The sequence below is a fragment of the Patella vulgata genome, chromosome 1 (assembly GCF_932274485.2).
Source record: "Patella vulgata chromosome 1, xgPatVulg1.2, whole genome shotgun sequence".
Taxonomy (NCBI): domain Eukaryota; kingdom Metazoa; phylum Mollusca; class Gastropoda; family Patellidae; genus Patella; species Patella vulgata.
The window spans coordinates 12,336,857-12,408,945 of record NC_065879.2 but is presented as its reverse complement, the minus strand read 5'-3'; the positions used below and the strand labels follow the sequence as shown (position 1 = coordinate 12,408,945).

General features: G+C 37.8%; 1 long non-coding RNA gene across 1 annotated transcript; it reads left to right on the top strand.

Moving 5' to 3' along the window:
• The first annotated feature begins 17,789 nt into the window (after positions 1-17,789).
• LOC130012997 (uncharacterized) lies at positions 17,790-46,857 on the top strand. Its single transcript, XR_008788272.1, has 2 exons — positions 17,790-18,016; positions 45,990-46,857. It is a non-coding gene; the product is annotated as an uncharacterized LOC130012997 (long non-coding RNA).
• The last annotated feature ends 25,232 nt before the right edge of the window (positions 46,858-72,089 follow it).

The window sequence follows — 72,089 nt, the reverse complement described above, 5'->3', positions numbered from 1 at the left end:
TTGAACCTCCTCCAAATGGCAACAATTCTTAAGAAGCCGATGTTTGAATTTCGATTTTATTTACTTCCGGTTTCACTTTGAATTTTGTTCTACTTTTCACCTTCTAGATAGTGACCTAACCTTTCCATGACTCTTGACCTTTGTATGTATGATGACCCTGGTGTCTACTAACAATTAATATAAAAAACGTTCAGTCATGAAGTATAACGTCCGGTTTTACATAGAGTTTAGAATGGCAGGTTTTCCACTTTATTAGGTATTGGATATTACTATACTCAATAATTTATGGTGTAACTTGAATGTTCATGTGACAAGGCGTGACGTGACATACCGAAACACGTCAGAACTCCTTAGGAGTTCTAGTTTAACTTGAATCTGAATGGGCTGGTATCCATGTAATTCTAGGGTTCTCCCCTTTTGTACTGAACTATATAGTAAATCTAGCAATTGCTGCTCTGAAATTAATTATATTATTATTAGGAGATTATTAGAATGTGTCTCGTGTTTTTATGATTCAAGCAAGGTTAAAAGGACAATATATACTTTTCCGCTTTCGAAACAGAACGTGTTAATCTTCTAATCAGTGTACACGATAAGGTATTTATTCAAAAGGTAATCTTTAAATTTATACACTCTTTTAGAAAATCCGCTAATTAATCTCTATTTTAAGAAAATTTGAATCATCTTCAATGGAATGTATTAATTATAAAAATATTGGGACTTCAATAGTTTACTGAATTTAGTAAAGCTTAATTTAAGACATTTATTTTTCCTTGTATAGTCTTACATATTTTAGGGGGTTGGATGCCGAATGGTTAGCACGTGTGTGCTGTATCATAAGGTCAGTCATTGAGTCAACTGGCGTGGTTTAGTTTCCCCGGTTGTACATTCGAAATAAAAGTAGGCCATAGCGTCGCTGTCCGGGCAAAATTCCCCTCATAGCACACCTATTCTTCGTCGAATTCCGACTACGATGGTTTTTGTTACGTGTACGTCAACGTGTACTCGGAACCTTGTTTCTTCGTCCCATCTAGTCCTCCGTCCTGCACCACTGACAAGTGGAGATAAAGCTAATCCAGGCCATCCCCGGACATTATATAGGGGCATTATGTAAGATTTAGATAAAGAGCTGGCCGTTCTCGCTAAAATTGTCAAAAATAGATAATGTAAATGAATGTATTGAAAATTTCATTCAAATTACTTTTTTTTGAGCGAAGTTATCAATGGTTGTAGTTTTGACAAGTTGTGCGCATTGATCGTAAAAAACGTACTGGTCATTCGAGTCTTAACCTCGCTTTACCATTTTAAATTAAATCATTAAATGGCCGAACCATTTCTAATCTAGTTAAAGTCGGAGCCACCCGATGGCTTCGAGGGTTGATTATGGTCTTATCATGTTAATAAATGGCTATTTAATAATTCATATATGAAATGAAATGAAATGAAATGGGGTTTAACGTCCTACTGTTCTGCTCCGAACTGGGCTAATGAAGACAGGCATACGCCATACAGTTTGCTATTAGGGAAATTTTGCCCGGACAGCGGCACTACGGCCTACTCTTATATTGAATTCCAACTGTCAAGGGATCTTTTACGTGCACGCCAATGTGTACACGGGACCTCGGTTTTTCGTCCCATCCGAACGACTTGACAACTGACCTTGTCAGGCCCTCCGTCCTGCATCACTGACAAGGGGGAACCACGCCGGAAAATCTGGATGAACTTTTTCGGCCAATGCAGGGATCGAACACCCGACCTCCTGGCTAGCGAGCCAGCGTCTTACCCACTTAGCCACGTGATCCCCCAATAATTTATATAAGATTTAAGGCACAAAGAAAGACCCGCAATACCAGGAAGAGCACATAAAGTAAACATATTATCTAAATCCATTCACAATAAAAAACTTTGATTAATCAAACAAGGGCCTATTTTAAGGCTTTATTCACGAAGCACGGTTTTCGGAGGTTTTTTGATGGGTATTTCTCTTTGGATTCCGACAAATTTCCAAAACGTGACTCACGATTCCCCACACAGAACTTGATAGGCTCAATTTAGCTTCTTCCATCAGCTTTATCAGCTCTATGTCAGAATAACTGGTCTTCTGAAATCGTGACCAATTAGTCGTCACCAAAACAAAGGCTCGCCAGAAGTGGAATAAAAACTTCCTGAATTATCACCAGGCTTACACAAGCGGTTGCCATACACCATACGCCGAGATTTTATAAGAGATGGACAAGGAACTGAGAAAATGGATAAGGCTCACACTCTCGTGATTATCCCAATGTCTCACACAGAATATAAACCTGTAGCCTATATCGCGTTCACAAGGTGTTTGGAAAAGTTTGGTCGCGAACGCTGAATATCGTCTCATGACCCCAATGCGTCACACCAAACAACAAAAAAACACGGTTAACACGGTAGCCTCTATTGCTTCCACAAAGTATTCGAGGGGTGGGCGGGCTTAACTCCGGAACTGAAGGTCACGGAATGCTGATTATCGATAGGATTCGTGCTCCCATGTTCCCAATTCATCACAATAGAAAGCTCATAAACTTTCTTACGCTTTGTGTATGTAAAGCCATAATCCAGGCAGTTGCACCAAAATCGAATTCAACCAAAAGCTTTTGATCCTCAACATCTAAAACAGGCAAAACTTTAGGCACACATTTATGTGAAACTGTGACCGTATAAAGATTTACATATTTTACTGATTTGTATTTATAGCTGCGTATCAGTGTCATTGGCAGTCCAAAGAATCGTCCAAAAGCAGACGAACCGTTACTGTAACCTGCAGCTGACTACTGGCGTTACCAACGGCTTTAGTTTTAGACTTTTCCATACCAAAACACGACATTTAAACGCAATCAAACGCAGTGACTGATGATCACAATGATTGCTAATGGCAAACTTGCTAAATTTCCTCATGCAATCTTTTCAGATTCCCAAGGATACATTCCATATTTTCAAAGCTCGGATTTATGATTCTCGAAGCACGGACTTTTCATTTCGAGGTTCGTCCGTGCCTCTGTTGGCACGTTAAAATAGGTCCGGGTTGTTTTAATTTCTTGCAAACTGTAAAATGGTGAAATGTATTTTCTAACGGGAACATCAGTCCAGGACCGTAACTAGCTCAGAGCAACGAGGGGGCCGGGAAGTGTTCTCAGGGGTGCTGTACAATTGACGGACAATGTATATCTATTGTGTTTATGGTCGACGGGCCTATGGGCCTTCTTCAGTCCAAAACTGACTGGTTCAATTGTGTTCAATATCTACAAAGATGTGACGAATTGAAAATTTGTCGACATGCGTCATCCACCATATACACATGTTCCTGAAACAACGACCGTGAGTTTTACAACGTCTAGCCGTTGCTAGATTATTAAGAAATTCCCAAACTTGAAGGTAAGTTATTTTCCTTTACCACAGGCACCTGAACAATATCATTGTCCCAATCTGATTAAAACACAGATACTATTTCGTTTCGTTTTTATTGTTCAAAATTTCGTTTTATTTGTCTTTACTACACTAGGATCTGGAAGAGTTGTTATCATTGACGTGTTCTGAATGGTGTTAGAGCTTTAGGCGTGTTTTGCACGGAATTGTGGGTAATCCACTAATAACATCAATGTTGATTGGTTAATCAAATGTCTGACGTCATAGGGTCAAACGCTGCTCATATGACTTCTGACGCGACCTATCGCTACAAACGGTCAGATCTTCATGTAGTGTATGCTATCGAAAGTATAAAAAAATGAAACAAAATATAGATGTGTATTTTAATCAGATTGTCATTGTCCAATCAGAGGTCGTGAAACAAACACACTTAAATTAAACATGGCGAACTCCAAGGAAACCTTGACATTGAACGGACCTTGAACTTTGCATCTCAATTATCACAGGAAGAGATTTTAGCTGGAGAGAGCGAGGTCTGGTATTCGCGACGATATTTTCTATCGACGAATCTGAAAGGTCTCCAGCTGGGTCAGCAGCCAATCGAAATTAGTAATGAAATATGCAAGGTATTACATATGCAAGACTTGATAAGATGTACGGAGTTAAAGCGATAATTTCATATTTTCTAAGAAAGTCAAAACATTTCTATGTGTTTTGCTCAATAGGTTGTCAACTCACTATTATACGATCATAGGTATTATTCTCCCACTTAAAAATCCTTTGAGCCCGGAAATAATAACACAATTACCTCCCTTGTTTTTCTAAACCCCCCCCCCCCCCCCCATGGAATAGCTATCTTCAAACGTTTGAATTTGAAGTTGAAAATGATATTTTTGCCAATTTCTCAACTGGCAATAGTGAATTATAGGATTAATAGGATTATTCTATTATTCAAGGTAGGACTGTTTATAGATACCATCTATTTTAAGGTTTTAAAAATATAACTTAAAAATATGAAATTGCAACTTTAAAGCGAGATCAAGCCTTCTATTGACGATGCTATATACAGGGTCTAAATCATATTTATTCCAAACTGTGATATTATGTCTACCATTGATATAATAATAAGACATAACACAATTATATGGAATTCAGGTTACTTGACAGAATATTTTACTTATAGAATTTATAATCGAATTCACATACGCTCGTATACAGGTTATTTTTTGTCCTTCCAGCCGTTGCATGTTTGGCCATATTTGTCGGGTTTGTGTAGACTGGCATTTGGGAAAAGGGAAATAACGCACCTGAGCTAAAATTGTCTTGAATTTTTCAAGAATATCCAGACACTTTCTTATGACTGATAATTTTTGGCTCTATTACTAATTCAGCGGATACTTTATGTTTTCGAACTATATCCCATAAATGGAATACTGCCATATAAGTTACTTAAATGTTGAGTAATCAATCTTCTTTATTTCTTAAGCCTTGAAAGCTTTTTTTATAGTGTCTGAAAAATTAAGTATAGTGTCTGAAAAATTAATTACATGTATTAAAGACCAGCAACTTTAAATAATTAATGTGATCATATGTATAGCGCTACCCCACACTGACTGTGTGCTCATAGCGCATGCAAAGTTTTCTACAATTCGGGCAACATTCACAACACAATACTAAACATAGCGTCAGGGCAGATAAGTCTTCAGTGATGATTTGAAAGTTGTTCGGGTTGGGCACTGTTTCGAATGAAATAAAATGAAATGGGGTTTAACGACCAACTGTTCTGCTCTTATACTGGGCTAATAAAGACGGGCATACGCCATACAGTGTGCTATGAGGGAAATTTTGGCCTACTCTTATATCGAATTTCAACTGCAAAGGGATCTTTTACGTGCACGCCAATATAATTCGTGTTTTTAATTTCGAAGACTTTGGATGATATTGAGTTAGAGACTTAGCTACTTTAAATAACATCAAATTAACATTAACCCATATTTGATTGAGACAGGTTAAATAAATATCAATATATAATATTAACAATTATATAAATACCATATTTAATCACAATAACATCTTTGACACGAAAATACGAATTATTTGTCAATTTAAATCAACACTGACGCTGTGATCTTACAGGGAAAAGATGGGCTTCTGAAATCCAATATCTAAGACAAAATATACATTTTACCATTGCTACACGAATCGTGTACCATAATGCGTTTCAGCGCCATTTGTAACAAGGGACTCGAACAATGAGGCTAGACATATTCCACAAGTCATCTCAAGCGATAACGCCATATTCTTATCTCAGGGGCTTGCGCAATAAATACTATCGGTGTAGACTGGAATAAACAGACACTAGAGATTGCCATTCGATTGTGACTTCTGACGTATTTCGCCAAACATAACTGATTTAAAATTAGACTAAAAACGGAAACGATTGAATGTAAATCAGTTTATATACATTCATATTACATTATTATATGCGTTGCGACCCATTTGTTTCTTTTTTTAGGTACCAAATATTAGCGATTTAGCTTCTTTAAATAGTGTTCATTAAGATTGACTACAAATTGCTTGTCCGTTAGTTCTATCTTCTTGGGTTCATATTTTAATCCGATATTCATTTTGTAAGCCAGGTATATAAGTCTCATTTTAATTCAGTCGTGTGGTGAAGATTACAGAACAAATTTACAGCTGTGCCGGCTCTCTGGTTATCTACAAACTAAAATCGATTACCTACAAACGATTTAATCCCTTCAACAGTTCTCTAATTCAGTATTAATTTTTGAAGTTGTCAGGACAGAGCTCATTCTCATGAACTGGGGTAGAAAAGCGTATGGACAAGGTGTACGTAAAGATGTAAATAGAAATATAATATGGATTATCAATAAACCATTGCGCCTTTCCGATTCAGCTGTAGGTTAGGCATGGAGGGCGCGTGAGGGGGGGGGGGTAGCTGGGACACATGTCCAGGGGCCCGGAGTCTAGAGGGGGCCCGGGGGTATGCCGCGTAGTGATCTCCCAGCCTCCCTCACCGAGTTGCTTGTCCCGGGGCCGGGATATCCCTGTCGAGGGCCTCATGGCATGCTGAAGCCGATATGACCTCACAATATTGGGGTGAATTCTCCTGTGAGATCGACCCCTTTCACAATATACGCTAAGCACACTCGGCAAACCTCGGCAGATTCCGTTACTCTACATTTAGCCTCGGCTGTATGATGGTAAGTGATATGTACCTACGCCTATACAATTGCGATGCGGCACCGGTTTACTTATTAGGAAAACTTGTCGCTTTCCAAACGAAGTTACCGAAATTGCGTCGTTCGAAGCGTATTTAGAATTTTCAGTGCAAAGTTGTCCTTGTTTGAAGAAATTGGGATAAACTTGAACGAAAAACAGCTTCAGACTTTGAAATATTTGTATGATAAAACATTCTTGAAAGGCGTCGTCATGGGCAACGCCGTTGGTAACTTGAAAGTAGTTCCAATGGCGTACTTCGTCATACAGCCGAGGCTAGATGTAGGGTACTGGAATTTGCTGAGGTTTGCCGAGTGACGCTAAGCAATGTGAAAGTCAAGACATAAAGAGCGAGATGATTATCTACTACCGCTTTGGTGTAGCAGACGACAGGAACGAGAACGAGGCCAGAAATACGAACGAGGCTCTCGTGCCCTAATTCGTAAAACTATGGAAGTCCTAAGTGGTAACTCTACTAGCCTCAGACATCATGAAGAGTGACTGGCTCCTTAATTTGGTTATTTAAAATATAGTTAATAATAACTCAAACAAAAAAACAAACGTGTGTGCTTCATTGCAACGGATATCCAATTAATAATAACTCAAACTTCAAAAAATAAAAAAAAAGTGTGCGCGTCATTGCAGCGGATATCCAATTATTTGGAATTCGACTAATAGTAGGGCAGACAAGCGGGGCATTAAGCCCCCCATTTGATTTCATAAATAATTTGAAGGACACTTCCCCTTTAAGGTTTTATCTGACATTTGGCCTGGGTTTAATTCTGATTCTGATTAATTTTAATAAATGAAATTGCTTGAAAATAACAGTATTATTAAAATCTAATTCTATAAGACTGTAAAAGTCATCACACCCATAAGCCTTTTATAACGGATTCGTTTATATTTGCTTAATTTATCCTGTCAATAATAAACGTCTTGGTGGTTTGTTTTCCCTGATGTGGCTATGTTGTATTACCTTTAATTGATATAGAATATGCTGGATTGTCAGTCTGGAGTGTCCCGAATTGACAAGAGTTACAACCGAGTGTTGCGGAAATTAGTCCTGTCATAGTTGTCAGTTAACAAGGGTGGTGGTGTGGGTAGAATCATGACGTAATTCAACAAGACATGATGAATGAAAATTTGTGAACATTTGGCATTATCTGCAGACGTTTTAAAGCGAGTCAGCATCACCCACAGTCTCTGGTGGGTATCCAATTTGTCCGACAGAATCTAGACCGAGGGATCATCTGCCGTTGATATTGTGATTTTGTTCTCTTTAAGGAATGATAAATAATAAATTTGATTATATTTTAGAGTGGATTATGTCTTACAAATTAGATATTTTCTATGGATGCATATGACGCACAGTAGGAAACTGATCGGCCGTAAATGTTTGCTCGACCGATAAAACCATTACCTCTGCGGAACAGGTTGGCACAGAGGCTTTTAAAGTCCGGTTAAATTTAAGGTCAGCGAGAGGAATTACGTCTTGAAAGAAATTAAATGAAATGGAGTTTAACGTCCTACTGTTCTGCTCCGAACTAGGCTAATGAAGACGGGCATACGCCATACAATGTTCTATGAGGGACATTTTGCCCGGACAGCGGCACTACGGCCTACTCTTATATCGAATTCCAACTGTCAAGGGATCTTTTACGTACACGCCAATGTACACGGGACTTCGGCTTTTTGTCCCATTAGAACGACTAGACAGCTGTCCTTGTCAGACCCTCTGTCCTGCATCACTGACAAGGGGGAATCACGCCGGAAAATCTGGATGAACTTTCTCGGCCAATTCAGGGCTCGAACACCCAACCTCCATTCTAGCGAGCCGGCGTCTTACCCACTTAGCCACCGTGACCCGCTTCTTGAAAGACGTTATGAAAGTTTATGGGGACCATATCCTGACATAACCCTGTTAACTAAGATGTATTAATGTTTTAATGCCCAATAACAAACTCTGTTACATTAGTCGCACTAGATAAATATCGAATACTACTAAAGTCTCCAAGTTTCTCACATGCAACTTGAAGATCTTTAGACATTTTTACAACCGTAAATATTTGATTACCATCAGTGCTCGCCTGAAGCACTATTCACAATCGCATATCTTATAATCTCAATGACTTAATCATTGAATTGATGCTTTACACGGATTTGTCTGGCTGAATTCTTGATGAGGATAAGCACCTTTATACTAAACCAGGCACCTTTACTCTGGAACGAAAGAGGTACTTTTGCTGAAAATTCCATTATAATCCCTAATGTGTTTATTTCAAAGTAGCAAGGTTTTTCTTTAATGGACAGCTCTGTATATAGCATATCTGAATGCAAGTCGAGTGTAGTCAGCGGAGACACGGCGTTTCAGTTAGTAAGGCGCTGTATATGCCAGACAGTCCAGCCAAAATTTCCCACATAGCGCACTAGCATGGCGTATACACGTCTTCGCCAGTCCGGTTGGTGCAGAAAAGGCGGACATTAAACTCCATGCCATCGCAAGTAGTCACAAACAACAATAGTTCACATGTGAATGCAAGTCGAGTGTAGTCAGCGGAAACACGGCGCTTCAATTAGTGGGGCGCTGGCTCACCACCCAGTGGGACCCTGGCTTGTTCAAAGTAGTTTCTCCTTGTCAGCGTCTAGTCATTCGGGTGACACGACGACTGATGTCTCATGTACACGTAAAAGATTCCTTGGCAGTCCAGGCAATATTTCCCACATAGCACACTGCATGCCATTAACCTCCATGCCTTTGCAAGTAGTCACATACAACAATAGTTCAGCTCTGGAATGTAAATTCTTGTGACACTCGCCCTGCAGTAGTTCGAGAACCAGCCTATATACTCCTTGTCGAAAAGTTTACAGCCCCTAGTAAATTATACTGCTAAACGGCCGCGTGTCAGTTCCTCTGAACGACTGTACAATGTAAGGGGACATTTTAGTGAGGTGAGCAAGGTCTTATTTTCCCACTAAAATGTTCCTTTACATTATATTTAATGATTTGGGTAAAAAGACAGATTTAGTTCAAGCTAAAAGTCCTGTTTTAGTGGTGGGGTGGGGGTGGTGGTAAGATAATTGGGAATCTTATCTGCACTTCCAGATCACTCGACCTTTTTCTTAAAGATTCTGCTATGTGTGACCTGAAATATTCTACCAAACGTTTCCTTACAAAAGAAATTTGGCCAGTTATGGAAAATATTTCCCTTTTTAAAGATGCATTATGTAGGAGATAAATCTGCCTATTGCAGGTCTTTCTTTAGATCTTAAATGTTATATGAATTAATATTTTTAATTAGACATTTATTAACTTGCCAATACCATAATCAACTCGCGATGTCTTCGGATGCTCGAGATTTCAACGGATTTATACACAATTATCGGTTAATGATTTAATTAAAAACTGGTCAGTTAAGACTTTGTTTACTATCGTAACAACGGTAGCAATGACAACCGAGACTCCAAAAAGCCCTAACGTCGCTCAGAATTAAGTAATTTGACTAAACTTTTCAAGATATACCTTTTTCGTTATTTAGTTATTGACTATTATAGCGAGAACTGTCAGCTCTTTATCTTAATCTTACATAATGCATCTGTAAATAGATATGATATTTTTTAAAATGTGAAGATTTATAACGCATAGCAACCTCTTATAATTTTTTTTTTTTTTAAATTCTTATACTTGTGCAGTTTTTGTCAGTGCCATCTAAAAACATATCCCTACAAGAAAAATCTTTCGTAATCAGTTTTGAATTTGTTTTTGATAATTTTAAACTCGTGATAAAAATTCAAATTTTCATATAAAATGGTGACTTTTGAAGATTTGAAAATAGCTTTAATAATCAATGTTCTGTTTTATTCTTTCGTGTTGTTATTCATTGTTGGGATTATCTTCTATTCCACTGTTGCATAATATTTTGACAAACTTAAGAATAAATCATTTATTACACAATTTTAAAGGCTCAGGCATTGGACCATTCAAGGGACAAATTAAAATAGTTCGTGAGGGCCAATTCTTTTTAGAAACAGGGCATTGGATCCATAACGAGGCCTGTGATTGCAGTGATTTTCAGAACGTATTTCTTTTTTTTTAAAAAAAAAATACTTATGACCGCCATTTTGACTAGTCACAGAATCAGCGGCAGTACACATGATTTAGGAATGACCATTGGTCGTCTGATAAATGCTTTATATGCGAACACATGTCGTAATTTTGACAGTATAACTCGTTGTCTATTTCACCCCACTGCTAAAGATCCTTACTCGCAAGCGAATTAATGAAATAAAATTGAACGATAATTGGTCCCGAAACAGCGTAGTTTGTGTCAAGTGAATATTATACCCATACCTTTTCTCGACTCTTTGATGAAATTGGGAGGGTATACACCGATACACGGCCACTTTTCACAGCCACTTTTGAAAAGTGGCCGTGTATCAGTGTATCAGTTGAAAAATGGCCGTGTATCAGTTGAAAAGGGACAAAAATAACAAAATCATGATTTACATATTTATTTGAACATCTACAACTTGAACATGTTATTGTAAAAGAGTCATCATTTTCAACTGTCTCAACACTTTTCGAATGTGAGTCACTCTCAGTCAGATTCTTACATTTTGTCTCACATTTCTTTACATTTTGATATCTAGTCGCACTTTCACATTTTGTCGCGGCTTATGCTCATCCGCAGCACATAATCCAAATATTTTACTATTATAAATTAATCTCTTGGCATTTTCAACACTAAAAACTTTCACATTTTGTCGCGGTTTATGCTCATCCGCAGCACGTATTCCAAATATATTACTAGTATGAATTAATCCATTGGCATTTTCTACACTACAAACTTGAGAACTCTACAATTCCAACTCGTCTTCATTTAATGGCTGTTCTTGTTTTTGTCTCAGTGGATGTCAATACCCCGCGAAGTTAATGAATTGATCTGTGCGGAAATTAGCAAATGTACCTTTGTTTTTGTCTGTCAGTGGATGTCAATACCTCGCGAAGTTAATGAATTGATTTGTGCGGAAATTAGCAAATGTACTTTGCTTATCAAAAAAGTTAAAATCCAATCTTTTGTACTGATCTCGAAGTGTCACCATATTCCTATGCAATTGGTATTTTTCCTCGTGTTTGGCAGAATTCGACTCATCTGCATGGCTTTAATTTCTTGTTCTGTGAAGGATCGGTCTTCTAAATCTTCGCGATCATTGAAATCTCTTGAAGAACTGATATTCTCGGTCTTAGAAATATATATCTGTGACATTATAAAGTAGGATTCTTCGACGAATTCCCGCATTCATTTCTGCCAGGATGTTGGCAAAACAACAAGAAATGTACAAAATGATTGGATGACGTTTGCCTTTCTCAACCAATCAATATCCCTGTTATGAACATTTTCCCTGACCTGATTTAAACCGTGAAATGCACGTGTGGTGTTGTTACATAATCAGATTATCTGATGTTAAAGACGCTTCCTGCCAACTTGACACCTGTTCGTTATCGACATGTCTGAAGTTCTTGGTCTATGTGATTATGTAATGATTATGTAAACGTTAACTTGCTGGCATGTTTTATTTAAACTTTCTTTGTCTGATTAGCATGTATCGAATGTTAAACTTGATATGATACATTAGCCAGATGCCTAATAAGATCCTTTGTTTGAAAGGGTTTATAAACCCAGATTAAGAAACAAATAGACAGAGAGGTCCGGCCAGGACAGGCCACGCAGGTTTGGAGTTAAGGCCATGTAATGTAAGAGTTGGGAGTTGGCACACTCGTGCCTAGCCGAGCTAGGACATGACTCTCTCAACACAAGCTAGTTATGGAGTCTTTAAGTTTTGTATATAATATGTTAGAAGAAGCAGAGAATAAAAGTATTTAAAGATGTTAAACTAGTCTTGTCATCCGAACCTGATTAAAGAACAAATACTGTCACAGTGTACTGACATCATTTACCTGAGTAGAAATAAGCGTTTGCGATGAGATAATTGGGGGGCTCTAAGGGGGAAACTTTGATAAATTTGTGTAATGAAAAATGCTTTTGAAATTGGGAAAAATAGAAAAAATCTCTATTTCTCGAAAAAGTATTTAGTATAAGTCAGTTATATACCTTGATTTCTCGGTGTATGGGTTAATACGCCTCGGAGCCCCACTCAAAAAAGAGACGGTGTATCAACCCATACACCTTGAAAACAAGGTATATAACTATTACTTAAACACCACTCTCTGGATGATTCTGCCAGGACAATTTGGGAGCCGAGCTTTTTCTTAAAGATCCATTATGTAAGATGTAAATAAAGAGTGTTCGTTCTTACTATAATTATAGTTCACAACTAGATAATGAAAAATGAATATACTGAAAATTTCATTCAAATTACTTTATTCTGAGCCAAAGTATGGCTGTTTGAAGATATAGCGTAGATTGTAGATTAGAGTAGATTGTAGATTATCGTAGCAACGGTACCTGACAATCGGGGCTAATTATCGCTTTTCCATTTTATCGTTAAATTTTTAAATCCGCTGGTGTTTTAATCCATCTGAATGTCAGCTACCCGATGATCTAGCGAGTTGATTATAGGCTTGTCTAACTAATAATTTATTTAACATTTGAAACCAAAAGAAAGACCTACAATAGGCCGATTAGCTCTTACATAATGCTTTTTTTTTTAACAAATCCTGAATACACAGGAATTGCACAATAAGCATTCAACGACTCCGCAATAAAAGATATTTTATGGTTCTTTTGGCGTTATTTAATCAGTTATACTAAAGCTTAGACTTGAGAACAAATGAAATGAAATGAAATGAAATGGGGTTTAACGTCCTACTGTTCTGCTCCTATACTGGGCTAATGAAGACGGGCATACGCCATACAGTGTGCTATGAGGGAAATTTTGCCCGGGCAGCGGCACTATCGCCTACTCTTATATCGAATTCCAACTGCCAGGGGATCTTTTACGTGCATTCCAATATATACACGGGACCTCGGTTTTTCGTCTCATCCGAAGGACTAGACAGCTATCCTTGTCAGGCCCTCCGTTCACCACCACTGACAAGGGGAAACCACGTCGGAAAATCTGGATGAACTATCTCGGCCAATTCAGGGATCGAACACCCGACCTCCAGGCTAGCGAGCCAGCGTCTTAACCACCTAGCCACCGTGGCTCCAGGCTTGAGAACAGACACTAAGCTAGTTGACCGATTTTAGTCGGAAACACTAAGTATACTTCCAGAATTTTAGTAAGTATTTAATTCTGCTTCCATTTAATAAAATTGAAAAAGTTTATTTAGTCTTTGTGTGTATGCCAGATGTAAAACGAAGTACAACCCCATTACAAAACAGTATACTAATTTTTGGATATGGCGACCATTTAAGTCAGAGATCTCGAAGTATGATGTGGGTGGATCTCTGTATGTAGAATGTTAATGAGTATGGAATCGGAAAGGGCATTCGACAGTAAAATACTAACTGTGAATCTCTGTCACCATATTCTCTGAAAGCAATAATAATAGTATCCATTCATTAGATCGGAGGAGTGAGCGCCATTCTCCCTCAAGCTACGGACATTTCTGTTAAAAATCAAATGGCATGAACGAATTAAATTTATTTAGAGTGAAATAAAAATAAATCCTCCCACAAGTTTGAACAAATGGAAATATCTACCATTATAGATAATATTATGAAGTCAAATTATGGCCTTTTGACGGGTATACTAAATCGTCCGTCGTGTTTCACTTTCTCGGCCATGACAATGGGATGAAACCAGGTCCACCTAGTTAGCGTCCGGCGTGGTTCTCCCTTGTCAGTGATGCAGCACGGAGGGCCTGACAAGGACAGCTGTCTAGTCGTTCGGGTGGGACGAAATACCGAGGTCCCGTGTACACATTGGCGTGCACGTAAAAGATCCCTTGACAGTTGGAATTCGATATAAGAGTAGGCCGTAGTGCCGCTGTCCGAGCAAAATTTCCCTCATAGCACACTGTATGGCGTATGCCGTCTTCATTAACCCTGTTTGGACCAGAACAGTAGGACGTTAAACCCCATTTCATTTCATTTACCTAGTTAGCGAGCCAGTGTTTCCCGCGAGTTTTTAATTAATTATTCACCATTCAAAGATGTATCTCCGACCTTTGTACGAAAAGTATCCCAGAAGCTGTGTCGATAACAATATGACTTTCGGATATCACATGCGAGCGAAATAAATGATAAACATCAGTACGCGATTAGTCTATCGTTTTCAATACACCCTTGGATAGTTACATCGTTGGGAACTATGAAGGACTCCGCTTTCAAACAGAGTATAATTGGAGGTAATTCAACACTGTCAAAATACAAATCTTATCTTTCTAATACTCTCATGGCGTTCAATCATCCTAATTACCCTAATTGCTATGACAAGAATCAGATATTTCGGATAAGATAAGAATTTTCATTTTATTTCAGAGAGATAGAGTTTAATGTCCACTCAACATTAACCAGGTCTTTAGCAGTGGAAGAAACCCCTTCTTGTCACGTTCAAGCTGAGAATTGAAACCAGGCCGCTTGACTCAGTAACAGTCTTGATGATCGAAAGCGAAGAAATGGCGTTTAACGTCCTGCTGTTCTGCTCCGACTGAATGGGGGCATTCGGCCACCCATATAGGAAATAATTCGTATTGGCATGTTGAATACCTAGTCGTTTTATGGCATGGAATGGGGTTTAACGTCCTACTTTTAAGGACGGATCAGGATAATGAACACGGGCATACAGTGTACTATGAGGGAAATTTTGACCAGGCAGTGGCTCTACAGCTCACTCTTATTTCGAAACTGCGAAAGGTTCTTTCGGTTTTCCGTCCATGCGAACGACTGGACGATGTCCCTTGCCAAACCCCCCGCCCTACACCACTGGCAAGGAGGGACCACGACGGTAAATCTCAACGAACTTTCTCGTGGATCTGACCACACGTAGGGATGTTTATTTCAAGAACAGTCTTAATACATTCTTGAACCCTTTTTGAGCATTTTCTTAGTTCCGAAGCGCTTCACCAGGGGCGGATCGAGGACTTTTTGCAGGAGGGGGTTTGCCAGGTTCTTGAGACAATGTATCCCCCCCCCCCCCCAATGGTATCTTTCGTCATTTTGGCGTATATACATACACATTGAGCTTTTTAAACAGAGAAATTCAACACCTCGTTTGACGTCAATTTTTATTATGAATTAATACAATGACATTGTGATTCAATTTCATGGTTGCAAAGCATTAATTGTGATATCACATAATGTCTATATCATTATCTCGTGCTTTGAGTTCCCATCCTGTCCCACATTTGACGATAAAGGATAAAGCACACCGCCGAGAAACTTTTCTAATAAAAAGTGTTGATTTACAAAAAAAATTATGTAGCTGAGCAGGGGGGGGGGGGGGGCGACCCCCTACCCCCCCCCCCTGGATCCGCCCCTGTTCACATCTTGTTATTTGGTGCTTGGCGGCTTCGCTGTTCGGAAAACTTAAGGCTCCGCAAATCCATGTACGATCGACATGTAACAAGGATGCGTGTTTCTTGGACAATTATGCATCGATTTATATGACGTCAAAACGCCAAGATGGCTGGGATGCCATCATGTCCAGTTCCTTGACCATAGAACGATCGTACTAGTTTTTTTTGTTTTTTTTACATTATTCGATTTTGCCGAATTTGTCACTCGTCTGTGTCTTGACTACTCGTGCGGATCAACTGTACCGGATTTTTGGACCAGGGGGGACCATGATCTGGTCGCTAACCGCTATTCATCTTGTCCGTCTTCTTTGGGCGACGCTCTTCAAAAAATCCTAAGGCCCCGTCAATTCAAGTCCGATCGACATGAAAATCGGCGTGCTTTTCCTTTGAACAATTCTGCATCGATTTGGTGAATTAGATTTTTGAATTTCATCCAACAACATGGTCAGTTTCTGTTCCATAGTACGACCGTTCTAGACCAGTTCTAGAATACTAGGGTTTATTTTTTTGGTTTTTTTGGTTTTTTTAAAAGAAAACCCAGCTAATTACGTTATTTTTAATCCGATGCTTATAAATGGAATAAACTATCAAAACGCTTATAATGTCAAGAACTGTCTTCAAGCGTTTTAAAACGTCCTTGATTTTACGTCAGATGTTCATTTTAGTTCGAGACTTCATAATATGGAACAAATAATCGACACCATACGTCTTTATACTTTAAACGGAAGGGGATCACGTGGCTAAGTGGGTGAGACGCTAGCCTGGAGGTCGGGTGTTCGATCCCTGCATTGGCCGAGAAAGTTCATCCAGATTTTCCGGCGTGGTTATCCCTTGTCAGTGATGCAGGACGGAGGGGCTGACAAGGAAAGCTATCTAGTCGTTCGGATGGGACGAAAAACCGAGGTCCCGTGTACACATTAGCATGCACGTAAAAGATCCCTTGGCAGTTGGATTTCGATATAAGAGTAGGCCATAGTGCCGCTGTCCAGGCAAAATTTCCCTCATAGCACACTGTATGGCGTATGCCCGTCTTCATTAGCCCAGTATAGGAGCAGAACAGTAGGACGTTAAACCCTATTTCATTTCTTTAAACGGAATAAAACATGAACCCTGAACACGATTCTTTTTTTAAAAATTTCTATATCCTATGGGCGAAATTAATTTTCTAAATTGCTTTAAGCTTTATCCGTAAGCAATCTGTTGCCTTTATTTATCTTTTCTATCTAAGGTATGCGTTGTCGGCCTTGTCTGGAAAAAGTTGATAACAGTTTGTTTAAAAACATGTTCTTTAAATAACCAGAACAATTGTTAGAATTCTGTATAGTGCTTCGAGATTATTCAGACGAGATTAACCGCTATAAGAAACCATTATTAAACTCTTAAAAATTATTTCTATGATGTAAATTGACGAGAGATTAATCCATTCAATTAAGGGCTGTTAAAGAACACGATAAAAGCCGTTCCCCTACATTAATATCGGTAATACCATATATTGTGCTATGTTTGTCTAAACCATTCCATCCGCCAACAACGTTGACCAACTAACCAATCAATGATGAGTTAATCATTTTTATTACCAGTAAACAACCAATGAAACGCCTAGAAATCAATAATTCCGTCCCCCACGCCTTCTGGTGCTGGTTATTAGTAGAGCTTTGCAGCTCCAATCATTCGGGAAATATCAATCTTGATAACGAGGCTTGTATGCTATATTACTGGGTCTGAGAGAGAAAGAGAGAGCAAGAGATAGCTGTAACAGATTTTCACAGACAAGTTTTGGACTCGATAGAAATTCCTGGGTTTGGCTACCAAGTTTGAATAGTTTGGAATTTAGGCGCCAAAAAAGTAACACTCGACAGACACAAATACAATTTTTTCAACAAACATTAACAACAAATCCAGGTAAGATGTTTGTTTATTTTAAAGTTTTGAAAGTTTTTGGGTTGTTTTCTAGTGGAATAAAACAAACTCTTTTCATCATACTCCTCGCAGTGTTTCGTTTCATTATACCTAATCCCACTAAACACTTCTTTAACGAAGTCAAATTTCTGTTCCAAATTATGAATATGAAATGAAATGAAATGAAATGGGGTTTAACGTCCTACTGTTCTGCTCGGAACTGGGCTAATGAAGACGAGTTTCCAAATTATGACTGGTCAATGGTCCGATTAACAACCAATAGCTAACTGCGCTACAAAAGCATTACGCTAATAAAACAGAGCTCCAAATTGGACCAAATATGTTTACGATTTTATTATACCCAATTAACTAGTGCATAGCAGAATATTGCAGAAAAACTAATTGCGTGGCAAACGGGTCTATCAAATCGAAAACAGTGTAAACAATACTGTTTGGAGACGAACATACTTTCACCGTTTTTAATACCTTAAACCACTGTCCAAAGTTTTAGAGAAGACCCAGATTAAACGACGGGCTGTCATATTGCTGTACTTGGGATAGTTTTGAGTGAATAGACAAACTCCCTCTAAAGCTCAAGTATCAGAAGCAATTTTGGCCGGACAGCGGTGCTACGACCTACTCTTATATCTAATTCCAACAGACAAGTGATCTTTTACGTGCACGCCAATGTGAACACGGAACGTCGTTTTTTGTCCTACCCGAATGACAAGACAGCTGTCCTTGTCAGGCCCTCCGTCCCGCCCTATTAGTAGGACGTCAATCCTAATTTCAATTCATGTATTCAATTTATATCATGTGAAGAGGATGCCGAACGGAGTTGAACCATTTTGTTGAACCATTTTAAGACTTATAGCCTTTTAGAGATTCAACTTTGACAGTATTGCACCGATAGTCCCTTTAGAAATTCAACTTTAACAATACTGTAGTTTAATGGGTATTAATCCGGACAGCTGTCTAGTCGTTCGGATGGGACGGAAACCGAGGTCCCGTGTATACATTGGAATGCACGTAAAAGATCCCTTGGCAGTTGGAATTCGATATAAGAGTAGGCGATAGTGCCGCTGCCCGGGCAAAATTTCCCTCATAGCACACTCATTAGCCCCAGTATAGGAGCAAAATAGTAGGACGTTAAACCCCATTTCATTTCATTTCCGACTTCATTAACCCAGTCGGTGGTGCAGAAACGCGGGATGTTAAACAACATTTCATTTCATTTCACTCCTAATGCTAAATTTTATCCTCCGCTTCCATTATATAGGATGAATCAGCTTGCATGTCAGCCACCGCGTACACAGTTGCGTGCACGTTAAAGAACTCTTGGCTATTGGAATTCGAAATAGAGTAGGCTATAGCGCCGCTGTCCGGGCAAAATTTTCCTCGTAGCACACTGCATGGCGTATGCCCGTTTTCATTATGGGAGTCAATTATGGATGAGACGAAATACCGTGGTCCCGTGTTTATGTTGGCGTGCAACAAATTAAAACGTTAAACGTCATTTAATTTCATTTCACTATTACTGCTACTACTGACGAGTTTTCGTCCGCTTCTATTAAAGGGTGAATATGCTTTTATGATAGTCAGTTATCCCCGAGTCAAATCCAATCAAGCCCAGAGTGACCCTTTCCATTAGTTCATTATTCATAGTGTATTTAAGGTCGTATATAAAATGATTTACTTTATAAATTTGTGGTTAAGTAAGAGCGTAACCTTTGTACAAGCTGTTGGTGAATCTGTAGGCCATGTCTGTGAAATTATACCTTATATAAATACCAGGATGCCATCCATTATCTACATTGAATTAACTTTATAAACGACTAGGATGAACAAATTCTTTCGGGAATCACAGCTTTAATGTTTAAAGATAGAATTCCGCTCTTTAGAAATGGCGTAAAATTCCACTCGTGTACTATTTTTTACCAAAGAGTTGTTATTAGGCAAACCAGGGTCGGTCGCCTAGAATCGCTGCCATTGACGCCACCGACAGCAATTGTCGGGTCGCTATCGGGCGATAGTCGGTTGCGGAGTTGGGTTGGTTGGCCGCACAGATTCACTGTTTGGCGACCGATAGTAGATACTCTGATAGTCTGTCGGAGTGCACTGGCTAACGGTACTGGGGTCTTCAAAATTGGCTAATTGTGTATACTCGCTAGACAATTTCTTGGTAGAAAAGAAATGAAATGGGTTTTTGTCCGAACAGCGACGTTTCTGCCCAGTCTTCATCTAATTCCAGCTGTTCTTTTCGTGCACGTAAACGTGTATAGCGAGCCTCAGTTTCTCCTCCAATACGAAGGACTAGCCTATTTCTTGCCAGCCCTTGGATGGAATGTGTCCGTCTTTGTTAGCCCGGTTGGTGTGGAAACGCCAGACGTCAAACCCCGCTACTATATTTTTTAATATTCTTAGATTCTGATTTTCGAATCCAATATTACATGGCTTTATTCCTTTATATTGGAATGTCCTTTTAGAGTCGACGGTACTATGATTTATTTCTATAATGCTGGGACGTGGGTGGCATTCTAGGCAAAGTTGGAAAATAATTTTGGTAATAAATACTAAATACTCATGGCGGTGTCCGAGTAACCAATTATTTGCCGCAAGCACTGTCTGACTGGCCCTGGCAACAGACGAGAAATTCCACATGGACAGTGAGTGCCTCCAGTTAGAAAGACGCAAATATATATATAACCGTTTATCGACAACAGAAACCCTGGCAGTAACGAAACTTACTAAATCTTTCTAGAACACCTGATACCATTTCTCAATGGATGTGTTCACATAGCTTACAAAAGAGAGAGAGAGAGAGAGAGAGAGGGGGGGGGATATTCGGTGTTGAATAAACTAATGGTAATTCATCTGGGGTTTTTTCTCTCCTATATTTGATTTATTATTTCTACGATATTCAAAAATTAAAAGTTGAGAGAGAGAGAGAGAGAGAGAGAGAGTGAGTGAGAGAGGGATGGGTTTAACGTCCACTCGACACAAACTAGGTCATTTCGGGACGAACACATGATTCAATTTTATTTCAATAATTCGCTTGCGCGTAGGGGTCTTTAGCAGTGGGAGGAAACCGGAGGACCCGGGGAAAACCCACGAGGTTGGACAGGCGACCCTACTCCTTGTCACGTACAACCGGTGAATCGAAACCACGCCAGTTGACTCAACGACAGACCTTATGATACAACAACGCGCTAACCATTCGCCCCCCCCCCCCAGCTTACAAAATATACTGTAAAGATGTTCCGATGGTGAATGCCTGGATGTCGTTGACGTTACCGTTGTTGTAACCGTGTCTGTCATAATTATCTTGTCTATTAACTTTTATCTTTTCTTTTAACTGCCGAGCAACGGCGATTCATTCTGGTGTCCCACGAAAGGAAGGGCGTCTAGCGATTCGGGTGGGGATTACGTCACGACGTTAAATCCCAGTCATTATATCTTTAATCTGGAAATATGGCCAGTCACCAAAGAAACGCCGCTGTCCGGGCAAAATGTCGCATGACGGTCATCATTAGCACGGTTGTTGCTAAACTGGGAATATGGCCAGTTACCAAAGAAACGCCACGGCCCATGGCCGTCATCATTAGCACGGTTGTTGCCGAAAGGCACGACGTTTCATCTTTAATCTGGGAATATGACAAGTCAGCAAATTGTTTTAAAAACAAACTATGGTATTATTATATTTATTGGTTTATTTCTGTATACAGCTGGCGGTATAACAAAAAAACACATACAAAACAAAAAAAACACCAAAAAACAACTCACAATCATTGATTTCACTTCATTATTAGCAAGTGGTTAATAATTTCCGTTGGTTATAAACATCACACAGTTTTTCTTGACCTGTATTATATCACCCTTAAAGGAGCTAAATCGCTAATATTTGGGATCTAGAAATTGACACAAATGGGTCGCAACGCATATAATAATGTAATATGAATGTATATAAACTGATTTACATTCAATCGTTTCTGTTTTTACTCTAATTTCTAATCAGTTATGTTCGGCGAAATACGCCAGAAGTCTCAATCGAATTGAAATCTCTAGTGTCTAGTTATTCCAGTCTACCCCGATAGTATTTATTGCGCATGCTCTCCAGATAAGAATATGATGTCACCGTTTGACATGACTTGTTGAATATGCTTAGCCTGGTTTTCCGAGTCCCTTGTTACAAATGGCGCTGAAACGCATTATGGTACACGACACGATTCGTGTACCAATGGTAAAATGTTTATTTTGTCTTAAATATTAGATATCAGAAGCCCATCTTTTAACAAATAATTCGCGTTTTGAATGACAAAAAGGCAGCATTCTGCCCGAAGCAGTAACGTCTTATGTAAACTGAATTATGGGAGATAGTTTTGTATCATTCAATCCAATTAAGGAGTACAGCCAGTAACAACAAAAAAACTCACTAAATTTACATCTGGAGGGATAAAATTGAACGATGTGTAATTTGTATTAAATTTGACAGCGTTTAATTGAACGTAGAGAAGAGGGCGCTACATTAGCTGCCCTTGTTTCAACAATCCCCTTGACAGTACATCTGATAGGGCTATTTGATCTGAATTAGAATCCTACAGAATCACTCAATCGGACTAATTATAAAAAGTTACTGAAAGAGCCCGTAGGGATGAATTCTGTCATAACATAAGTAGCGAGAGTCGTGACAAAAAGCTTGATCAAGTGTTAAATATATTTAGTATCGTACCCCGGGCTTGGTAAGTTCTGATTTTACCATTGTATTATTACAATATTTACACGTAATTTAATTAATATAGTGAATTAATTAAAAATACGTGGGTGAATTTCAAGTATATTGCTGATATAATAGCCAAAATCACATCTTCATCCTCCAATAAATAGTCGGTTTTATGTTAAATTAGGTTACAGTGTAATAGTTCAAAAATGGATAATGAAAAATGAATATATTGAAAATTGTATATATATGGATGGAGGCAGGGCATCCACCTACAGTGTGCTACGAGAGAAATTTTGCCCGGTCGATATGGAAAATTCATAGTTGAGATATTGATGTTATTGAATGATCTGTTACTCGAATTAAAACAACAAACTGTGACATTAAGCTCATCGGATCTGACCATCCTATACGACTGGTATTGTTACATTTATAATTGGAATTACGATGTTATTGAACGATATGCTACTCGAATTAAAAACAACAATTTATCATATTAAACAATTAACACATTACAACTATAACAAAACTATTATATTTATCCTCTAGACCACTAAAACAAAATATCATATTTTTATTGAAAACTATGGCAACATTAAATCAGTTTTATAGTTATGTGTACAGCTCTAATACTAGCACGTAAATCGATCCGAATTCTATTATCAAACCGTCAATCCGCACGTGCCTTTAATCAAAGACAAAAGAACGAGTTAACTGAATTTCCTGTTTATTTGTCATATCAAATTTTACAGTATCAAGGAACTTGTTCATTAGTTCATTGTCAGAAGATATTAAGTTGCCTTGGGGGCAGCGGAGGAATGTTTGCACAACCCACATATATATATAGCTCTATTGTCATATTAAAGTAATACGAACGGACTTTTACGATATTCGGTGTCAAATAAACCAATTGTAATTCATCTAGGTTTAACCCGACAATTTATTTAAATCGACCGTGTATTGTCATTAACTTTCTAAACCTGATTGATCGTGTATTATCAGTTGACATGGGCTCTTTAAAGTCTCTGATAAATGGCATTTGAGGCTTGGGTAATCCCTTGCAGTTGCAATATTGTGAAAGTGGAACCCGTTAAACGGAATATCAGTCCCCTTCCAGGCCACCCTTCCTTCACCACTGACAAAAACCGGAGAAATTTTCTTGGCTTACACCGGGATCGAACCCGGGACCTCCTGGTTAGTGAACAAGCTTCATATTCAGTGAATCACTGGGTTCACATTTGTATGAGTGGATGAAGTCGTGGAAAATTTGATATTTTCCCGTAAAATGCCGCACACAGACTTTAAGTTGTATGTATACTGGTTCGTAGCAGAACGGCAGGACGTTAAACCTCATTTCATTTCATTTCGTGTGTATACTGACCACAATGGCGGTGGTATTATCAGTGAGTACTATTTAATGATAAAAATGGTATTTGTGTTGTCAGTTAGTACGTGATTAAAGTATAATATATGGACCATTAGATGTATTTCCGTTTAGTATCAGTATTAGTTCTAGTGTAATGTTTCTTTTAAACAGTGACTATTGATTTATATTTTTATTATCTGGTATTTCAAGAACGATCGACTTGTGTTTCTCCCAGATTAAAAGGGAGAGAGAGAGAGAGGGGGGGGGGGGGTAACGTCCACTCGCCACGACTAGGTCATTTCGGGACTAACATATGGTTTATTTTATTTAAATAATTCGCTTGCGCGTAGGGGTCTTTAGCAGTGGGAGGAAATCGGGGATTCGAAACCACGCCAGCTGACTCAATGACAGACCTCAATGACAACAAGATTTTTGTATACTTCTGTGGAGCTTGTACTTTACTATCTTATCGGTTTATGACGTCATTAATGCGGTGATTTCAGAAGTAATTTTTAATATTTGATAACGGTAAAAAAAATCCGGAAAAGAACTCTTCTCCGCGGCATTTCACGTGTCTCCGCGGCATTTAACGTGTCTTGTATTGACAAATGTATTGTATTCACGAGACTCCAATCTTTAGCTGTCTAAAATCACAAAGAACCTTGACCGCCATCCCAATCATAAAACTGCTCGTACATTATTTATTAGGTTAGATAAAACAAAAAGGGAATTTCCCTCCCTTTGAGAGGATATAATTTACAAATGTTTATTAGATTGTGTTAGATAGATAAAAGCTTCGAATTACTTTACCCTCTCCAATATAACCTAATATCGACGGACTTAATATGATTATCAGAGGCCAACAAGACTGGTGCGTAACATTTACAATAATCTACAATTCTACCAATACCATAGTCGTTGGCATACTTTTTTTATGATTCGTTTTTTATGTTTCCTGGTGCCGCAGCGGCTCAGTTAGTGTGGTGCTGGCTCAATGACCCTCAGGTCTCCGGTTCAATCTCATTCTCATATTCTCTGTGTGGTCATATTACATACTAAACTTAGGCTGTCTGTTTACAGTTAGCTCCGCTTGAGAACAGGCACTAAGCTAGTTCACCGACATTTTGAGACCTTGAGAAGTATTAATTCCGCTTCTTTTTAATAAATTTGAAAAAGTTTATTTAATCGCCGTATGTAGGACAGATGTGAAACGGAATATAAACACATTACAAAATAGTATATCATTTTTTAGATTTGGTGGCCATTCAGGGCAGAGATCGATTCTCGAAGTAGATAGTTCATTGTGTGCAATCTAGTTAGTGTGGCGCTGTCCCACTATTCAGCATAGCCAGGGAGAGAGAGAGAGAGAGAAATGGGGTTTAACGTCTACTCGACACAAACTAGGTCATTTCGGGACTAACACATGGTTCAATTTTATTTCAATAATTCGCTTGCGCGTAGGGGTCTTTAGCAGTGGGAGGAAACCGGAGGACTCGGAGAAAACCCACGAGGTTGGACAGGCGACCCTATTCCTTGTCACGTACAACATGGGGTTTCGAAACCACGCCAGTTGACTCAATGACAGACCGCACAGCACGCACGTGCTAACCATTCGGCCATCCAACCCCCGAGCATGGCCAAGGTTCGATCTCTTGTAGACGATCTCCACCCACCCCATAAAAGTATAATACATTTGGTGTACAACGAAGTTAACGGTGATTTCAAATTAAAAAAAAAAATAACTTCGCTTTAATGTCACTCCTAGATTGGATTCCACCTTAGAATTGATGCTCGGGGACCATCGCCTACTCTCTGCCCCCATCTTTGCACGTCACTAAACAAAACGACAATCTACGTCTTGATTAAGCTAAAAAAAAAAAAATATTGTACAAAATATATTACTTGGATTTTTTTTGGGATTTTTTATTTTTTTTTTTTTTATTTTTTTGGTATCATTATTCTAATTTAACTTATAGCTTTTATTTTCCCTTTCAAATGTCATCTATTATACCTCTATAAATCATAAATAGAAATGGAAAATCCATGTGCAAATATTTCGTAAATTAGTCCGACTAAATCAAAGGAACTAAAAACCTCTATAATTGTTTGGGTTTTTTTTATTTTATTTATTTTTTTTATTAACAAAGAATAATTATACAAATTTATTTAGTGCAGTAAACAGATAAATCTGGTCGTAGTATTATTATGAATATTTAGTAATAATCCAATCCGAGCTATAAATAAAACATTGTTTGTTCTATTTGTTCCCTTTGATATCTTGTGGGTGGTGGCGTCATTATAAGCAATCATCATCGCTAGTCAGGAAAACTGGAATATATCAAAGGAAGGGACATCCAAATATTGTGGATGATGTGTAATTATGACAAACGATGGTGACTAGATTATGAAAATGTTTAATCTTTATTGTTTTATTAATAGATAATAAAATCTTCTTGTCTGTTTGTACCAAGATGGCGCGTGGGATCAAACACGTGTATTTCGAAATATGATCTTTGTGTCTAAATTAGAACCTCGATGGTGCCGCTAAAAATACGAATAGGACACCTGAATAAATATAAATATTTTGAATAACCTCACATTATTCACCTTTGATCAAAGGGCTATACTAGTTTGTTTATAGCCAATTTCGTAGAAAAGCGAAAATAAAAATGAATACCAATTTTAGATAGCCCTTAAAGGGGTTCTTTTCATTTTCAAATTTTATTGCCATCGAAAGCATAAAAAACGAACTAAATTTAGATCTGAAATTTATTCAAATTGCAGTCACCATGGTTGGAGTGGGGTGTTCCGAAAATTCAGAACAGAACAATTGTAAATGTATTCAATGTTTTGATACGAGTTTTATATTTAATGGCCCGTAGCAAGAACAAAACCAACGTAAATGTAAATAAGATAATTGTTTGATTTTTAGTAATTTTCATTTACTTTTAGCATGTTTCTTATACATGTAATCACGCCATTTTATTTAATGATCCATAGCGACGGTGGCTCCGTGAGTTCAATCTCCCAAGCAGAGTTGTCTTTCCTTGCAGTTCACACGAACGGATTGATGTAAAGGTTCACCAACCAGGAGGCTTCGTGTTCAATCCTGACTACTGAACGTTTTTCCATAACCCTATTCCTTGTCACGTACTAGCGGGGAATCGAAACCACTCCACTTGACTCAACGACAGACCTTATGATATACAAAGCGCACGCGTCAAACCACTAGACCCCCCCCCCCCATACACACACACACAGTGACAAGGGGGAAACAAGACTGGAAAATATTACAAGTTTAATATTTAATGATCCGTAGAACAAGGCCTGTCCAACCTCGTGGGTTTTCTCCGGGTCCTCCGGTTTCCCCCCACAACTAAAGACCCCTATGCGCAAGCGAATTATGGAGATAAATTTGAACCATATGTTAGTCCCGAAAGGACCTAGTTTGTGTCGAGTGGACGTTAAACCCCATTTTTCTCTCTCTCTCTCTCTCTCTCTCTCTCCGTAGAACAAGAACGAAGCCATTGTAAATGTACTTAATGCTTTAGTACAAGTTTTGTGTATTAATAAGGTCGAAATAAAGATCGATATGACAGATTGTACGGCTACCAAATCAATCACAGACACCTCTTGAACGTCCCCACAAAACACAGGCAATTAGCACTCAACGAGGAGACACAATCTGGACCACGAGAATTTCTAACAACAGATTTGTTACTTGTTTTGGAGTTCTATTATTCCCTAACCCTTTTATTACATCGAGACATTTGGCACCTGGGCAATGAGAAATAATTATAGAACAGTCCCAACAGAAGAAGAAATACAATAAATTAAATAGAACTGGACAAAAATTGGACAAATTGGGAATATTCCTTTGGATAAAGTATCGAATTTGTCGCAAAGGGCAAAAGTGGTGACATTTTGTTATGTTAAATCTTAAATATATTGTTTTCCATGTCAGAAATGAAATAAAATAGGATAATGAAGACCGACATACGCTATGCAGTGTACTCTTTTTCCTCCTAAAATTCGCCGAGTTCCAACTGCCGAGTGTTCTGTTACGTGCATGCCAACGTGTATACATGGGTCCTTGGATTTCCGCCCCATGTGTGGAGACCAGGGCCCTTATTCACGAAAACTTAAACTAAGATACAATCGAAATTTTAAGAAATACTGCAATTCGATTGGCTGACCAGTAAAATCAATTTGCATATATCCAATGAAGTTAAAGTATTTCTTAAAATTTCGGTTGTAACTTAGTTTAAGTTTTCGTGAATAAGGGCCCCGGTTTTTATTGTAATTACGATGTGATTCAAGATCTGTATGAGACAACAATAGGATAATTAAGAGTCTTTGTGTCCGAAATTGGTTTGCCCTACTTGTACTTAGCGATGAAGCAATATTGCAAAGACCATTCAGTGTCTGGGAAAAATTCGTCTTTTTGTCAGGGAAGAGTAATTTTTTTGTGTATTGTTATACATTCTCATGATTGTAAAGAAAAACATAAAGCTGATGAAAACAAATTAAATGGTTTATGAAACCGAAACCCTGAAACTGGTCTAGTAAGTGTATGTGGGTTTTGGTTCAATAGGTCATTTTATAATCATTGTACATCCTTATTACCAGTCTTAACAGTGAAAGCCCGCTAGTATGACCAGCTTGGGAACTGATGAAAAGTGGCGTGGTTTCCATTCCCCGCTTGTACGTGACAAGGAGTAGGATCGCCTGTCAAACCTCGTGGGTTTTCTCAAGGTTCCTCGGTTTCATCCACTGTTAAATACACCTTCGCTCAAGCGAATTATTGAAATGAAATTAAACTATATATATATGTTGTGTCGAGTGGACGTTACCCCCCTCCCCCTCCCCCCCCCCTCTCTCTCTCTCTCTCTCTCTCTCTCTCTCGGTAATACTGAGATGGTCGTTGAGTGGAATTTCAGTGTACAACAAGAAAACATAACGCGCATATATCGCTAAACCCCTCACAGGCAAGTGTGTGAATCTACATAACCACTCCAAGTTTCAAACTAGTAATTATCTCCCGCTATTTTGGATGGCCTATCATAGTTCTATTGTATTATTAATACTATATTTCTTACCAGGCATAACCAATAGATATTCACCGTTGAATGCCATCCTACTTCCAACAATCCGACGATCTTAAAAAAAACCTTTTTATATAAATAAGTAGAATACTTGTTAGTAAGATACAAGGCATGATTAATAGATATTCCCCTATGTTTGCGGTATCACCTCGGTGGAAGCGAACGTAAAATACAACTAACTCACACACGTATCCCATCCTAGTTCCAACAATCCGATGATCTTAAAAATATATTTTATGGAAATACGTAGAATGGTGATTAAAGATACATTATGGGAGATAAGATAAAGAGATGGTAGTTCTCGCTATAATAGTTAAAAACTAGATAGTGTAGGCCTAAAGGTAATTTGCTGAAAATTTCAGTCAAATTGATCCACTATGAGCCGAGAAAGAAGCCGGTGAAATTTTTGCATAGTCTCGGTTATCATTACTAAAATCATTAATATAAACAGCTTAGTCTCGATTATCCACTTTTATTGATTTAATTATCAACGGCCGTTAGCGGCATATAGGAATCTAATCCAGCCTACATCGAAGGCTAGCCTTGACATCGAGAGTTTATTATGGTCTGGATAAGTTAATTAATGTCTAATTGATAATTTAGATAACATTTCAGGCATAAAGAAAGACTTGTAATAAGCAGATTTTGCTCTTGCATAATGTATGTTTAATAGATAGCATATCAATGTTCCAACAATCCTATGATCTCTAGAGAATTATTTTATAGAAATAAGTATCAAGACAGTATTTTTATATATTCCAAAGCATGAATAATATATATATTTCCCGTTGTATCTTTGTTCCAACATTCTAATGAACTTAAAACTATATGTTTTTACGAACCACCGTCGTCCTTTAACGTCATTATCAGTCATTCATTTTTACTTGGGGTTATGGTGGCTAAGTGGGTAAGACGCTCACTGTTTGGCGTATGCCCATCTTCATTAGCCCAGTTCGGAGCAGAACAGTAGGACGTTAAACTACATTCCATTTCATTTTATTTTTTCATCACCAAAGGGGTGATATTTACCGTTGTATTGAATCCGAGTGTTTTAAAAAAAATTACATTTTATAGAAATAATTAGAATCGTGTTTTATAAGATACCTGGCCTTTCGACATTATTATCAGTCCTGTTTTTCACATATTCCAAGATTCCAAGGCATGATTAATAGATATTTACCATTGTATCTCAGCCTTGTATTAAAGGGGGCAAGTCTCTAACTCATTATCATCCATAGTCTTCGATATTGCAAACACAACTTATTGGTCAATAATGTTGTTATCTTACAGTGAAAAGAATGGATTCTGATATCCAATATTTAAGACAAAATGAAAATTTTAAAATTGGCACACCAATTGCGTGCCAGAATGCTTTTGGGTGCCATTTGCAATAAAGCGACTCGATGAACTAGGCTAAACATACCCCACAAGTCAATGCGTATTAGCAATGAATTTTATAAACATTCATATTACATTATTATATACGTTGCTACCCATCTGTGTCCGTTCTTTATGGGAGTCGGATGGTTAGCACGTGCGCGCTGTATCATACGGTCTGTCATTGAGTCAACTGGCGTGGTTTTGATTCCACGGTTGTACGTGACAAGGAGTAGGATCGCCTGTAAAAACCTCGTGGGTTTTCTCCGGGTCCTCCGGTTTCCTCCCACTGCTAAACACCCCTCTCTCTCTATCTCCGTTCTAGGTCCCAAAGAATAGAGATTCAGCTCCTTTAACCATTCGACAAAACTAATTGTCGTTTCTAAAATGCATCACCTTAACACTTACATTATGAAAAACACTGTATTTTTACATGATAAATAGATATTGTCACGATAAAGGTGAATAAATGTTGTACGATAGGTAGGCAGTGTAATATATATCGATATCTTTTTAAAAAAAGCCATACCATCTTAATGTTACTTTTAAAAAAAACGTGGGTGAAATTAATCGTCTGTAACAGTTCAAGACCCGGATGTAAAGGAACCTTTTTTTAATAGCTGACTGCTCTACTTCCGAGACTGTAATCGCCAATAAGTGTAGTACTGAATATAATAAAAGATATAATATCTATCATTTTTTTACCAGTGACTATAAATATCTTATAGTTTTCTATGATTTCTCTTGTTTTTGGTCAACTGGCGTGGTTTCGAATTCCCGGTTGTACGTGACAAGGAGTAGGGTCGCCTGTCCAACCTCGTGGGTTTTCCCGGGTCCTCCGGTTTCCTCCCACTGCTAAAGACCCCAACGCGCAAGGGAATTATAGAAATAAAACTGAATCATGTGTTAAGTCCCAAAATGACCTAGTTTGTGCCGAGTGGACGTTAAACCCTATTTCTCTCTCTCTCTCTTGTTTTTAGTTTGTCTTTTAAACGGGGGGGGGGGGGGGGTGACCACATTGTTATTAATGATTGAATGAATGAATAATATATATATAGTAGTAGTAGTAAGTGCCGGGTGACTGCACCACACATAATTTACACAAAAACAAATCTACGGACAAGACGCAACACGCAGAAATCACAAGTGAATGGATCCGGGCGTTAGCCATAAGCGTCTACTGCGCTATTCAGTCCGGGGTTTAACGTCCTACTTTTCTGCTCCAACTCAGATAATGAAGACTGCCATACAGTTTGCTACGATGAACGAAATTTTGACCGGACAGCAATTGCATTCAAACTGTCAACAGTTCTTTTACGTGCATGTACATACGACCTCTCCGAACAACTCGACTGTCATTCAATTTGGACCCTTCGCGTATTTCGCCGAACATAACTGATTAGAAATTTAAGTAAAAACAGAAACGATCGAAAGTAATTCAGTTTATATACATTCATATTACAATATTATATCTGTGTTCATTTCTAGTTGCCAAACAATAGAGATGTGTTTATTTAGCTTTCCAGATGTATTGGTTATTATCGCCACACAATATTATTGAAACATAACCGACTTTTCTTTTGAAAGTCGAGTTTTGAATTAGCGGTATCTTGATATGTTTTTTTTTTTAAAAATTACTTCGCGGCGTCTCAGGGAGTAAGGCACTGGCTCGAGCTCAGTGTTGGCAAAGAAAGTTCCTCGGGTTTGCCCTTGTCAGTGGTGCAAGGCGGAGGGCTTGGCAAGGAGAGGCGTCTAGTCGTTTTGATAGGACGAAAAATCCGAGTTCGGGTATACGTGAAAGAACCCCCGAGGGTTTGAATTCAATTGGTGTCAATGGCGTGGCGTAGTCCCGTCTTCATTGGTGTGGACAAGAAGGACGTTAAACCCCATCTCATTCCCTTTTACCTAGATCCCCAAAGTTCCCACTCTCCTTTATAGGCCCCGTCTTCGTTAATCCATGGGAGTCGGAGCAGAAAAGTGGGACGTTAAACCACGTTTCAGTTCATTCCTTTAATTACATAAAAGGTTTCTGCTTTGCGTTAGCAAATAACAATAGGGTTTACGGTGTTGTGAAATTGTAACTTTAAAGGGGAGGCTATGTCTAGTTCCACGAGAGAGCTATTAAGTCGATTCATCCATCAAAAACATAAAACGTATGGGTGATTTGGGGGGGGGGGGTTACGAGACAATATACTATTACGATGTTTTCTCTTCACATAATACGTGATTGCCGTGACGTAACACGGAAACAAAAACAGGAAATAATGGATGAATGGTTAGTGCAAACTGTCAAAGAAGCGGCGTTACAGACAATTATTGGTTGAAACTATGTGGATCTAATAGCAATACACACCAATAATCAAACTGTCCAAGATGCAATTCTAGCATTCTATTCTTCCCTGATGGCTTTTAGATTGGTTATTAGAACATTCAATTTCTTCTCTTCATTTTCGGGGGATTCGGGATATTTTGTTCGTTTTTTTTGTTTTGTGAATTTTTTTTTATTATTATCTATTTATTAATTTTTTTTCTTGTGATTTCTAGATAATATTTTATCAAGTTTCCTGAGCAAAGGCCATAAAGATCATTTTAGAAGGGTGGTTAAAAATTGTTATTTTGTGGAGTGCTTTGTTATTGCCGTTAAAAATCAAAGGTTCGCAGAGACCATAAAATCATTTGAGAATGATGAATAAAAAAAAATTATGTCGGGTTCAAGATATGTTTTTTCGGGGGAAGGGGCGGGGGCGTTTATTTCTCTTCTCTTTTTTTTTTAGATATTTCCTATTAATAATGAAATAAATTGAAGTTCACGAAAGTCGTAAACAGCCATTTTAAAAATGCTTAATACAACCCAAATATTTTGATCGAATGAAGTGTCATCGTAAAATTTGACGTATGTTCCACAAATGAAAGAGTTGTAAAAAACAATTGACATTTAACACATATAAGACTTCCATTCGAAAATGATGTCAGTTAGAGTCCAAAAAAACCCATTACCCGGATGTTCCCACAACCAGAAATTCCCACAATGAGTTATAATGTCATCTTCAACGTAAAGTAGCCGAGCACTTGAATGCATCCTTACGACTGCCGCACAACAAACACTGCACGGAGATTGGGGTTTATTTTAGAGCAGGAATCGTATATGTTATTCTACAATGCCTTGCTGAGTTTAATCCACGAGGATATAGAGAGCAGGCTTCATATCCTGTCAATGCTATTATTTAAAGCTCTAGAAATGTTGGAGAAGTCACGTTCACTGCCATATGTCTTCTTGGAGTGTTTGGCAAATGAAAACATAAGAATCCCGCTTCTCATTCGCCCTATTCTATAAACCTAAATTTAACCTTTTATGAGATCGTTAACATACTTACAAAAAAAACTTTTGAGGTGTGAAGATGGGAATATTTTTTTAAGTTAACTGCGTGTAAATATTATGAGAGTTCAAAAATAAACCAAAAAGAAATTAAATGGCGATGACGTAGGGAATTCTTCTTTTTTACCATCCTGTCCAAAACAATTTTTTTTTCTGTATATGACCGAAAATTTATGCGTAAACATTGAACACGAGCCATGCCTCCCACGACCCTCTGGTAGTAGTAGGGGTTAAAGTCCGCTTCGACCTAATGTGATATCGCAGGCAAATTTTTCCGTTTAGCCAACTGCATGCAAGAGGCTCGTCCCGCCATTCTGCACTCTGAGACCTATCTACTCTACTTCGAAACAGATATCCATAGGCGTAGGAGCCGGGGGGGGGGGGGGGGGCAGGGGGGTCATTTGCCCCCCAAAAAATTTATTTTCGGGCAATGAAAAATTCGACGACCTTTTTTTTCTATTAACGTTTAGAGAAAAAATATAACTAATTTATTTCTATGAGATCCACACTGCCCGAAAAGTATTTTCTCGTCTTTTTCTTGTCCACTGCATGCCCGAAAATATGCCCGAAGCTCTCTTATGATATGTATGCCCGAAAAACCGGTATTGATTTCGGGCAATTTTCTCTTATGCCCCCCTGAATTACTTTGAGCTCCTACGCCTATGCAGATATCTGTTTTGTAATATCTGGTTTCTTCACACTTCTAAAGAGAGAGAGAGAGAGAGAGAGAGAGAGAGAGAGAGAGGGGGGATTCCCCGGTTGTACTTGACAAGGAGTAGGATCGTCTATCGAACCTCGTGGGTTTTCTCCGGGTCCACCGGTTTCCTCCCACAGCTAAAGACGCCTACGCGCAAGCGAATTATTGAAATAAAATTGAACCATATGTTAGTCCCGAAATGACCTAGTTTGTGTCGAGTGGACGTTAAACCCCATTTCTCTCTCTCTCTCATTAGCACGGTTGATATAATTTCACTCGTCAGGCCCCTTATCTATTCACTTGATTTGATATTTGTTTATTTCTTGCGATATCTATGGAGTTTGTCTTGTCCGCAGCTTTGTCGGGAGTTTTGTAGCGTGGTCCCCTTGCACTTACTATTATTTATAGAGTACAGAAGTTGACGTCATTGAACCGGGCATTTGCCGACATATATTTTTTAATACCCATTTAGACTTCTAATCCTTTTACAAATAACATTAAACTATCAGCGAGTCAATGAAAAATCCATGAAAACCTAATCCCTTTTGGCACTCGTAGAAATGCTTGATTAAATAATTATCTCAACATTTACGCAACATTATGAGGAGACTTTTTATTGGATCAGACATCACGAAGTCGCAAAAATGTTTACAACCGTTTTCAGTAACAGAAATAAGAGGTCGTGGCTATTAAACCCTCGTATTAAAATAATCATGCTTCAGGGATGGCAACGAAACGTATATTAAGGCAATTATAAAATTAATTATTGTCGTCAAGAAATCCATTAAGCCATCAGATGAACCAGCCGCAACATTTTTCATAGCAGCGGTCATTTCTCTTGACGCGACCATCAGGTTTATTCTATCATTTTTCTTTGCGTCTCGATATAGTTTTAGCCGCTAGGGGGGATTTCGTCGGACAGGTCCACGGGCTGTCTTTTATCTTGGATTTGAGCAAAATTAAATTAAGGAAATAAACATTCCATGAATATTCGATTATAATCTAGATGTGTATACCTCGGGGATGAACTCGGGGATTAAACGTTTCCCCTTTACTGTATATATATGTACAAATAGTTTATAATCAGACACCATGAAATATATTTCTGTCTGCTTTGCCCACCATGAACGGAAATAAATCACGAGTGACCTCCCCTTGTGATATATTTTAAGGTTAAACGGTAAATTGGTACCGGTCTTCACACAAAATGAAAAACAAACTAACAATAAGGGGGGATATTTCTGAACAGTGACTTGATTGAAACCTCAAGTGTTTTTACATCAGAATTTCTGACCGCAGCGACTTGATTAAAAGTCCAAGTGTTTTTACATCAGAAGTATCAAATACCGTCTCTGTGTACCGAACAAATCATAATTCCAAAACACACTTTCTTTGACATCTGCGCGTTTTGTATTACCAAATTCGTCTCAAATTCATTTATTTTTGGGGCGGTCCAAAGCTAAATCTGACCCACCCAATATGTAGGTTAATGCTTGAGGAATGGTGTTGTGTCCCATATCAAACAACGTCATGATGGTTTCAATCGAACACACCCTATCAATAACTGTCAAATATTTTCTATACTGACGTCAACCAATCGAATAGTTTGATCCCCTCACGTGATGTCGATATTTGTGAAAACAAAGGTTGAAGAATTGTGGATTTAGTGATAGACGAGATTATCCGGTAGTCAGATTTGTGGATTTTGCAGTAGACTGGATTGTACAGACGTAAAATGTAGAATTCCATCAGATGAAGTGGATTATATGACGTCATTATAGTAGAGTGGGTGTTGAAGTTGATAGGTTTGGGTATTGTAATCTCTTGAGTGCCTTCTAAACTGAGAACGTGAAATCGATCCTTTTCTATTGTTTTAATGCCGACCAAAAGTCAATTGATTTTGAAACTTCGATCTTTATAAAACTGTCTGCGTGGACACGAAAGAAGCTTAAACGATTAGATTCCAGCCCCCTTTTCAGCCACTTAAATCTTGTTTTCACATACAAGACCATTAAGTTAAGACTCTCAGAAGGATGTGTTGATTTAAGTACCCTGTTTTCGCTCTTTGTTTTTATTCAAATTAAATTTTTCTAGAAACTTGTGATTTACAATACTCTTATAGATCTTTAATTATATGCTGAAAAAAAGGTGGTTTAAATCGCCCGTTCCCTAATATGGATCCTGTGTTTGGAGAGTTTTTATATGGTTCTAAATCGTCCGTTGTATTTGAAGAGATTTTATAGTTTTATTGAGTAAGAAATTTGATGTACATTCATGTGATCTTAACATGGTTTTAAGTTTTAGTGAATGCAGTGGTCGATCACTCTGAATTTAGAATACACATATCACAAACGGAATCCGGTTTCCTCCCACTGCTAAAGACCCCTACGCGCAAGCGAATTATTGAAATAAAATTAAACCATATGTTAGTCCCGAAATGACCTAGTTTGTGTCGAGTGGACGTTAAACCCCATTTCTCTCTCTCTCTCTCTCTCACAAACGGAATATTATTTGCTCTGTAAACCAGAGCCGCGTTGGCTCAATGAGTAAGCCACTAAGCTAATCAGTTCCCAGGTTCGCTGCCGATGTTGGTCTAGCAGGTTCCTATGAGTTTTCCGGAGCGGCTTCCTCTTGTCTGTTGTCCAGGACGGAAGGTCTGGCATGGAATGGTGCCTAGTCTTTCCGAATGTACGAAAAATCGAGGTCCCATGTACACATTGGCTTGCACGTAAATAACCCTTGACGGACCGAATTCAAAGTAAGTGTCGACGTAGCACACTGCATGGCGTAGGCCTATACCCGTATTCATTAGACCAGTCGGTACAGAAAAGTATGACGCAAAACCACATTTCATTTCACGTTTCTGCTTCACCCGACAAGGTACCCCGCCCCTGTTAAATGTTAACGAAACATTAATGGCGTGAGGTGGGGACAATTATTACATAACTACGGTAAATGCGCTAGTTCCTCGTAAATTAGTGAAAAGTGCAAATAAACGAATTGGGAATTAGCGACAGACGATTGGTTTCATACAATGATAAACTATATACATATTTGGGCAGTATAGATATAAATCTAGACTTGATTAGATAGTTGATTCCCGTGGGTTTTCCTAATATAAACTAATGGGGGTCGGTGACTCATTTCAAATATGGCGGAGATTTTCGCCCCACCTCGCTGTAGGCTATCGATTGACCTTAAGTACAGTTACCAGTCTGATAATGTAAAAACCACGTGGAGCGGAAGGCCTTATCGCAATCCAAAGCAGCACAACCGGTTATGAACATGAAAGATTGATGCTATCCCATCTGTCGAGTCGTTAGTTTATTAGTTAGTCTGAGTCCTGTACGGTAGAAGAATGGGAGAACTAGTCATCTTACACATTGGATTGTACTTAATAACAAGACAGAAAAAAAATCCGGATATTTATAACTGCAGTTAATCAATGTGACACGGGTTTTGTCGTATTCGTGATATTTCTGTAAAATCGCACCGGATGGTCTAACAAGTGCTTTTTAATTACATAAGCTAGTATAATTGATTAAGGTTGGACTTGAATAAGGTGCAGTTTTATTTTAATAATTCTCTTTCCTGTATAGGTTTTTAGCAGTTTGAGAAAACAAGGGAAAAAAACAGGTATTTGTCACATAAAAGATGGGGTCGACGCGTTCACAGACAAACAAACCCTGGATAATTAGTATATCCATTTATTTAACACGATTATCTGGATATGAAGTCACAAGGGGGCGCTAAGTTGGTCAGTTGTCACATTAAAATGGCGGCAGTGAAGGTAGCCATGACGATCGGGGACTGGGGAGATTAGATAAAGATAAACGATGCGTGCATGATAAATTAATTACGTTCATTATTTCCTTCAGTGGGTTATGATTTCTCTTGGGACGTGGACAACAAATCAGAAACGTAAAACGAGCAAATGTCCATTCGCCATTAACGATATCTCAGATGAGTGGAATGTTTCTTATCTGGAATCATTGGAACACTGTTTACTTGTTTTGTATGGGGCATTTGATCAAAGAATAGAGAGAGAGAGAGAGAGAGAGAGAGAGAGAGAGAGAGACTAACATATGGTTTAATTTTATTTCCATAATTCGCTTGCGCGTAGCGGTCTTTAGCAGTGGGAGGAAACCCGAGGACCCGGAAAAAACCCACGAGGTTGGACAGGCGACCCTACTCCTTGCCACGTACAGCCGGGAATTCGAAACCACGCTAGTTGACTCAATGACAGACTTAATGATACAGCGCGCACGTGCTAACCACTAAGCCATCCACCCCCCCCCCCCTCAAAGAATATAACAACTTGTAATAGATACCGATGATAACATGAAGGCTTTATAATAGAAAGAGATGATAAAATGGAGGAATTTTTCCTTGACCCCCAAGCACCGGTCCTGAGATAAAATCGGGCTATATGCAGAGTATACACTATCGGACCCACCATAAAACAAAGGTGCCTAAATGCCGAGGCGTGGCTTTCTATACAATTGTCGAGTTCGAACACCATAACTTTATAGAGCTGCCGACTATATGCGGAGTTCGAAACCATGACTTTATGTAGTTTTCGAGTTCGAATATGACAACTTTTAACAGTTGCCGAGTTCGACCGTCATAATTGTATACAGTTGCCGATTTCTAACGCCGTAGCTTTATAGAGTTGTCGAGTTTGAACACCATAACTTTATACAGCTGCCGACTATATGACTTTACACAGTTTAGGAGTTTGAATACAATAACTTTAAACAGTCGCCGAGTTCGACAGCCATAACTGTATACAGTTGCTGAGTTCGAACGAAGTAGCTTTATACAGTTGTCAAGTTCGAACGCTCTTACTTTATATGGTTGTCGACTATATGCCGAGTTAGAACCCCATGATTTTATACAGTTCGAATACGATACGTTTTTACAGTTGCTGAGGTCGACTGCCATAACTTTATAGAGTTACCGAGTTCAAACGCCAAACGTTTATACAGTTGGCGAGTTCGAACACCATATATATATATATATATATATATATATATATATATATATATATATATACCTTTATACAGTTGCAGAGTTCGAATGCCATAACTTTATACAGTTGTCGACTATATGCAGAGTTCGACCGCCATAGCTTTATACAATTGCCGAGTTCGAACAACATAACTTTATACAGTTGTCGAGTTCGAACACCATAACTTTATACAGTTGCCGAGTTCGAACAACATAACTTTATACAGTTGCCGAGTTCGAACACCATAACTTTATACATTTGCCGAGTTAGAACGCCATAATTTTAAACAGTTTCAGAATTCAACTTCCAAAACTTTATGTTGTTACCGAGATCAACCTCATTAACTGTATACAGTGGCAGATTTCGAACACCATGCCACTTTACGGTTACAGAATTCGAACGCTATAACTTTATACAGTTACTATAAATTCTTGCGGATCATTCAATCAATACTGCTCTATAAATGTAGAGTTCTAACCCTATAAAACTGATCATACAGCACACAATACTGGTTGTACGTCAATTTAATTTAACATAAAGTATAATTTAACTCTTTTAGATCATTTCTTTTACACTATATTATTCTATAAATGTACTTCAGTGTATGTCAACATAATGAAAAAATTAACTCTGAAAACAAAACATTGTATTTTGTTTTCTTAATAGTAGTTCACAAATGCGGCATTATGTTTGATATATTCACCGTGAAATTTAAAATACTAACATAAAGTATAATTTAACGCTTTTAGATAATTTCCTTCACAATATATACTATTCTATAAATGGTGTATGTCAACATAATGGGATCAAATTAACTCTGAAAACAAAACATTGTATTTTGTTTTCTTGATAGTAGTTCACAGATACGTTATATGTTTGATATATCCGCCGTGAAATTTAAAATACTAGTTAAAATAAACAATGAACAGCAAATTATCAATCTGTGGTTACCCAGTGCTAGATGTTAAAATATGAAAAATATTGAAAAGTTTTCTTTAACGACTTTAATGCCATTCATTGTTAATAGATAATGGCATCGAGGAAATTAATTAAGTCCCACACACCTTCTCCAGGAGAGAGCGACCACTATTTTAAAAAAATTATTAGACGTAATATACTTTAATTAAATCTTTTGAAATTATGTTGAAAGAAAGGTGCAAACAAAAACGTGTAGATTAATTGCACAAGATTTTGATGAGATTTCCATGAGTGTTTTTTTTTAAACCACAAAGTTTCAATGAGTAACGTGAGCCTTAGTTCTTCTTTCAGATTTCTGCACGGCATTTTGTTTTTTGTTGGTTTGTTTTTCTTAACCACGAAGTTTTAGTGCATGGACTTTTTCAGTGAAATTACGTGCATTTTAAGCGGGTATCAGGTGGTTCAAAGAGGCCAATTTTAACACCTGCCTTAGGCACGACACTTGTCACTAAACCAACAGATTTATTTAATTAAATCCGATATCCAATGGTGACAAGAGTAATAAGCCTCTAAGGGTGTCCAATAGATTATCGGAATAATGTAGTACAAACGACTCTAAAAGACCAACATTGAATAGATATACAATGATAAATTAGTGTAATAGTACATTTGTCGGAGGGGGGAGGGGTATGTCACAGTATCTCACTAAGCAGGAATACCCCCGGTGTTGGCCCAGAAAGTTCCTTGGAATTTCCCGCCTTGTCTAGTAGTTCGGATGGCACGAAAACCAGAACACAAATCCTTGATAGTTGGATTTCGATGAAGTGTAGGCCGAAACGCCGCATGGTTTGGAATCCCCGGTTGTACGTGACAAGGAGTAGGGTCGCCTGTCCAACCTCGTGGCCAAATCTGCCTATTGTATGTCTTTCTTTAGGCCTTACGTTAATAATTAGACATTTATTAACATGACAAGACCATAATCCACTTTCGATACCATCGGATGGCTCCGATTTTAAGTAGATTCAGCCATTCAATGATTTAATTCAAAAATGGAGAATAACCAACACCGTGGTTATGCTAATAAACAATTAATGCACACATCTTGTCGAAACTACAAACATTGATAACTTCGCCCAGAATTAATCTGAATGACATTTTCAATATATTCATTTTGCATTATCTATCATAGCAAGAACGACCAGTTACATAGTGCATCTTTAAAATCATTTGGGTGACAACGTACTAAATTAATTACGCATCGCTTCGCGCTACATCATAACCACGCAGAGAAATTGTGTATTCGTGAGTGTTTTGTTTTAATGAAAGAAAAGTTTTCCCTTCGAGTCTCAATTGAACCAAATCGATCTGCAGAAGAAACAAAATATTAAAAACGGTCGGCATTTAAATTTTTTATTTTACTCGCTTAAGATCTTTTTGTCATGGCTGCAAGTAATTAAATGGGAGAAAAAAATATCGATTTTACATTGAAGAAAGCAGGTAACTGTATCTGTATGTACATGAATAGCGAAGAACGTGTTGACTTATGGGGAGAGATAATGAAACAATTACTTAAAAATAAATTATTCGGTCAAAAGAAACATCGACGATGGCTTGTTTTTGCCTGCTTAAATATTTGTTTAATTAATCAAAAAATCAAGATCGTGTTACACGACGTACATGTAACACCGTGTACGAAAGCAAGTACCTTGAGTTAACACTTCAAAATGGCTAATAGAAAATTTACAGACGAGGGTGTTTATTTTTACTCAGGAGAACAAAGGTATTCAGGTTACGTTATGTAATACATCAGCCGAATAACAAAGCGAGAGAGAGAGAGAGAAATGGGGTTTAACGTCCACTCGACACAAATTTGGTCATTTCGGGACTAACATATGGTTTAATTTTATTTCAATAATTCGCTTGCGCGTAGGGGTCTTTAGCAGTGGGAGGAAACCGGAGGACCCGGAGAAAACCCATGAGGTTGGACAGGCGACCCTACTCCTTGCCACGTACAACCGGGGATTCGAAACCACGCCAGTCGACTCAATGACAGACTGTATGATACAGCGCGCGCACGCTAACCATTCAGCCATCCAACCCCCGAATAACAAAGCATTTTGCTATTTGGGTTATATTGGAATTGTCCCAGATTGCTTCGCAGAGCATTGGATTTCCGTCTAGTATAGACAAAAGAAAGTAACAAAGACTGAATAAAATTCGTAACTCACTTAGTGGTTTGGAAAGCGTTCCACGGTTCCCCAATCTGCTCAATACTTTACATGGGGACGATTAGATATTAGATAGCATTCTCCAATGCTGAGTAAATGTCATAATGAACCCAAGTATCTGTCTCCGGCCCCGAGTTCACAAAACATTCTCAGACTTAAGTTAATCACTGTTTATGAGAAATATCTTTAATCCAGAAACACAAAGCTGTGCACATTGTTTCTTATTGATGTATTTGATACATTAAAAGAACAAAAGTTTTATAAGGAGCTTTATTTTAGTTAAAATCAGACAAACAATTTTGAGTAAATTCTTAACTTAAGTCTGAGAATGCTTTGTGAATTTGAGGCCTGATTGAATTGAGATCCCGAGCTCTGTTTCCGTGATGGTACCTTGTTCAATCAGCAACGTAATTTTACGTAAGGAGAAAGATGTAGATTACTTTGGGCATTTAGAGACTAGCTTATGTTTTTTTCAACAGTGACGTGTGCAATGCAAAGAAGGCGTTTTTGCCAGAACTGAAGCGCCCCGCCTACTCATCATTCCATTCCAATCGTCAAGGGTTCGTTTTGCGTGCACGGCTTTATGTACACCGTCGCTAGTCGTTTGTCACCGTTATTACGGTGATTAAAACTCTTAATGATGCACGTAACAGTTTGGGTTTTTTTTTCGGTCAGACCTTTCGAGATACTGAAATCGAGTATACTTAAAGCCGATGGTTGTCTTTGGCATTTTCGGGCAACATCTAAATTACCATGGCATCAACTAAATTACCCTGGCTTAATTCATGCTAAAATGTACTCAGATTGATTATTTAACATTAAGAAAAAGCACTCCTGGTTTGAATTTATTCTCATTAAAGAGAGGTCCATAAAAAAATTATTTTGGCCGGATCCTTTTAATTCATCATATCTTTGTAAATACTGAACTGAATGAACTGAACCATTTTTTCATTGGTACTACTTCTAAAGATTCAATTCTCACAATAGTACAGTTTGCAGGGAGTTCAAATATTGTAGTTTGTAACGAATTCAAAATCCCTCACAGTGACTTTATTCGTCAAATAAAAAAACGAAAGTAGAATATTTTATTGGATTTATAAATAACGTCTTTTATCCGATATGGAATTTGTATTATATTCAGTTCTTACAATATCGCAGTTTGCAAGGTATTCAATTTTCACAATTTATAATTTATAATTCACTCAAATGACGTCCGGTAGCTTTATTCATACAAAGAAATAAATTGAAAGTAGAATATCTGAGTGAATTTTGAAATGACGTCTTTTATCTCAATTGTATTTGTTGTGTATATATATTCATTTTGCACAGCAGTTTGCAAGGGATATCTGATTGAATTTTTAAATAACGTCTTTTATCGCCATTGCATTTGTGGTCTATTATATTATATAATGATAGTCGTGCCTCATTTCTACTTTATCAAGAGAAAAAAAACATTAAATGTACATACATAGTGCTCGTTTAACATGCAAACGTCATTTTATCAAATTTGATTTCTAATTTGATAGTGTTATGTAAACAGGACGAGACATGGCCGGATAGAGGGTTTTTTTTCATTTGTACGTGATGTTCTCTCAAAATTAGATTTCATTCGGAGAGCGTTCATCCATGTTGACAGAAATCAAGGAAAATGAAATCCAATAATTGCTTCAATAAAAAAAAAATAACTAATTTTATGACAAACGTCAGATTTCAAATGATTGGATTTGGACTCGAGATTGTCATTTTGAGATGTAGCTGTTCGTTCGTGCAGCTGACTTCTGTCGTTAGCGACCCCTGACAAACCTTATAACATACTCTTAACAATGTCACATTCGATTGAACTTGTAATCCGTTCACTCAATTGACCGATTGCTCCCCTCACCTAAAAAACAAATCAACAACCGGAATCAGAATATGTTGGGGAATTTACAAACGTGTAACGTGTACTTAAAGGGGGATGAGGAAAGTTCCGAATTTGTTTTGAAATTGGATCCGCGGTAGCTCAGTCAGCAAAATCTCGGCACGGCCTGTTAGAAGGGGCTGGGACACTGTTCCAGGGGGCCGGGGTCTAGAATGGCCCGGTGGTATGCCGAGTAATATTTTTCAAAAATATTGGTATAAATTAATAAAAAAAAAAAATACACGGCTACTTCATCGTAAAGTAGAAGGAAATCGGCGACTTTTCTGAAGGTGGGTACCTAGGGGCGTGGGTAGGATTAGAATCGGATTTTGAAATTTACAAAAAAAAATAAATGACGCTTTAAACATTCTGAGATCGATGTTTTCCTGTTTAATTCCACAAACACTGTACACTCTTAACAAGATCAGTCATTTTGACCTTTCAAATGCCATATTGAAGATTGTTCTATCAAAAACCGTACCCCGTGGAATAAGGTGTCATGAACAAACAGTACTTCAATTATACGTCCTTATGGGTAATTCAATCTTTTTATGAAATGGCTATGGGGTTATTCAATCCAATTTTTCAATACAAAAGCACGAACTCTTATCATTAAACGCTGAAAGAAATTGTATTTTATTGGTTAAATTCGTTATGGTTGGAGATCATTGAACGTCTTCGTTTCGATATGGTGGCAATTTATGGTCATCTATTCAATGGTTTATGTAGTAGTCCGCTTCAAACTATACCAAAAAAGCAGTCAACGAAGGATTCAAATTTTATCACCTCTATAATAAAAGCAATACTGAAAATCTGATAAGTGTTTTGTTTGTAATCCGGGTGTGAGATGTGTGACTTCGCACGTTTTTAAATCACTGTTTTCACTTACATTTCCTTTTTAGATACAAAAATGACTTCTAAATGTGATAAACATTCAAGTTAAAAAGGACATTAACCCCGTATTCAAAATATTGAAATAGAAACAGATAATAGAGATTTATAGAGTAGATGTCCAACATTAAAGTTTTCCTGGTGTAATCTGGCAATAGGACAACAGTGTAGTAAGGAGATGAAATAAATGATCATAGATCAATTATGTAATCTGGCAATAAACCTAACCTTTCATTAGAATTTATATCAATCTTGGCCCTGATCTAAGAAGGCATATATTCAGACTGGCTGTAATTGATACGACAGCGGTTATTACCGGGATATTTATACAGTACGTCACTGGTCCCTATTTAACCCTTAATAAAATTTTGTTTATTTTTATCTTTCCAGAAAATGGTTCGATCCTGGTTTTCTTTGGCATTATATTGCGTTCTGGTTGTCATAGTGACGTCAAGCAGACCACAACGACTAGCTGACTGGATAAAATCAACACTTCCGGTTGTGGAAGATGCAAGTTATTTGGAGGCTAAAAACGAACTCGCTAGCGACATTTTACGAGAAGTTCTCGCTGAGAAAAACTTCGACGAGAACGAAATTGACGATTTGATTGGATTATTTAGACAGAAATTAGAAGGATCACCCCGATTACAAAAGAAATCAGGGTGGAAATACCCCAACATTCCAATTCAGACCCGATTTGCCGCCTTTGGCCAGAAATTAGTTCCAAGTAGAATGATGGGAGGTGGTGATCACGGCCCTACCATTCTTAGATATGGACGAAGTCTGAAGCACTGAAATGTTTAAATGTGATCATGTGACCAATCCCCATTATTAATAGACATTATCAACGCTATCTGTATTTGTTACTAGTTAATCCTATTTATTATTTATGTTTTAAGAACAATTAAATATATGAATATTGAGAACAATACCTCCCCCCGAACTAATGAAATCAAATGCATTAAGTGTTCTAATACTATTATACGTTGAATTTTTGTTTTGATATTAAAGGAGTGATAAATTGCACATAATGGTTGTGAAGAAGCAATTTTCTGTTGGAAGGGGAAGGGAGAGACATTTTTTTGTTTGTTTTCTTGAAGAACTAATCGAACTGTAAATGAAACATACGATGTATAAGTAAATACACGTTGCCCTTAACAACCTAAATAGCTGTTTGCGCAATCCCAATAAACACAATGTATTGCTTCATAAGGATCAAGTCTTCTCGTATAAAAAGGCAATAAATTTTTAAATAATAGTTTTGTTTTTTTTTATTTTTGGACCACCACCCGTTGACGCTGTTCGAAAAGGGTGTTGTGGTTTCGATACCGGTGTTGGCCGAGAAAGTTCATCGGATTTTCCGGGGTGGTTTCCCCTTGTCAGTGGTGCCTGACAAGGACAGCTGTCTAGTTAGGATGTGTCGACAAACCCGCGTACGCATTGGTGTGCACGTAAAAGATCCATTAGTAGTTTGAATTCGATATAAGAGTAGGCCATAGTGGCGCTGTCCGCGTTAACCCCCCCCCCCCTCCCACCACACACACACACACACATTTTCCCGGTTAGTGTAAAAGGCTGTGTTGGCCGAGAAAGTTCCTTTGGATTGGCCAGAGTAGTTTTCAATTGTCATTCGATTCTGGCAAAGTACGTCTAGTCGTTCCGGCGGGACGGAACACCCGTGTATTCGTTAGCGTGCACGTAAAAGAACCTATGACCGACTTCGTTATCCCGGTTGGTGAAGAAACCACCGTTCTATTCATTCATTTACATTAAAGGAGGCAAGTCTTTAACTCAATATCATCCACAGTCTTCGACATTGAAAACACAAATTATTGGTCAATTTAAATTAACATTGATGTTGCGATTTTACCAGGAAAAGGTGGGCTTTTGATATCCAATATTAAGGTAAAATAAACATTTTACCATTGGTACACGAATCGTGTACCAGAATGCGTTTCAGTGAGATTTGTAACAAGGGACACGACGAACGAGGCCAGACATATTCAACAAGTCATGTCAAAGGGTAGTTCTAAATAATAAGGCCAGCTCAATTTTTGGTCATAGGTCAGGAGATGTAAATAGAGCTAGCGCTAATCCCAACCCTAACCCTGGACTCAATCCTTATCCTAAACCTAACCAATAATGTCGCCAACAATCACTTGCCCTAACCTTATTTACATCTCAGCGACCTTGACAAAAATTGAGCTGGCCTTAACAAATAGATTTAGCCCATGTCAAACGGTGACGTCATATCCTTATCTGGAGAGCGTGCGCAATAAATACTGCTTGAAATAACCAGACGCTAGAGATTCCATTCGATCGTGGCTTCTGGCGTATTTTGTTGAACATAACTGATTTGAAATAAGAGTAAAAATGGAAACCATTGAATGTAAATCAGTTTCATATTCCATTATTATATGCGTTGCGACCAATTTGTGTCAATTTCTAGGTCCCAAATATTAGCGATTTAATAGTCCCTTTCACGTTAACAGTCTACTAATACTTGATTATTTTAAAGTTAAAATTGTAATTTTTATCAAATTTCGAACAGCGCAAAAATAAAAAATAAATTCTTAACCAATATTGTGTTAAACGTTAATGATATTAACACGTCCACAGCAATATTGACTTCTTCAGACATTCGATCAATGAATGACCTACCAATTAGGTATTATAATAAGATCAGTTGTGTAAAAATAGTAATTTTTAAAGAAGTTACGGCTTGTTAAAATTCCATATCATTGCGTAATCGCCATCTCTATAATACAAAATACGGTTGCGACTTTATGCTCGTTTATCAATAAAACATGCACACCAAACCTACATCACCACACAATGATGAAACAGTTGTTAAAATTTTAAATGACTTAAATATAATGATACTGTTAATGGACATTAAACGAAATTGGGTTTAACGTCTACTGCTCTGCTTCGACTGGGCTAACGGAGATGGGCATATGCCATGCAGCGTGCTATGGGGGCATTTTGCTACGGCCTACTCTTCCCATTCGAATGACTGTACGTTGTCCCTTGGCAACAACCTGTTTTGCACCACTAACACAGAAATCCATCTACTTCATACTTCAAGAATAAATCTCTGTCCTGAATGGCGGCCATTAGTATATTGTTTTGTAATGCGGTTCTACTCCGTTTCACATCTGGCATACACACAAAGACTAATTAAACCTTTTCAATTCCATTAAATGGAAGCGGAATAAATATTTCTCAAAATTATCGAAGTATATTTAGTGTTTCTGTATTAATTAGGGAAGCTAAAAGTAATTTTAAAAACAAATTAGAACAACAAATAAATAATAACAAATTGCCTTTAATTAAAATAAATGGTGGAAAATAGCTAAATCTATAACAAATTTTGAAAATGAAAAGATAGCCACCTCCCCATTAATATTTGAAAAACGCGTTTACACACACCCACTTGATAAGAGAAAGAGATGGGGTTTAACGTCCACTCGACACAAACTATGTCATTTCGGGACTAACATATGGTTTAATTTTATTTACACAATTCGCTTGCGCGTAGGGGTCTTTAGCAGTGGGAGGAAACCGGAGGACCCGGAGAAAACCCACGAAGTTGGACAGGCGACCCTACTCCTTGCCACGTACAACCGGGGATTCGAAACCACGCCAGTCGACTCAGTGACAGACTGTATGATACAGCGCGCGCACGCTAACCATTCAGCCATCCACCTCCCCCCCCCCCACCCCCAACTTGATAAGGGGACTATCCTCAACTCCTATTTTGTCTCGATTACGAAATTAAATGGTGTACCTGACCTCCCAAATTTTGCTTCTCGTAGTAACAACGAATTGCATCAATTTATTGTAAGTCAACAAGAAGAAAGAGACCTGGGCCCTTATTCACGAAAACTTAAACTAAGTTACAACCGAAATTTTACGAAATACTGCAACTTCATTGGATATATGCAAATTGATTTTACTGTTCAGCCAATCGAATTGCAGTATTTCTTAAAATTTCGATTGTATCTTAGTAGTTTAAGTTTTCGTGAATAAGGGCCCAGCTACTAATTCTTAACTGTTCAAAACCTTCTGGTCCCGATAACATTAGTCCAGCTGTGCTGAAAAAGTTAACTTGTCAATGACAAGACCTCTCACTAAACTTTTTAATCTTTCATTAAATTAAAAAGAATACACGGCTACTTGATCGTAAAGTAGAAGGAAATCGGCGACTTTTCTGAAGGTGGGTACCTAGTGGCGGGGGTAGGATTAGAATCGGATTTTGAAATTTACAAAAAAAAATGACGCTTTAAACATTCTGAGATCGATGTTTCCCTGTTTAATTCCACAAACACTGTACACTCTTAACAAGATAAGTCATTTTGACCTTTCAAATGCCATATTGAAGATTGTTCTATCAAAAACCGTACCCCGTGGAATAAGGTATCATGAACAAACAGTACTTCAATTAAACGTCCTTATGGGTAATTCAATCTTTTTATGAAATGGCTATGGGGTTATTCAATCCAATTTTTCAATACAAAAGCACGAACTCTTATCATTAAACGCCGAAAGAAATTGTATTTTATTGGTTAAATTCGTTATGGTTGGAGATCATTGAACGTCTTCTTTTCGATATGGTGGCGATTTATGGTCATCTATTCAATGGTTTATGTAGTAGTCCGCTTCAAACTATACCAAAAAAGCAGGCAACGAAGGATTCAAATTTTATCACCTCTATAATAAAAGCAATACTGAAAATCTGATAAGTGTTTTGTTTGTAATCCGGGTGTGAGATGTGTGACTTCGCACGTTTTTAAATCACTGTTTTCACTTACATTTCCTTTTTAAATACAAAAATGACTACTAAATGTGATAAACATTCAAGTTAAAAGGGACATTAACCACGTATTCAAAATATTGAAATAGAAACAGATAATAGAGATTTATAGAGTAGATGTCCAACATTAAAGTTTTCCTGGTGTAATCTGGCAATAGGACAACAGAGGAGTAAGGAGATGAAATAAATGACCATAGATCAATTATGTAATCTGGCAATAAACCTAACCTTTCATTAGAATTTATATCAATCTTCGCCCTGATCTAAGAAGGCATATATTCAGACTGGCTGTAATTGTTACGACAGCGGTTATTACCGGGATATTTATACAGTACGTCACTGGTTCTTATTTAACCCTTAATAAAATTTTGTTTATTTTTATCTTTCCAGAAAATGGTTCGATCCTGGTTTTCTTTGGCATTATATTGCGTTCTGGTTGTCATAGTGACGTCAAGCAGACCACAACGACTAGCTGACTGGATAAAATCAACACTTCCGGTTGTGGAAGATGCAAGCTATTTGGAGGCTAAAAACGAACTTGCTAGCGACATTTTACGAGAAGTTCTCGCTGAGAGAAACTTCGACAAGAACGAAATTGACGATTTGATTGGATTATTTAGACACAAATTAGAAGGATCACCCCGATTACAAAAGAAATCCGGGTGGAAATACCCCAACATTCCAATTCAGACCCGATTTGCCGCCTTTGGCCAGAAATTAGTTCCCAGTAGAATGATGGGAGGTGGTGATCACGGTCCTACCATTCTTAGATATGGACGAAGTCTGAAGCACTGAAATGTTTAAATGTGATCATGTGACCAATCCCCATTATTAATGGACATTATCAACGCTATCTGTATTTGTTACTAGTTAATCCTATTTATTATTTATGTTTTAAGAACAATTAAATATATGAACATTGAGAACAATACCTCCCCCCGAACTAATGAAATCAAATGCATTAAGTGTTCTAATACTATTATACGTTGAATTTTTGTTTTGATATTAAAACAGTGATAAATTGCACATAATGGTTGTGAAGAAGCAATATTTCTGTTGGAAGAGGAAGGGAGAGACATTTTTGCTTTGTTTTCTTGAAGAACTAATCGAACTGTAAATGAAACATACGATGCATAAGTAAATACACGTTGCACTTAACAACCTAAATAGCTGTTTGCGCAATCCCAATAAACACAATGTATTGCTTCATAATGATCAAGTCTTCTCGTATAAAAAGGCAATAAATTTTTAAATAATAGTTTGGTTTTTTTTATTGTTGGACTGCCACCCGTTGACGCTGTTCGAAAAGGGTGTTGTGGGTTCGATACCGGTGTTGGCCGAGAAAGTTCATCGGATTTTCCGGGGTGGTTTCCCCTTGTCAGTGGTGCAGGACGAAGGGCCTGACAAGGACAGCTGTCTAGTTAGGATGTGTCGACAAACCCGTGTACGCATTGGTGTGCACGTAAAAGATCCCTTGGTAGTTTGAATTCGATATAAGAGTAGGCCGTAGTGGCGCTGTCCGCGTCCCCCCCTCCCCCCCCCCCCACACACATTTTCACGGTTAGTGTAAAAGGCTGTGTTGGCCGAGAAAGTTCCGTTGAATTGGCCAGAGTAGTTTTCAATAAAATTGTCATTCGATTCTGGCAAAGTACGTCTAGTCGTTCCGGTGGGACAGAACACCCGTGTATTCGTTAGCGTGCACGTAAAAGAACCTTATGACCGACTTCGTTATCCCGGTTGGTGAAGAAACCACCGTTCTATTCATTCATTTACATTAAAGGAGGCAAGTCTTTAACTCAATATCATCCACAGTCTTCGACATTAAAACACAAATTATTTTGATGTTGTGATTTTACCAGAAAAAGGTGAGCTTCTGATATCCAATATTTAAGGCAAAATAAACATTTTACCATTGGTACACGAATCGTGTACCAGAATGCGTTTCAGTGAGATTTGTAACAAGGGACACGACGAACGAGGCCAGACATATTCAACAAGTCATGTCAAAGGGTAGTTCTAAATAATAAGGCCAGCTCAATTTTGGGTCATAGGTCAGGAGATGTAAATAGAGCTAGCGCTAATCCCAATACTGGACCTAGCCTCAATCCTTATCCTAAACCTAACCAATAATCTCGCCAACAATCATCTCAGCGACCTTGACAAAAATTGAGTTGGCCTTAACAGATAGATTTAGCCCATGTCTAACGGTGACATGACGTCTTATCCTTATCTGGAGAGCGTGCGCCATAAATACTGCTTGGAATAACAAGACGCTAGAGATTCGATTGTGACTTCTGGCGTATTTTGCCGAACATAACTGATTTGAAATTAGAGTAAAAATGGAAAAAATTGAATATAAATCAGTTTATATATATTTATGACATTATTATATGCGTTGCGACCCATTTGTGTCAATTTCTAGGTCCCAAATATTAGCGATTTAATAGTCCCTTTCACGTTAACAGTCTACTAATACTTGATAATTTTAAAGTTAAAATTGTAATTTTTATCAACATTCGAACAGCACAAAAATAAATTTAACCAAGATGGTGTTAAACGTTAATGATATTAACACTTCCATGTCATTATTGACTTCTGCAGACATTCGATCAATGAATGACCTACCAATTAGGTATTATAATAAGATCAGTTGTGTAAAAATAGTAATTTTTAAAGAAGTTACGGCTTGTTAAAATTCCATATCATTGCGTAATCGCCATCTCTATAATACAAAATACGGTTGCGACTTTATGCTCGTTTATCAATAAAACATGTACACCAAACCTACATCACCACACAATGATGAAACAGTTGTTAAAATTTTAAATGACTTAAATATAATGATACTGTTAATGGACATTAAATGAAATTGGGTTTAACGTCTACTGCTCTGCTCCGTCTGGGCTAACGGTGACGGGCATATGCCATGCAGCGTGCTATGGGGACATTTTGCCCAGGCAGCGACGCTACGGCCTACTATTCCCATTCGAATGACTGTACATTGTCCCTTGCCAATAACCTGTTTTGCACCACTAACAAGGGGGAAAAATGCCGGAAAAAATATTTTTGCCCATCATTAGTTTAAAAATCTCTTTGATTACTCAGTGGTGGCTACTCCGGATCTGCAGCTGGCCTTAACGTTTAGACCTAACCTTCATTAACAAGCATCGAGGTAATCCAGCACAGTGATTGTAGCGGTAGGGCGAATATTCACTGCTGATCAGTGTGGATCATTCTGCACACAGAAATCCATCTACTTCATACTTCAAGAATAAATCTCTGTCCTGAATGGCGACCATATCCAAAAATTAGTACATGTATATTGTTTCGTAATGCGGTTCTACTCCGTTTCACATCTGGTATACACACAGAGACTAAATAAACCTATTCAATTCCATTAAATGGGAGTGGGATAAAAAAAATTCAAAATTATCAAGCATTTTCGTCTAAAATCTTCGATTTAGGACTTAAAATGACGGTCAACTAGCTTAGTGTTTGTTCTTAAGCGGAGTTAAGTGTAAATCGGCAGCCTTAGTTTAGTATGCAGTATGGATTAGATCCTATATGGCTTATAGCACCACAGGCTAAAAATTGTTGATTACGACCGAATTGTAGTCTTCTTTGCCCAGTCGGGGCAGAACCGTAGGAAGTTTACACACTTCAGTTTATTTCGTAAGGACACAAACATCAGCTAAGGCGCAAATCAATCTTATTGAAACATGAAAAAACTTTTCCATTATTTCTAACCAAAAGGGTCGACATTATGAAAAGATTTGCGTTAAAAGGCGTAATTATAAGTGTTACAGAAAATCTACGCAAGTTATGGGAAGCTTTTAGTCGTGACAGATCGTACTCACGCGTTACTTGCTGTAATTCAGACTTTATTTCTAACTCGGAACTGAAATCGTATCGTATAGTGGTGGAAAAACGCATTGAAATTGTATGCTTTTGATGCAATAGGCGGTTTGAATTAAAACGCTAAAAGAAGTCTTACTAACCTGAACGTGGTGGACATTTTCGTATTTCATTGGTATTATGATTAAGCATTGACTTAAAAAAAATAGGCCGAGATAAAATTTATATTTGATTTTCTTTCAATAAATATCCATTCTATAACCGCGTTGAATTTAATAAAAGGAAGAAGCTATTCGGAACCATTGTATTTAGGGTTAGTGTCGAGACACATTTATAGAGTGACCCGCTGTATATTAAACAAGATTCAATCAACAAGGGTTACGGTTACGTCACGAATGCTTCGAAAGTATTGACGTGGTAATCGTAAATGATAAATGCAGAAATTACGAGGTAATCTTTATGAACAATCTCGTCTTTATAAACATGTAGAAAGTTTTTGAAGCCAATGGTGTTTTAAGTTGTTTAGATGTCATTTAAGGGCAAGGTAAAGTGACACCATCTTGTTGCATAGTAGTCTCAACACCATCAAGGCTGGAGATATTATTTCCCAACACAGAATAGTGGCCCTTGGATACAAACGTCCAAAATAAACTCTATTACTCACAATACACTATTTCACTATCAATAATTCGTACATCCGCGTGTTATCACGTAAACTAAAATTTCAGTTTCATCACTTTCTTGATCCAAACGCGGTTACACCTACAGACAAAACAATAAAACTTGGGGACAGCTATTATCTCTCTATTTATACTCTGATCTATGTAGTACAGTAGTCGAGTCTTAGATTTTCGAGTTTCCTTGTAGTGTGAGATTTCCACGCCCTTGCTACCACGGGGTTGGGATCCGCCATTTTCTTTTTCAATCTTGAAAATGACCCTTCATATCTTTAGACGAGTGATGCGAATAATCGTTAAACTGGCAACGCGAAGCGGAACATTGTATCGATATGCAAAGGTTTCATTTACATCACCATACATACAATTATGTCGTATTCCCTTTAGTAATAACACATTTCGCCGTTTTATAAATGTAAACGATGTTTGCTAATATCAATGAGCAACGTGTTAATTTTAAATACAGATTTTTAATTTTTTAATTTAAACAACTGCGGTATACGATTAATTCATATCAAAATACAAATGAGTTGTCATTTACGGGATTTGATAATATTTAAAAAATAAGTCATGCATGAACTCATTGATGCGAGCAACATTTCCTTTGAGCGGTAATTCGACACAGAAAGGTAAATAAAAATGCAGTAAATACTTTTTGACTTATACTATCACAATTATCCTTACATTAGGCGGTAAATTGTAATATTATAGACTATTGTGCTTCATTTTCAAGAACTGTCACATCTTTTAATATCAACATTATTCACATGGGCTGTTCTGTAAATTAATGAAAACAGAACTGTGAAAATCTAAGCTATCATGGCTGCCGTTGTCAAGTATTGGTAAATGTTAGCAAAAAGGCTTGTTTCTAAATTTTGGATAGATTATTATTCATTTATGTTAGAATAATAATAATTTTGAGGGTTTGATATAGAATTTTTTTACCTAGATATAATTTTTGTGGGGCAAACTCATTTCTATGGAGTACCATTTGAAACACATCATATTTTCCAATCAATCATTCAGCTAGATCTTTCCACATTCAATAGTGGACTCTTAGTGTACAATCTAAGATTAAACAATGTGTTGAGTGTGAATAAATATTGAATAAAATTTATAACAAATTATTTTACTGTAAAACTTAGTAAAAAGTAATACAAATGATAACAATGTATATTCATTATAAAAAATTGCTGAAAACCAAAAGCAGTTTCATGGAAATTGTGATGCAGTATTTACAATTTTCCATACAGACCCGAAACATTTAATCCAAATGATGTTTATGATGGTACTCCATACAAAAAGTCTGAAAGTAGTCCCTTGAAAAAATGGAGGATATTTGAAAAAAAAGTTTAATTATATGGACAAAGATAGTTTTCAAAATTTGAAGTCTTGATGGATGGTTGTAGTGTATATATTCAGGTATCTCTGTGAGACTTTGTGATTTCCAATGTTGAGTTGTATAGTATACTTTCCACTGAATTACCGTCTTGCCTATAGATTTAAGTATTGCAGGCACAGTGCTTCTGCTCCGGAATCATTTTACGAATATCAAAACTAAGACAATGACAACAATATGAACTTTATTAACATTCAATACTATCTCATCTCACAACTCACTTCGCCCCATAACACACTTCGCCCCACAACACACTTCGCCCCATAACACACTTCATCCCACCACATATTTTTCCCGTTTAACCCATTTTTGGTAATCTCGGTCAATTATTCCGTACATAAGGCTTTGAACTTTTATACATTCTGTTCCCATTTTTGAATATCTTCGTGGTTTCAGTCCCGATAATTTAACCACTATGATTCTAGCTAAATTTTAATGCCACAGATTAAAAAGGTCATAATGGCTATTATAGATGACTACCCAAATCCCAAATTGCTTTGCAACCTTTTTTGATTTCACACAGGTAAGCCCCCTTAAAAACTATGCTTCCACACAGGTAAGCCCCTTAATCTGCTTCTATACAGGTAAACCCCCTTCCACACAAGTAAGCCAACTAATCTATGCTTCCACACAGGTAAGCCTCTTAATCTGCTTCCACACAGGTAAGCCTCATTTTGCTTCCACACAGGTAAGCCTCATTTTGCTTCCACACAGGTAAGCCAACTAAACTATGCTTCCACACAGGTAAGCTCACTTACTTTGCTTCAACGTGACAGGGAAGCCATCTAAAGTATGCTTCCACACAGGTAAGCCTCTTAATTCGCTTCCACACAGGTAAGCTCCATTTAATTTGCTTCCACACAGGTCAGCCATCTAAACTATGCTCCCCCTAAATTGCTTCCACTCAAGCCATCTAAACTTTGTTTCCACAACTTTCACACAGGTAAGCCCCCTTTAATTTGCTTCCACATAGGTAAGCCCCCTTTAATTGGCTTCCACACAGGTAAGCCCCCTCAATTTGCTTCCACACAGGTAAGCCCCCTTAATTTTCTTCCACACAGGTAAGCCCCCTTAATTTGCTTCCACACAGGTAAGCCCCCTTAACTTCGCTTGCGCAGAGATAAGCCCTCTTAGTGTATGTTCCATGTTAGGTTGTGGAATAATAAGGCATAACAGTCTCACTCAAAGTTATTAAAGAAAAACATTCACTTTACTACTTGCCGACACAGAATAAATAAATTAAAACAACCTTAGTGTATGTCCCATGTTAGATTGCGGAACAACAAGGCTGAACAGTTTCACTCTAAATTAAATTAAAACAACCTTAGTCTCTGTCCCATGTTAGATTGCTGAACAACAAGGCTGAACAGGTTCACCCAAAATTATTAAAGAAAACATTAGCTTTACTACTTGCCTGCACACAGGTAAAGCCCTTTTATATACTAAAAAAGAGGTCAACCGTAGCGTATGTTCCATGTTAGATTGAGGAACAACAAGGCTGAACAGTCTCTCCTAAAATTATTAAAGAAAAACATTCAGTTTACTTCTTGCCGACACAGTAGAAATAAATTAAAACAAACTTATTGTATGTCCCATGTTAGACTGCGGAACAACAAGGCTGAACAGTTTCACCCTAAATTATTAAAGAAAACATTTGCTTTACTTCTTGCCGACACAGTTGAAATAAATGAAGACAACTTTATTTTGTGCTCCATGTTAGATCGCGAAACAACAAGGTTGAGCACGACTCGCCCAAATTATTGAAGAAAACATCCATTACTTTGTCTACACAGCATAAATAAATAAGACAACCTTTGGTGGATGCTCTATTATATTGCGGAACAACAAAGCCGAACAGGCTCACCCAAAATTATTAATAAAGACAAACAGACATTTAATACATCCTAATCAATCGACCACAGCTAAACACAAGTGACGCGTGACGCATGCACGTGCGTGACCCATATCATCGGTTTTCTTCAAATACTGATATACATATAATATTATTATGCTATTACTATACCTTCTAGATTCAGATTCAGTTATTTTCATGTCGAACACTTTAATAGCCGAGAAATAATGCCAGATAATCCTCCATTCTAGCATCCAAGATTTTCTCTGGCCCGTTCATTATCAAAGTTTATGTCAGTCGCAAACCTTTTTCGATCTACATGTATTGCATTTAAAGTTTCGGTATTTACATCAGGTACTATATTAAGCAATATCGTCGGGGTGAACCACTTCCTCTTAACGCCTTCAGAAATTTATTTGCAAAGGGTTTACGTTCCCGTTCCACGCTGTTTGCGACATTTCAACAGATCGTGAACTTGTGCGCGAACTTGACTTGACTACTCAAGTGTTTCAGACAAAGTAACAGATGGGACACTTGTCTCTTACGGCAAGGGCCGGTAACTCAGTGAATAGTGCTGAATAGTATATTTGCATCATATTTTCCAAAACTACAAATTCCAAAGGCACTAAAGGTGTTGTCAATGATTTTTTGAGGACCCCCCACCCCCATTTCAGGTGTTGTGACAATTTTTGTCACTTTACCTTGCCCCTAAAGATAGGCTACATTATGGAAGATTAGATAAAGAGCTGGCAGTTCTCACTATGATAGTTAAAAACTATATAACGTAAAGCGAATATGCTGACAATTTCAGTCAAACTGCTTCACTCTAAGCCGAAAAAAAACTTATTTTAAAATCAATGTAGCCTCATTGTTAACGCTGTCACGATAATTAACATAGTCTCGATTATCCAATTTTGCTGTTAATAATCAGTGGGAGTTAAACAGCAGATCGGATTCAAATCTAATGAAAATAGGACAGATAAGATGGCATCGAGAGTTGATTATGGTGTTTTCATGTTAATAAATGTTTAATTAATAGTTTATATAAAATGCATAATGCATGTTTAGAAACTGAACATGTTTAGAAACTGAACAGAAAATGCACAGGAGACAATTACTGTTTGATTTAAAGTAGCTAAGTCTCTGATCTTACCGGGAAAAGATGGGCTTCTGATATCTAATATTTAAGACAAAATAAACACTTTACCATTGGTTCACGAATCGTGTGCCATAATACGTTTCAACACCATTTGTAACAAGGGGCTAGAAAACGAGGCTAGGCATATTCAACAAATCATGTCATACGGTGACGCCATATTCTTATCTGGAGAGCATGCGCAATAAATACCATCGGTGTAGACTGGAATAACCAGGCGCCAGAGATTGCCATTCGATTGAGACTTCTGGCGTATTTCACCAAACATAACTGATAAGAAATTAGAGTAAAAACAATTGAATGTAAATCAGTTTATATACATTCATATTACATTATTATATGCGTTGCGAACCATTTGTGTCAATTTCTAGGTCTCAAATACTAGCGATTTAGCTCATTTAAACATTTCATTACTTTAAAGAGAACGATCGGACAAAAGTTACTAAAACTTACAAAGGGGTCACCGCCAATACAATATAATTGTTGCAGGTGATAATTGAAATAATAGATGAACATACATGTCAGATACTAATAAACAATAAATTAACAAAACAAATATATTACTTTAAAGTGAACTTACAAAGGGGTCACCTCCAGTACAATATAATTATTGCAGGTGATAAGTGAAACAATAAATATACATACATGTCAGATACTAATACACAATAAATTAACACAACAAATAATATTTACAAAGATCAGTGTATTTAAAATATAGACCAGTAGTCCAGTTAATCTAGCTGAAAAAAGGGCCCAATCCAAAACGAAATGAAATGGAGTGGAACGTCCTACTGTTCTGCTCCGAACTGGGCTAATGAAGACGGATATACGCCATACAGTGTGCTATGAAGGGAATTTTGCCCGGACAGCGCCACTACGGCCTACTCTTATATCGAATTCCAACTGTCAAGGAATCGTTTACGTGCATGAAAATGTGTACACGGGACCTCGTTTTTTTGGTCCGATCCGAACGACTAGACAGTTGTCCTTGTCTTGGTGTTCGCGACGATCGAGGAATCTGATAGGCTCACAAGTTGGGCTTGTACCCAATTGAAATTAGTGCCGCAATATGCAGGGTATGACGTGAAGGCCTTGATAAGATGTACGTAGTTAAAGCGAGATCAAGCCTTCTATTGAAGATGTCAAATTACATGGTTTCATTGAATGTTCAGATTGTACTATAGTATATATTATATTTCGTACCTTCTGTCTGTATCAGTATTGTGCTTGATAACGACAAGAGAATCGTTGTTGAAACATAGCTTTAATAGAAATTGTAATACTTTTAGTAGAATTTTTGCTCGAGAAATAACATATTCGCATAATATGTGATATGTACTTAAAATACTTAAATCAACTTAGTCTGTAATTGATAGTTGACACATAAAAAAGAGCGATTTATCGAAAACATATGTCACTCATTTACCCCCAGAATTACACGTGAGTGGAATTATTCTAATTGCATCATTTGATTTAAAGTAACCAATCATTTTGTTAATTACACAAGTTCAGGGCCATGATCACGCTTTATGGTGCATGATATTCACTTACCTTTAAAAGAAACCGGAGAACCCTGTAAGTCAGACTTGCATTAGATTCCAGAGATCGAGGGTACATCTGAGTTCCTAGACAGCCGAGAGGCTGGATAGGGTGGAGAAGTGGTTTTAGCTGTATAGTATTGTAATTTGTGCTATGCTTGTATACCTGTATTCAGTTATATGCTATATAAAATGTAGAAGCGAACTATGCATTATTATTGCTGGTAAGACAAACGTCTTAAGAAACTGGAAGAAGTAAATACACAACGTGAAGCAGAAGTAAAGACAGCTAGACACAAATTCTAGACGATCACAAGGCTACAGAAATATGTAGTAAGAAAAGATGCATGGGTCGTATGTAGGATGTGGCGACCGGTTTGACAATGTACGCTCTCCACGTCGGACAAAAGACCCATGGTGCTACATATTCTATTTGGTTGCCGTGACAGTTTCGACCTTTAGGGTAAGCAGAAAATTTGGAAGAAGATTAGAAGAAAAGAGAGTATGCATCACACGTTGGATGTGGGGAGTTCTCTCGTAATATTTTCCACATCTAACCAGTGACTGCCTAGCACTGCATAGTCTTACATATTCGATTTAATGCCGTAACGCAGTTTCGACCTTTGGGGTAAGAAGTCACTTTAGAAGAAGAATACATATTTGAAGACGTTAAGAAGAAAACCTGCACAATCCAGCAACAGAAAAATTCTGGTGGAAAAAATCTGGTGGAGATATTCGAAAAATTGGGTAAATACATTTTGTTTGGTAAATTAAATGTGTTAAATTTGTTTAAAGACCAAATAATATTACTTTCAAGTTAAAATCTGATTAGAAACTAAGTATTTAAAATTTAACTGTATAGAGAATAAATTACAGTCATTCATAAGTTTTGATTGATAGGTATATTAAACAATATAATATGACTGGCTATAGGTGTGTATATTGCCAGGTTAACATGACCTGTAGTACATTTGAGTAAAATTAAAGTTAAAGAGAAAGTTTAGGGAGTAGGTTTTAAAAAAAAATGTTTTGATATAACTAAGGAATAATAAGGAAACGGAATAGGGAATAAAGTAAGGAACTAATGTTGTCTCCGGATCGCAGTGGGAAGACGGCAGATCTAGGGATGAAGTTGTGAGTGATTAACTCTAGTTTCCTAGTTGGCCGTACTTTCTACTGTGATTCGTTAATTTGTGTTTTTTGTTGTTTCGTATACTATATAATTTTAAGGCCCTTAGTCCAGACCTTAGAGTTGTTGTAATTTAACTTTTGATTAAAAAGTTAGGTTATGTAAAAAATCCCATATGGTTAATCTAGGGATGTTGGTTATAGTTTTCCTGGGGGAAAAACTAAAATTAAAGGCTAGTTAATTTGTGAGATTATCACAAAGTCATTAATACGAGTTTTATAGGAGGTTAAAGTTAAGAATACAACACTTTTTAGGAAAGTGTAGGAATACGGTAAATTTTGTCCGTATATAATTTTATGTAATTAAATTTTTGCTTTAGAAACGTAATATTAACGTTTAATATATACTGCTAATTGCTTTAAGCTGTCGACATGAACACGAGATGATTAGAATGTGTTTTTTGACATTAGGTCAGATTATTATAAACAATAGGTTCTAATACTGTGTTAAATTTGACGTGTGTAAAAGTCACGGATTGCTTTAATATAATATATAGGATGTAGTTAACTGTATGTGTTATTAAAAGTTAGGTATGTTCTAATTGTTTTATTTCTAGAATATAGACTGGTGTTCCGAGGGAGTGAAGTGCACGTCACTTGCTTTGAACATGATTCTAAATAATGTTTATATAATACTAATAATAGAATAGGTACTGTAGGATAAAATGGAATGTCATTCATATAATATAGTGGCCATATTTGATTGACAGTTCTATCCTAGATAAATTAAAGTCTGGTATTGTCATAGGTGTGAGCTCAGCTTGTGTCAGTGTCAGTCTGATAGGAAGGTTTATAAAAAAAAAAACGAAATACAAAATTGTAAATGATTAGGTCAAAAAGGTCACATTACTGATGGTGAAATATAAAAAAACAGTGTAGGAATTCTAAAACAGAAACGGAAATTATAAAACATAAACGTAATTCTAAAATTGTCCATTACTCAGTTCAGGTCAAGAGGTCAAACTTAGTTTGAAAATTTCTAATTAAAGGGACACATCAAAGTTTATTAATACTTAAGGCAACACAAATAAAATAACTTGTTTCTCGGGCACCGCCCGCACGCAAAATTGGTTGCGCGTGCAGTCTATTTATTAGTCTTGATGAAAAAAAATAAATATGTAACGCCCGCCCGCACATCGACAAGCAAGTCGTAAAAAAAATATCCCGCATGTACCTACATCCGCCATACATGTATATCTATTCAAATGTATTAAAACTGATTCAGATGAACATGCTGTCTTTTTTATCCGAACAATGGCGAAGTTTGGCAGATTTGCCTTTTTTATTGATATCGAAAGAACCTCCATTTTGTATCACGTGATATTAATTACCTCCCCTGATAAACTAGAATTTGATTCGTGTTAAAAGTCATTGGCGACAATATTTCAATCATTCGATCGTAATCGGCTCATTATTGCCGGCTTCAGTCGGTCCTTGTTTGGAAAATCCTATTGATAAAATAATGAACCGTAGAACAGGTTAATTAATTATAGCTAAGAATACGATACGATGACGATAGTCGTCATAATGCATACCTTAGAATCTGGGTCATTATTAGCACATTTACGGTAGTTTCGATAATCCGGAAAATAATAATTGGATTATCGATTTGATGGTTTTACTGACCAGTTGTTAGTTAGATTTAAATAGTCATTCAATATAAACACCGGATAGAACACCGAATATCCTGAGAAACACACCGAATATCCCAAGAAACAGTATTTCCGGCAATCTCCAATACCGATGACACGGTGTGACATGCATTGGTTGGAATTCGGTAAATAATTATAAATAAACCGGCGATACTAGATTTAGTTTTAAATACTGTTTACCATGATTATTATTTTTGATACACCTGGTGAAAGAGGCTTAGTTTTTAAAAATATTGTTGTCTTTATGGAGGGCTATTACATAGTCGTATGGAATTTTATTTTAAACCAATTTCAATTATGTGAATTAAATATGGAAAATTATTTTCCTTTCAGTCAGTGTTCAGTCTCAGTGTTTTAGTAGACTTGATTTTGGGTTTATGTTTTAAGTATGTACAATAAAGTTGAATATAACGGAAAGCAAAAACGTAAACAAGTAATGACTTTCTCATTTAAAAAAAAAAAAAAAGAAAGACCGCCCTCCCGCCCCAACAATTTTCAGCAATAGCCAAATTTTATTTTGCACCATCAATGAGTAAAAAAAAAAAAGAAACCGCCCTCCCTCCCTACAGTTTCAGCTGTCAGTTGCCCGAGAAACAAGACATTTATTTTGTGTGGCCTAAATAAAGTTTAATTTTCATTACAGTAAGATTTGCTAATACGTTTTCGAAATAATATATTAATAATAATGTTAGACTAATAGCAACATAAAGTTTTAAAAAAAAATAGTAATAGTTAGTTCTTGGTCTGATGGCAATGACATGTTTGATTGACGGATAAAATTGTACAAACCAATCATACTTAGAAGAAAAAAAGAAAGTTTCAACTTGATACTATGGTAGCTGGAACAGACCAATACAAATCCAAGAAGAAGAAATGGTTTATCAGTTTACTAAATTGAGATTTCCTGAGACAGAATTTAAAGTGAAACCTGAACTTTATAAACATTACGTGATGTGTTATAGTGTTTTGAAATTAGGACACTTGAAGATTTTAAAAAAGACAATTTGTGTTTTCTGTGTTTAGGCTTAGTGAATTTTCATAGGATTTTACAGTGATGAACTTTTTGGAGAACTTTTGCATGCAACTTTTGATTTTTGATTTTTGATAATGTGTGTTTGTGTTTTCAGTTTTGTTATATATACTATTCAAAAAAAGTAGGGGATATTTGATTTTTAAGTGTTATTAAAGTCACCTAATGAAACTGACGAAGAAACAAATGACAAAATGAAATGAAGTTCACATTCATCGATTTATTCCAAATGATCGTTAGACTAAGTAAGGCACAGACTGACCATTATAAGGGTAAAATGATACCCGGGGTCAAACAGCAAAGTTACCACAGCATCACAACCAAGTCAGTAACGGGTAAATCCTCCTCTGTTTGCCAAACAAGCATTGATCCGACGTGGCATACTCCTAATGAGACGTCTAAGGTCATTTTGGTCCAGATTGTCCCATTCCTGTTGCAACGCAGCAGCAAGTTCTTGGACATTGGCAGGACGTTGTTGACGTTGACGTAACCTCTGTCCAAGCATGTCCCAGACATGCTCGATGGGGGAGAGGTCGGGACTCAGTGCTGGCCAAGGTAATGTGGTGATGTTCTGTTGTTGGAGGTAACCTGTAACGATCCTGGCCCTGTGACATCTTGCGTTGTCATCCTGGAAGATGAAACGACGGCCATGACGTCGTGCGAACGGCACAACATGGACTGCCAAGATGTTGTCCCGGTAGTACTGGCCTGTAACACGCCCTGCAACAACATGTAAAGCCGTTCTTCCAGCAACAGTGATGCCTCCCCACACCATAACAGAACCACCCCCAAATCGATCATGTCTGATGACGTTAACGTCTTGGAAGCGCTCGTTTCGACGACGCCACACCCTCCTACGTCTGTCCAAAAAATCAACAGTGAACCTTGACTCATCTGAAAACATCACATTGCTCCAGCGTCGATTATCCCAGTGTTGACGATCCCTACACCAACGACGTCTTGCCTGAATGTGATGATCTCTCAAACAAGGGATCACGCGAGGACGTCGGGCGCGATGGTGACCCCTATGCAGTCGATTCCGAATCGTCTGGCCACTCACTCTCACACCAGTGTCTGTTTGAAGACGAGCGCTGATCTGATTTGTTGTGATGACACGATTTCTCAAGGCCAAGGTACGGATAAATCGATCCTGGGCTTGAGTTGTCGCCCTTGGTCGACCTGAGCGTGGTCTGTCCTGTACAGATTGTGTATCACGGTATCTGGACCATAGCCTGCTTATGACAGACTGAGAAACATTCATCGTCCGCGCCACAACCGCCTGTGTTGTGCCGATCTGTAGCATGCCAAGGGCACGTAACCTTTCATTTTGGGTAAGCCGACGCATATCAAAATTTGTTTCCTGGTCACTAAAACAATTAAACTGATGTTTCCACCCTGGAATTCAATGCCACAATGACTGTAACATTCAAAGTCAGAGTCGTGCAAATCTTGGGTTGGACCCCCATGATGATCCCAAGCATCACCTGCATTCCATGCGGTAGCTATTGGTGCGTTTGGGCGTCACATGTAACTGGAAATGTTTCTTCTGTTAGGTTCTATAGTGACTGTTTTCGTAGTCATTTGCATATTTTAGTATTATGCCCCCAAAATCAAATATCCCCTACTTTTTTTGAATAGTATAGTATAGTATCATTGATATTTGCCTGTTGCATGAATAATTATAGGGTTTAGCACATAGACGTTTTAAGAGTCTCCTACCTGTTCATTTAGCATAAATCTTAGAAGGCGGGGAGGTGATAATTATATATGTTGATTTTCTAGATTTCTGCTACATTTATGAATAGTTATATAATTCTACAGATGTTGGTATGGTTATTGTAAAGGATTCAAGGGATCTTTTACCCAATACCGAGCAAAAAGTCTTAAAGAAAGGGACGAATGTCATACTTTTAGTAGAATTTTTGCTCGAGAAATAACATATTCGCATAATATGTGATATGTACTTAAAATACTTAAATCAACTTAGTCTGTAATTGATAGTTGACACATAAAAAAGAGCGATTTATCGAAAACATATGTCACTCATTTACCCCCAGAATTACACGTGAGTGGAATTATTCTAATTGCATCATTTGATTTAAAGTAACCAATCATTTTGTTAATTACACAAGTTCAGGGCCATGATCACGCTTTATGGTGCATGATATTCACTTACCTTTAAAAGAAACCGGGGAACCCTGTAAGTCAGACTTGCATTAGATTCCAGAGATCGAGGGTACATCTGAGTTCCTAGACACCCGAGAGGCTGGATAGGGTGGAGAAGTGGTTTTAGCTATATAGTATTGTAATTTGTGCTATGCTTGTATACCTGTATTCAGTTATATGCTATATAAAATGTAGAAGCGAACTATGCATTATTATTGCTGGTAGACAAACGTCTTAAGAAACTGGAAGAAGTAAATACACAACGTGAAGCAGAAGTAAAGACAGCTAGAAACAAATTCTAGACGATCACAAGGCTACAGAAATATGTAGTAAGAAAAGATGCATGGGTCGTATGTAGGATGTGGCGACCGGTTTGACAATGTACGCTCTCCACGTCAGACAAAAGACCCATGGTGCTACAAAATACAATTGTGTTTATTTTAGTACTAGCAGGATACCCGGCTTCGCTCGGGGGGTGGGGGGTCATAACTCCGAAACCGGAAGTGGTAGACTAACGCCAAATTTCAGACTCGGGGCAGACCTAGTGTAGCCGCCAATCCCGAACAGACCGGCTTCGTTCGGGGGTCATAACTCCGAAACCGGAAGTGGTAGACTAACGCCACCTGGCCTATGTTACTCCTCGGTCCGAGCTACCCCTATACTCCAAATTTCAGACTCGGGGCAGACCTAGTGTAGCCGCCAACCCCGGACAGAGCGGCTTCGCTCGGTGGTCATAACTCCGAAACCGGAAGTGGTAGACTAACGCCACCTGGCCTATGTTACTCCCCGGTCCGAGTTACCCCTTTACCCCAAATTTCAGACTCGGGACAGACCTAGTGTAGCCACCAACCCCGAACAGACAGACAGACAGACAGACAAACGACAGTCACAAATATATATACTATTCAAAAAAAGTAGGGGATATTTGATTTTGGGGGCATAATACTAAAATATTCAAATGACTACGAAAAAAGTCACTATAGAACCTAACAGAAGAAACATTTCCAGTTACATGTGACGCCCAAACGCACCAATAGCTACCGCATAGAATGCAGGTGATGCTTGGGATCATCATGGGGGTCCAACCCAAGATTTGCACGACTCTGAATGTTACAGTCATTGTGGCATTGAATTCCAGGGTGGAAACATCAGTTTAATTGTTTTAGTGACCAGAAAACAAATTTTGATATGCGTCGGCTTACCCAAAATGAAAGGTTACGTGCCCTTGGCATGCTACAGATCGGCACAACACAGGCGGTTGTGGCGCGGACGATGAATGTTTCTCAGTCTGTCATAAGCAGGCTATGGTCCAGATACCGTGATACACAATCTGTACAGGACAGACCACGCTCAGGTCGACCAAGGGCGACAACTCAAGCCCAGGATCGATTTATCCGTACCTTGGCCTTGAGAAATCGTGTCATCACAGCAAATCAGATCAGCGCTCGTCTTCAAACAGACACTGGTGTGAGAGTGAGTGGCCAGACGATTCGGAATCGACTGCATAGGGGTCACCTTCGGGCCCGACGTCCTCGCGTGATCCCTTGTTTGAGAGATCATCACATTCAGGCAAGACGTCGTTGGTGTAGGGATCGTCAACACTGGGATAATCGACGCTGGAGCAATGTGATGTTTTCAGATGAGTCAAGGTTCACTGTTGATTTTTTGGACAGACGTAGGAGGGTGTGGCGTCGTCGAAACGAGCGCTTCCAAGACGTTAACGTCATCAGACATGATCGATTTGGGGGTGGTTCTGTTATGGTGTGGGGAGGCATCACTGTTGCTGGAAGAACGGCTTTACATGTTGTTGCAGGGCGTGTTACAGGCCAGTACTACCGGGACAACATCTTGGCAGTCCATGTTGTGCCGTTCGCACGACGTCATGGCCGCCGTTTCATCTTCCAGGATGACAACGCAAGATGTCACAGGGCCAGGATCGTTACAGGTTACCTCCAACAACAGAACATCACCACATTACCTTGGCCAGCACTGAGTCCTGACCTCTCCCCCATCGAGCATGTCTGGGACATGCTTGGACAGAGGTTACGTCAACGTCAACAACGTCCTGCCAATGTCCAAGAACTTGCTGCTGCGTTGCAACAGGAATGGGACAATCTGGACCAAAATGACCTTAGACGTCTCATTAGGAGTATGCCACGTCGGATCAATGCTTGTTTGGCAAACAGAGGAGGATTTACCCGTTACTGATTTGGTTGTGATGCTGTGGTAACTTTGCTGTTTGACCCCTGGTATCATTTTACCCTTATAATGGTCAGTCTGTGCCTTACTTAGTCTAACGATCATTTGGAATAAATCGATGAATGTGAACTTCATTTCATTTTGTCATCTGTTTCTTCGTCAGTTTCATTAGGTGACTTTAATAACACTTAAAAATCAAATATCCCCTACTTTTTTTGAATAGTATATATAGATAGATAGAGGTCATTGGGCTGACATAAGAGGTGAGGTTTGAAAACACTGATTGATTAGAGCTCAAACCTTGAACGGTTCTTAACATGCTTAGTACTCTATTACTGGGTTTTATTTGCTTATAAAGATTAATTATTTATAGCCTAATAAAGGTCGAAATTTGTATGGTTAAGTCATACTTGTTAATATTTTATACTATGTTATGTACTTATGTACACGGGGTGGCTAAATGGTATATTTATGATGTTATCATAATGCAGAGATATGACCTCGCGGTAATAGATGTGAGATAATTGTCAGAGGCCGCGGGGATGTTTCCGAATTCCGAGGTCTGACGAAGTCCCGAAAACGAAGCGACGCGAGAGTGCATTACTGCAGGTGACACAGGCGCCGGTAACTTCAGGCGTGGGGTTTTGAAATTTTGATGTGATGATTTTTTGCATTTTGTGTGACTTATTAACATATTCGGAAACGCCGCCTAGACCAATCTGCCACACTAAAAGTCAGTATAATTTAAGGGTATTGCGATAAGAGGAAATCAAGCTTGCGCAGTATAAGAAATTCGCTGGACGACCGTGACTGCAACGAAATCTCGTGATTGGTATGCACAGTGACACATTTCTTTCGACAAAACAACGAGGATTTCTCTTCTAAAGTAAGTGATCATGAATGTGCCAGGAAATAACTGATAGATTTAAAGAACCACAGATGTGTAACACGATAAATAGAATTTTGTATTAAGACCCGTATTTTGAGATTTTAAATTAAATACCCCCCCCCCCTCTCATTCTCTCTCTCTCTCTATAAAACCAGCTCTATAAAATACACCGCCATACCTGGTTGAATCATTCACACTACAACGTAAGCAGCATGTCACGACAGCTCAGAGGAAGGAACCAGACGCTTGTAAGACTCGACGCTGGTCACACTGCCCAGGCCGTTGCAAATCACTTCCATGTCAATGTTCGGACCATCTACAGGCTTAAACAACGCTTTCAATTGTGTACAATTGAGGAAATATCACTTAAAATCCTCCATACATTGAAATCAATTAGCAATCTTATCAGATCGTCAAAACGTTGGCACTAGGTTGACACGACTAACAGCCATGCGGAAGTCGTTAGTGAAGTCATTAACCATCACAGCTGACCTGTGTTACGCAAGGCCTTTGTCTGGTAAAGCAATCGGTACCGAAGCCTTGGTCGGGCAATAGCCAGTTGTGTAATCTTTTGACATGCTTTGTCTAGAAGGGTTTATAAACCCAGAATACAAACGAATCGACAGACGAGGCTAGAGCGGGGGCCATGGGCGCCTTGAGAGGAGGCTAGGAGAGACAGAACGAGGGAGAGCGTCTTGGAGTTGGCACAAGATGTTTGTATTTGATATGTAGAAGCAGAATAGAAGTATTATAAGATGTTAAACCAGTGTTGTCATCCAGAACCTGACTTAAAGGTCCAATATTGTCACAAGACTCTAAATTTTCTCGTAATGTCTTGGAATTGTGATGAATTTATGACTAATGTGTTAGTAAGTCGTTTTCTAGAATGCTTTCATTAAAGTGTCTCTCTGATTTGATTTTGAAATCGTACTGAAGGTTCGGTTTTTTTTTTGGTTTTTTTTTTTTGCTGTTTAGTATATGAATGTGTCAGACCATTATTTGCATATTTGAAAATAGCAATAAACGTGCTTTTTAGCGATCCGTAACATGATATCTGGAATTTTGTATTAAGACCGGTATGTTTACTTTAAATACCTCGACCCCTGTTTTACAATGTATGCAAATATGAATGTGCAAGAAAATTATTTATAATATATAATATTTGAAAAAGGCAATGGACGTGCTTTTTCCGTTATATTTAACTTGATATTTGGAATTTCGTATGAAGACCCGTATTGTAACATTTAATAGAAGTTAGTACCATCCAAATGATCTTTTCTGAAGTTATGAAAATACGAATGTGCCAGATAATTATTTACATATTTACAAAGAGAAATGAACGTGCTTTTTTTCACGGATATGTAACTTAATGTCTGGAATTTTGTATTAAGACCCGTATTTTGATATTACATACCCCACCCTCCTTCTTGTAATCATGGTAATGGAGTTTTGTACCATCCAAAATTGATCGTTTGTCAAGGCTAAGTAAATTTCTTATAGTGTGCCAGGTTGATTTCCTCTTGTGTAGTGAATATCTTTATAGTGTGCTGGCTTATAGTGTGCCAGGTTGATCTCCGTGTCGTTTCCGTAAGTGTTAATAAATTACGTGATATCCTAGATTTGCATAATATCAAAGATAGTGCCGTGTGTAAGATAATATGCAGAAAACGTAAAGGACAAATGAAATGTAATGGGAGAAATGTAAAATGTTGACACGTAAAGAAAAACAGCATTTTCCAATAAGATATTTGTCATTTGACATATTACTTTTGACGTTTTACATTTAACTTTGCCTTCGAGGTATTAGGACTTTGTACATTGTTTAGACATGGGCCATCCACCCCCGCCCACCCAACATAAAGGATTTCGGTTTTATCATGATTTAGTTGGGAGCCAGATATGGAGCCAAAATTGTTGAATTGTTCAATACGTTTACTGTATGAAGATAGACTAGATATTTTTCCAGAACAGTCATCAGCATGTTGAAAAAGGTTTAATCTGTGATGGGTATTCAGAGATATTTATGCCTTTTATTAAGGTGTTTCTGTTTATGTATGAAGCAAGCCGGTTGAT